Below are 72,089 nucleotides of genomic sequence, written 5' to 3' on the forward strand. Positions count from 1 at the left end.
CTCACAAGAGGGATTTTGAAATTGAGTGGGCATGTGAAAGAGGGCTTAGATTGTTTTTGAAAGGGTAAAGAAAACAGGGTATTGAGTGTCAAGATGGGCCACAGGAATGAGGGCTTGATAGAACGATGACACAACCATCTTAGAGCTACGAATTGTCATTGTAGACCCACTCCAAAGCATGGAATCGGTGTCTTGTAGCATTGGCGAGTAGCTCAGGAGCAGTAGCAGCCTATCAAGCCGAGGTTGATCGGTGATGACCTCTACAACGAGACGATGAGAATCGAGATGATGGCACAAAGTATGAGGTAGAGGGCTGCTACGGACAGTCTTGACTAGTGATGATAGATTTTGATGACATCCGAATAGAACTCTACAATCCACATGAAACCAATAAGCTTGACGTCGATAATAATGGTGATAGAGAAATTTTGCACACGTGGAGGTTGGAACTAAGAGGATAATCTGTTGCCAAGTTGAGGATGATCCGCTCTGAATCTCTCAAAGGCTTTGTGGCAGGGTGCACAAATAGGAAGACCTTGTGCCCTTTTTCCAACAGTCAAAGTGACTCTAAAAGTAGGAGGGTTCCATGTGCTCAAGCAACCTTCAAAGACTTTTGAGGAGTTGAAAATTTCCCCCACCTAAAAAAATTAGCCACTAGATGCTTTCAACACACACACACACACATTTATATATATATATATATATATATATATATATATAGAGAGAGAGAGAGAGAGAGAGAGAGACATCAACAATTGTACCTGCTTTCAAATATCTATCCATAGTTTTGAACGCAAGCACACACTATGTGTGGGTGTACACATACACGCGCGTGCACACACACACACACACACCCTTGAAGCCTTTTGCTATTGTTCCACTATGGTAACTATGATATTCAAAATTTCTATCCTTCCCTCATGTCCCCCCCCCCCGCCCCTCTCTCTCTCTCTCTCTCTCTCTCTCTCTCTCTCTCTCTCACACACACACACACACACACACACACTCACACACAATGTCTTGGGTGGATAATAGCTTGCTTCATGCTCGTGTGTGCATACACTTACAACTTGTCATTGTGGCAGAGCAGCTGATAAATTGATGCTGCTGCTGAAGAGATGACCCCAAGTTGACGCGTGGATAGGGCGGGTGATCTCCTTTTTCTCAATTTCTTCAAAGAAAAGTATAGATGGCTATGATTGCTCTCTCTCTCTCTCTCTCTCTCTCTCTCTCTCTCTCTCTTTGATTTTTGATAGACACCTAAGTTTATTAAAATTCATAGAATTTATAGTTTTTTAAGCATGGCCCAGGTATTAAAAAATAAAGAGGCCAAAATACCCCAGAAATGGGGTACCCTTGAAATAATACACTATAGTGCCAAGAAAATTGGAAATTTGAAGGGCAATGGTGCTCCTAGTGAGACAGAGTCCCTATAGGCTTGATGTTAAAATCTCTCTCTCTCTCTCTCTCTCTCTCTCTCTCTCTCACACACACACACACACACACACACATGGATAACAACCCCTTCATTTGTATGTGTGTCCTCAAAGCAAGATAACCCCCAAATTGACGCATGCATAGGCAAGTTTTTTCCTTTTTCTTAATCTCTTTAAAGAAATAGAAACTTGCACAAAATTTTAAAAAATAATGATATTGGTCCTGAAAAAGCCCCTTGAAAAAATAAAGCCATATACATTAAAAAATCAAAAATTCTATCAAATAACAAAATCTTCACTATTGTTTTTTTGTTATGTGCATTGAGACCCGTACATTTATTCTATGCAGAGTAAAAAGTATGTTGACTTCACATTGTCAAAAAACTTTCAAAATTCCTACAAACTTACCCTTCACTTTTTCATTTTAAATCTTAGCATTCACTTTTCCAATTTAGGTTAGATGTTTTGTAAGGTCTTCTTTTAGGTGAACCAATGAGAGACACGTGGAGGTCCTCCCCTTTCTTGATAATTTTAAGCTCCATCTATATTATATATTAAGGAGACTAGTTTTCCAATGCCACGTGTCATAATTTTCTTTATCCGGCTACAGTGAAGACAGTGCAATGCGCACGCAAGGGGGAGAGAGAGAGAGAGAGAGAGAGAGAGAGAGAGAGAGAAAGAGACGGTCGAAGGCCACCGGCCACACTAGTTATAAATAGTATAGATATAGAAGTGGGGAATAAAATAGAGAGGATATATATTAGAGCTTTTAATTAAAGTCTTAGAGCCTTTCCAATCGATTGGATCATTGCGGGTTGGGATTGAAGCTTGCTTAATGTTTGCTCATTTTATTGCAATTGATGTTGGTCCTAAGCACCTTTTTGCTCTACCTTTAGTAATCCCCCTCCATACTACATATTAAGTCACGCTCATAGTGGGCATATTCATTGCACTTTCACTCCCTGGCCATCGAAATTTGGTTCTTGCTAAGCCCTACCTTAGGGGGGTTCTCGCAAGCATGAACCTCGATAGAGTTATGTCAAGACGGCGGTGGGGGGCACGGACATGATCCTTCTGGTTGGGATTCTCATCTCAACATGGGCGCCAAGTTTGTCTTTGTAGTAGAGGGAAAGAAAAAGGCTGATGAAACCTATGCATACGCCTCGAGTTCAGAAAAGATTTTGAAACCTTCTTTCTTTGGTGTTCGTACACTAGTTGGGGAAATTTTGCATGGGGTGATCATTTTAAGTCAAAATAAGGCTGAACATGGGAACATGATGAAGGCCAAATTCAATCTAGAAGTAGTGATATAGAGCTTGGAGGCATGTTGTGCTCACTCGATGGTTCTCTACTTTATGGGCCAATAAATGTCGACCAAGGCTGATGGGAGTGGGTGGCAACGGCAACAAATAATAGATATGCAATCTGCCAGCTCATGGAAGTGGGAAAAGGCCAGTTCACGCCGGTGGGAAAAGACTTCTATGTGGTAGAGTGTTCCTCCGAGCAAAGTGTTCAGGATCTCGGGGCTTCCCAATTCGCTTATGCTATGCCTTGGATGCCCAATTTTTGTGCGAACAAAGTTTATGGACTACTTCTCGGTGTTGGTTACGCTCAAGGGCCTCCCTCTTTGGCTTCATGACCATGTGGACTCCATAGCTGCTGTGTTGGGAACAAGTGTTGCTCCTTTTGAAACTGTGGTGGGCTAGATTAGGGTTGGATATAAAGGCATGCATAATGTAGAACATGAGCAGACCCATCCCCAAATATTTGGATCTTAATATGGGTAGAATTGGCCCTCGAGTCAAAAGCTATCCACAATCCAATGGTCAGGTCAACTTGGAGGTGTGTCACCAGGGATGCCAAGCCCCCTAAAAGTTATAACAGACTGGAAGAAAAGACAAGAAATTGGGATATGACTCACAAGGATGTGGTTAAAGAGACGGGTTGTCCGTCAAAAGAGATACAAGAGAAACCAGACTCACCTATCAGACCCTCTGTAGAGGCTCTAGTGGTCATTAAAATTCCCAAGACCGGCATTACGGTTCAAGACATATAAGACCATAGGCTAGACCTCATAAGCCATATTTAAAAATGTTTGGGCTCTACGACCAATACTAGTCAGGTAAAAACGAAGAAGGATAAGAAAAAAAAAAGTAATATCTTGTTGGTGTAGCAAGCCAATGGCTGTATGGGTTGATGGCTCGTGGCTGGAGCCAGGGTATGGTGTCTAGTTGGTTCTCCTCTCAGCCTTACATTCCCTTGCAGTGGCTTGGTGGGCAAGGGGATGGCGATGATAAAGCTCTCTCTTTGGTGGCAACCCCAAGCCTTTCGCACTTAGTTTCAGGGTGCTACCCTCCATTAAACAAATAGGGCTTTGTAGAATGTGGGTGTTGGAAGATGGCATGGCTCGGTGGGAGCATGGCTTTCATTGTAACTTTTTGCTGTTTTTTTTATATATCTCTCCGTGAGTTTGGGAAAAAAAGGGATCGGAACACAAGCCAATCCATTGTGAGCTTGAATGTCCAAAGGTTATTCAGAACTATTGCCAGCACACAGACGAAACTCATAAGCATTCTTATTCAACTTCTTTTAAAGCACATAGAAAAGATATATGCTTACATATGCTTACTCGTTTGTACTGTATTAGATATATTTAGTGACATTGGGACATGGATGACAACTCAAAGGTTTTGTAGATGCTTAGAAAACACATTCAAACCTAATGAAATGTTTTGCTATTTTTGTACGGATGCACTTGAGGACCCACCATTCTTGTTGCTTGGATTCAATTACTATACAATGCAAAAAGGAGAAAGATAACCTTATACACCCATTTATTAAACTGATTTCCATTCTCTAATACACAAAGTAGAAATTATTTAAAGTACAATTATTTTTTGTGTCTGTGGTCAAATTTTTGATGGACTATTAGTTCTTTTTGGACTACATAAGGAGTCCTTCGTGGAGCATTGGATTTTTGGTGCAATTGTGGACATGGATAGCTCGCAAAAACTTTCCTTTTAAATATGTCTTCTAGGTCCTTGTGAGAGGTGTTGACATTTGTGTGCCTCTCTCTTTAAAGAGGGCCATTGAATATTGGGTCACACACAATCTTTCTCGTCCCCTTCCACTTTTTTTTCTCAATTTGCTACAATGCTTCCAAGTGGTTTTTCAAACATTATTTTTTATGTTTTTGGAATATATTGTGGTTAAAATATTCTATTATTTCACTTTTCTCAAGAACATAACATTTTATTGTGATAACAAATTTTAAAAAAATTAATGTCACTTTCTTGTTTTCTCTCACAAAGAAACCTTTTATTATTATTTTTTTTTCATAGCCTTATGTAGGCCATAGTGAACTTTCACCTTGTTTTATATGTGATTATGCTAGGCAACGTGCACGCATGCAAGCGCACGTGTGCACACACACACACAAAAAAGTGTCAAAGAATTAGAATAAAAGTGCAACAAAAATTATAGATTAACTAGTTTAATTAATTAATCAAGTAACACTGGGCATATTTGAGCATGGTAAATGCAAAGCAAGCATAAACTTAGATTCGAATCACATATTACATATATGTGTTGTAACTGCTACACACACACACACACACACACACAGAGAATTGGACACCAGTTGAGAACTGGACTTTTTGGAGCCAACCCTCCTCCAAATGGACTTTGTATTAATATAATTCATCTTCTTCAAAAGATCTTTTGATCAGTATAACTGGCTAATCAAACTTCTACTTGCAAGTTGAAGAAATGAAAGCTCTTAAATTTGACAGAGATTGCAATTAGGCTTTTCACTTCAAACACCTCCTTGAACTCAATCCCAAGGCTCTAAACACCTTGTGGTGATGTGATCTGTGGGGATTAAGCAAGAATCAGATTGTAAAGAAGATATTTAAGCATTAAGAAGTAGTAACCTATTTAGTTGATTATGCATAAGCTTGAGCAACCATAGCCATGGAGACTTGTGTGTGTGTGTGTGTGTGTGTGTGTGTGTGTGTGTGTGTGAGAGAGAGAGAGAGAGAACATGATGAGTCTTGAGAAGAGCATGCAAAGCTTCCTTTTGAGTGAGGATTGCATGGAGCTTCAAGAAGCCAGAAGACAAAGGTACCCCTAATCTCTCTAGTGCAGTCCCACTAAAAACAAAAAAATCTCCCTTTGCGATCCTCAAATAAAAAAACTCTCAACATGAAGGTTATTTACCTTTCCATTCCCAATAAGTCACATGACCCATTTTTTATAAAGAAATGTCTTCTTTTTTGAGTTATTCTAAAAATACTCACATTAGGTCCTTTAGAGGCAATTTCCTATTTTTAGAACTCCTCCTTTGGCTTTCTCTCTTGCATGGGATCTTAGTTTGTGGACCACATCCCTTATCTCCACATTGCTTTAGGTTGGCAAGTGTGGATAATAACACCTTGGCTCCTAGTCTCACTTTTTGCTTGGTCATACTACCTATTTTTGAAGACTTTCGGGATCCGTTTTAAACTCTTTTGGATTCATAAATATCCCGTTTCCGTCCCATAAAATTTTGGTTGAATCCTTATCGAATTCCAATGGCACTTTTTTTTTTTAAACATTCAAATTTTTGAAACTCTAGTTCACAAACACTTTCCTCTACTCATTGTACTTAGTTTTTTCTTCTACTAATATAATTTTCTCTCACTAGAATGACCAGTTCTACAAAAAGAAAATTCATTAAAGTAAACCCAAAAATGAAATTTGGAGACATTATCCCGTCCTTGAAATCATAGTCATCCTTGAATATGCTTTTATTCAAGAGAGGTATCTTTGGTCTATCGGCTTTTAGCTCACGATACACGTTTAGCTCATTGGACATCGTTCCAAAGAAGATGACCAATCTACTTGGAATTTGGGAGAAAAAAATTCCGCAAGTATGTCTTCTCAGTTAGCACTAGTGCCTTTCCACAGTAGCACGTTACTCACTACTCAAGAGAAACTCTTGGGAGAAAACTTGTCGCAAGTGTACAACATTTGGTATGCACACATATTATATTTAAACATTAATAAACTTGACACAATAGAGTTCAACAGCCAGAATCATATTCTTCTTTATTGCATTTTCATTGAATACATCGATGTAAAAACATTGGGGCTTTGTGTACAAGTCATTGTAGGAGACTACAAGTGACATACAATCCTTTAGTTGTGGATCTTGCATCCATTTATCATCTTCAAATTGGTAGTTTTTAAATTTATTGAGATACTTACGTAGTACCTTACTATTGCCACCATTTCTATGCTCATGCTACAATATCTCTTCAGTCCCTTCAAATTCTGGAGGATCTTTTGCTACCAACTCTTGTGGTGGTTCACCCTTGTAGCCCTTTAGTAGACTTACATGGAATGTATTATGGACTGTCCAATTAGGGTAGCGTAAGTTGATAATCCGTTTCATTGATTGTTCGTAGAATTTGGAAGGGTCCACAATATCTGCGTGCTAATTTTTCATAGTACTTCTAATGATCGACGAGTTCTTTATGCCAATTTTTCCATGCATTGTGCCTTAAGCCAGATTTGGAAAACTAAGAGGACCGATTCATTCTCTTTGAATTGAAAAGTTCTTCTATGCTTGTCAGGAGCAGTAGTCTTGTGCTTTTGCTGTGAGATAGAGATAGCACCTTGGATTTTAGCAAAAGCATCACGTAAGTCACAACTATACTCTTCAACATGCGAAGATCTTTCCATGCATTTACAAAATAGGGGAAATTTTGACCTTCCTTTGATCACCTCAAAAGGTGCTTTACCTATATAAGAATGCACAATATTGTTGTGTGCATATTCTACTAGAGTAGAGACTTCTCTCATCGGTTGCATTGTTCTACTTCTGTTACATAGGCTTTGAGTAGATCAAGCACAATGGAGCTCACAATTTCACTTTGCCCATCCATTTGAGGAGAAATTGAGCTTTGTTCCAAGTTTCTTGAAGAGTCCCTTCCAGAAATTACTAGTCATTCTGGGATCTCTATTTGAAACAATACTCATTGGCTGACCATGATACTTATAGATTTGAGGGATAAGTATAGTTGTGCCATATGTGGAGCCTTCAAGAGTTTTTTTGATAGGCATAAAATGAGCTTGCTTACTAAACTCGTTTACTATTGTCCATATTTTTGTATTCCCATGGATAGACTTTGGTAAGCCAAAGATAAAATCCATAGCGATACTCTACCATAGAGAATAAGGAATTAGGAGCGGCTGGAGAAAACCAAGTTGCTTTCCATGGTCATATTTAATCTCATGTCAAGTAACAGATTGCGTCACATATTCTTGTATATCCTTTTCATTGTAGGATATGTTTCAATTGCATTCATTGTTGCCTGAATCACTCTATGCCCAATATATGGTGGAGCATGCAATACATACATGAACTTATCTCTTAAACTTTAAGTAACACATAACCAAGAGCTATAAAGAAGATAGCCATCTTGAACCACATATGGCTCTTGCATATTTCCTAGCGATATGGCATACATAACATTTTGAAAATCCAGCTCAATAGTGTCATTTACCATAGAGGTTAGACCATTGTGAGAGGCTATTGACATGGCTCTACATCAAGGTCTCCAGGAGGAGAAGAACATGAAGACCTTCCTTTTGAATGAGGATTGCATTGAGCTTCAAGAGGCAAAAGGACACAAGTACTTCTGCTCTCTTCAATGCAACCCCACAAAAATACAAAAAAAATCTCCCTTTTGTGGTCCTAAAATCGAAAAACTCTAAATATGAAAGTTGTTCATCTCACCATTTCCAGTAGGTCTAAGGACTTGGAGTAGACTATGATATCATCAAAGAATACTCCAGTGTAAGCTCTATGCACACGAAAAATTATCACCATCAATCGATTGAATGTGGTTGGAGCATTTGTCAGTCCAAAAGGCTGGCAAATGTTTTGATATATTCCGACACAATTTGTATTTGATTATACAACCACTTTTAAGGTCTATAGATTCTATTAAAGTAGGTAAATCCTTGCAGCTTATCAAACAAACCCTCAATCCTTGCGACCAAAAATTTGTTCATTATTGTCAGCTTGTTTAATACACAATAGTCTACACACATTTTGTATGTATCATTTTTTGTGCACTAATAAAATAGGAGAAAAGAATGTTGAAGATCTACTAGGTCTTATCATTCCTTTTTGCACAAGTTCATTGACTTGTGATATAATCTCCTTTTGTTGCGCTAGTGAGACTCAATAAGGAGGCTTGTTAGGAGGATAGCTTCCTGGTATGAGCTCAATCTTATGATCATCATCCCCTCTTCTAGAAGGTAACTCTCTTGAGATGCCATCGATTAAAAATTCAACATGTTCATTTAGAAACGAATAGAAATCAGTTTTTACTTTTAAAGAACCATTAGAAGAGAGAAGATTATTTGTAGGAACATCCTTGACAAATATCATGTAAGCAACAATAGAACTTTTTATTGATTTGTTAAAGGAGTCACGAGATACAATGGGGATGGTGTCTTCCTTCTCATTGATTCGCACGCCAATCTCTCTAGAAACTTGATGGAAGCAGCCATATCGTCGAACAATGGTGCTCCAAGCAACACATCCTCATTCTTGAATGGAGAGAGGAGGAGATCCTCTTTGTCCACAACCTTGCACATGAAGCCTTAGCTTTTCAATCAAAGTGTGACCGGAGTCTTTGGCCTTCAAAGGGTCCTTCAGCATCATATGTTTGTCTCGTCTCATGAGGATGTAATTCTAGCTTTCACGCTAATCCCATATATATATATATAATTGTTGTGAAACCCGAATCAAAGGGGATGAGTGCATCATGTTCTCTCACTTTTCCGCATGCATAGCATAAGAGACTTCCGAGAGGAAGACCACCCTCTTCTTGAAGAGATACCATTGCATTTCTAGGGGGTTCCTTCTTTGCATGTTTTTGAGGGCATGCACGATAAGAATGACCTTGTTCACCGCATTTAAAACATCTATTATCTTTACAATAATGCTTTATATCTTCAAGAGATCTTACCTTGGTAGCCATATTGGTCTTTAGACTCCCCACTCATGGTAGAAACATTTTGATTTTTTGATCTCCCCCTTTTTCCTACAGCTAGCCTCTCCCATTTTTTGGCTTTGAACTCTTTTCAAGTCTTGTAATTTGATGTTAAAAGTCTACCATTGATGGTGGATAACTTCCAAAATGGTCAGGGATCTTTGTGCATTGATAGTCTCTCCAACCAAATTGCGAACAATAGCTATCGAACAACCAAAACTAAAGTGGCTTAAATTCTAGATCTCCACAACTTTGGGAAAATAAATCCTTTGAAAACATCTCGACTAAGCAAGTAAAATAAAAAGCCTCATGAAAGTGGAAGCTCAATTGATTTTGTACATATACATAAAGAGGTTGGGTCATTTAACATCTGTACTTTTCTTTTCATTTATCTTTCTTTCTTCTTTTCCTTTATCTTTCCTTTAGCATTTTCTTCTGTTTAGAGTTTCCTCGCACTGTGCATACTGAATTCATTTTTTGTCAAGCCATTAAGAGACTAGGCATATTAGTTGAGTTATAGAATACAAATGTATAGGATATTAGAGTAGTAAAAGTGTACCCGTAAAACTGTACGGTGTGCCTACTAAATCCTCAGCGTAAATTTAGGTCATACGTCATAACAGATCATCAAATTTACATGTTAAAATTGCCATACTAGACAATCATTCAAATCTTAGAATGTCAAGCATCAAGGAATCAACAATCATCGTGTTTAGCCAGTCAATCCTCCGTCGTAATTCAGACCCTACCAAGCATTCTTTAATGATTAGCCAGTCAATCCTCCCTAATTCAGAACGTAACTTCATGACATGCCAGTTCCAGAATGACATTCTCTTGTACAGGTTGGTTTTTTATAAAACCATTGAATAATTTTCAGTGAGCAAACACTAGAAACAAACTCGGTCCACAGTCGTCAACAACTGAGAAGAAGAAGCAAGTTACCATTTCCTTGGACATGACAGCAGCAGCTTCACACTCATTATCCACGTAGAAAAAGCAGATTCACATTCACCTCTTTAAGTCCTCAGTGAGCAAGACATCACTCTCACCTGTCATTAAAGCTACGGTTTGCCAGGTGAGAAATATTCGAGCAATTGTAACGCCCAACCATAACCATTCCATGATATGGTGTGAAATGGTATGTCCAAAGTTGGGAGCACATGACAGAGGTATGGTGGCACAACTCAGGTACTGTCAGGGGCATAGAATAGGGCAGTGCTCTTGCAGAGCAATTTTTAACCTTAGTAGGAAAATCGTAACTAGGTAAGTGAGCCCTAATAGAGTCCTAAGGTTCCATTCCGCAATGCCTTACCCAAGAAGTCATTCCCATAGTCACATGAAACGTCTCTAGCAATATAATAATCTCAATCACAAGCAATTAAGTCACAACAATGCAATTGAGTTGCCCTAAACAGTAGTACCCTTTTTTATCCCTTTTTATAAGTATACAGATATTGTCAATTTTAAGCTAAAATCCCAACCAATTAAAGTTACAACAATGAAATATAACTAGTTGCCCTAAACAGAAATACCCTTTTTTCGCACTCACATCATTATACAGATAGTATACTGCTGTCAAATTCAAGTTAAAATTCCCAACCATTTAAGGCACAAAAAATGAAATTGAGTGCCCTAAACAGAAGTACGCTTCTTTATCACTCACAACATTATATAGATAATAGACTGCTGTCAAATTTAAGTGAACATCTCAAAAACATTGTAAGTCGCAACAATGAATGAACTGGAGTACCCTCCTTTATCACTCACAACATTATACATGTATTACACTGCTGTCAAATATTGGACAATATCATTTTGGGGCCCAATTAACATGTTCTTACACTAAGAATGGGTTGGGAGTACATTTCCATGTACAACTGTTCTCAAGGGCACCTAAGATATGGTACTCCCTCGGGAGCCCTACATTGGAGAATCATGTAACGAAGTTGATAGTGTACAGTTGCCTCCCTCTAAGCAGCTTATGCCTGCCAAACCTATTTATCTTGTACACAATGCACTTTGCTGTGAACAAGCTATCCCACAACGAGTAGTTGCCTCCTTCAAGCAGCTCGTGCCTGCCAGACCTATTTATCTTGTGCACAATGCACTTCGCTGTGAACAAGCTAACCCGCAATGGGTAGTAAACGTGCAGCTAAGCAATGTGATGATTGGTGGGACATCTGCTCTTGTGAGCTTTAATAGTTGCAGGCAACCAAGTAAATCACCAGGCAATATGGACAAAAAACCAAACGAAAAAAGTTTTTTGACCTTCCGATAAACGCTGCTTTTTTCCATGCCCCACCGTGTTGCTAATTTGCAAAATATAAATCCCACCCTACAACACTTGCTGAATCTGTAAGAACCATTACACAGCTTTGCTGTCGTTAACGTTTGATCATTGTGGATGATAGCCTACTTGTACAGAATGAGGGGCCCTGCAAAAGAACAGGAATCAAAGGTTCAAAAGCCTCTTCACATTTCAAATAGAGTGAATCAAGTCAAACAAGGCTAAAGAGCATCTTGACATTTCTGGCAGTCATATATACCATTGGGGTCCAGTCTCAATGCCAAGCCCATTGCAGGTCAGTATCAAACCCTTGAATCGATTAAGGTACTCCTGTTCAGCATTAACCTTGAATCTAACGACCTTGCGAGAGAAACAGTAAGCATTGTGCTGAATCCTCTATTTTAACACTTACGATAATTGTATACTGCTGAACATCGACATCCCCTCCCATGTCATAGTCTAGCCGCTTGATGGGATCACTTAAGACTGCCAAACAAAATAAACCAGCAGAGTTAAAGAGAATGAATATGTGCATCCACTCAGTGCTGCATATGTGACACATGCAATGCTTGTACAAGAAAGTATCCCCAGGTGTCTGAGAGCATCTGTGTCCAACAACCAGAACCTATAGAAGTGAGAGTTTTTTAACGATGCAATGAAAGAAAGAGACACAAGGATATTAATGCCAGTAAGAGATCCAGTTCATGAGAAAGAAGATGGTATCCCAAACACTGTAGGTAGCTTCTTAACGTCAGAACAGACAGAGAGCAGAGGCCACCTCTATATGCTTCACTGATTTCTTGAAACTTTACAGTCGCATAACCTTCCCCTTTGTGTTTATCTGGATGCCACTTCTGCGTAGCAATCAGATACTTTTAAGAATCTCGAACTTTCTCGAACTTGAGAGAGAGAGAGAGAGAGAGAGAGAGAGAGAGAGAGAGAGAGAGACCAAGGCAAGTCTCAAGTAGTTTGTCCTTATTGATTCATCGGAGGCATCATAATTAACCTCCAGTACTTTGTAAAGGTCCTGATAAGAGCAAACACAAGCACAAGTCATAATCAGTATGCTACATCTCAAATAAGGTAAGGAATTTGCATCATGGTTAGCACTTCAAACTTCTAGCATCCATGAAGTGGACAAAACAAAAGCCCGTTCATGTTGTTCAATACATTCAGAGGTCATGATGGTGACACTTGAACCTCCTGTCTCTTTGCTGGAAAATCTATTTACAAAGGTCCATATCCAGCAGTCAAAACAAAGAAAGGCACGATAAAAAGAACTTTTACAGAATACACAAGCACAGAAATATATTACTAACTTACTATTCCACGAAGATTTCAACAAAAGAGCAGAAACTAAACACAAAATAACCGCATACACCTCTGATTATAGAATAATGTAAAAAATCCACATAAGTAGATACTACACACAAAACTAATCGTACTATACCTCTGGTTATAGAATCATGGTAGACTTTCACACAACAAAATAGCCATCAGGCCCATCAATGGGAAAGTCTACCATAATTCTATAAATACTACGACCTCCCCACTAACTCCGGGTTTTCTACAAGTCAATGTGATCACAAAAACAGAGACAAATACCCATCCTATCAAGAATACAACCATAGAATTTAGTTTAACAGAACCATGCAATATTAACTTTTAGGTGCACGCACAACATTTGCCCACTATTAAACCACCTTTTCTATCTAATATATACCTAGATGAATCCAGGATAAGCCAAGATTACCCTTTGAAGGAAAGTGCCAGGCATAGCCTCGTGGTAGTCAAGGTCTCAACAGACTCACAAGAAATGCATTGTGAATCTTCCTACCAGCTTCAGTCTGAAGGATGCATCATTGACCTTTTCCGAAACCAGGAAGGGCCCATAGTATCGCATATTTGGCTTTGGAAAAAGCCCCTCTTCTCATTACCCGTCCCCTTTCTCAGGAGTGCCTTCTCAAACTGCAGAAGCACCCAATCATTTTCCTTGAAAAAATTTCACATCGATACTTGACGGCTGCCTTCTACTGCCATGCCTGAGACTTCTGCAAAGCCTCCTTTACCTTGGCAAAAAGAGTTTCCTGTTCTTGTACAAAATGATCTGCATAGAAAGCCTTGACCTTGGTACACAAAATAGGTAGAACCTTTTTGCCACACGTGACAATCTCAAATGGTGTCTTCCTCGTCAAAGTGTAAACAATGTTGTTGTAAGCAAATTCAACAAATAGAAAATACTCCTCCCATTCAGACTTACTTTCAGATATAGCACTTCAACAAGTGACACAAAAGAAAATTTGAGCATAGTACCTGTTACGTCCCTAGACATCGGGACGGACGCTTAAGCTATGTCCGGTCAAGTGTGAACATGGCCCAATGGTTAGGGCAGTTAAGGAATCCTATAATAGGACCTTGAGCTCATTTGTGAGCCATCTTGTGCGATCACCACACTTCGACTCTACGCCCTTGGCAGCTCTACCCACACACCCGCTTGGTGTGGGCTTGGTGGTATGCGACACCAGCCCTTGTCGTGAAGGCTAACCCGTTAGTTGCACGCTCCCAGGCTCAGAGGTGAGCCTATATTAGCTCCATGGCTGGGAGGTGAGCCTCATGTCACCTCTCTACACTCGTTATGCATTGAGTATGGCTTGTGTCATGTCATGAGTGTAGGATGGGTCTGCTAACATTGGTATCAGAGCTGCTTCCCTGCTCGTACATACGTCATGGTCACGTGCAAAAAACCATTAGAGCCATGAGGCCATGATTGCCTAGCCCATAGTAACCAGGGAACGGACCTTGGAGGCCCTGGAAGGCCAAAATGGCGTTCTGGCCGGTTGAAGTTGCCCGGAACGTCCCGGCGTTCCAAAAGGCCTGACATGACTGGAACGGGATTGCCGGAATAGGCCGGAACGGGCAGCAACGGCCATAAACGGCTATGAAAAAAACGGTCCAGACAACAGCCAACGGTCATAAACGAGCCAAAGTATACTTATAAATTGCTCCCTCTTCCCCCCATTCCTTCACAAATGCAACACACTCAAGGCTCTCTCTCTCCCTTGCAAGCTCTCAAGCTCTACCTTCGCAACTCGGGCCTCAAGCTCTCAACCTCTCTCTCTTGGGCTTGCCCTCAAGGCTCAAGCTCTCTCTCCCTCGGTCTCAACTTTCAAGAGGTGAAGCCTCTCTCTCAAGCTCTCTATCTCAAGCTCTCACGGAGTCAAGCCTCTCTCTCTCAAGCTCTCTCTCTCTCTCTCTCTCAAACCCTCAAGAATCAAGCTCTCTCTCTTTCACGGATAATCCATGGCCTCTTCTTCTCGTACAACCCCCGCCGTTCACGCGAGCAACACTCAAAAGGCGAAGGAATGGTCGTGGTGGGATGAAGTGAGCTCGGAGGGCACCTTGTCGGCGGAGGGAGGTTCTCGTGCATGGGCATGCAAGCTATGCTCTTACACGCGGAAAGGTGGGCATGACAAAGTGAGGCCACACTTTCTTTGAGTGTAAAGACATGAGGTGAGATTTTGCCATTTGTCGCCGCGAGGTATGCTTTATCGATCTCTCTCATTTCTTCCGTTATCGTCATTTCCACCACTATGATCTCTAAAGTTTAAACTGTGTGTCACGAGGACGTGGCAATTGCTAACCTTAGTTGTTGGTTTCTTCCAATGATTTTTGTTTTATTTTTGAGACCCTCTTTTTGAAGTTGCAAATGGTCGGACATTGTATGGCCAATGTGAACGGTAGTTTCACCCGCAGACGGGAAGTTGGTCGGCACTGGAATTCGTACAGTAAGAGGATGTCTAGGCTCAGAGCAAGATCATACAGGTTCCCCCCGTCGCACTTAGCAAGTTGGTGGATACTAGGAAGTGAACTCAATTAAGGCATAAAGTCAAGGTGGGACTACCAACAAAAAGTATCCGACAGTTGGGCCACATTGCATTTTTGGATGCGGTCCCAATGAGGATAGATGGTCAGAAGACCAGTGGGAGCCCAACGGAAGCATCTCCTAAAATTTAGGGAACTGCTATTTTGGGCCACGAAATGTGTTCGCGTCATTACCTTCGGTATGACTAGGGGAACACTTTACAACTCTGCCGCGAAGTCAACTGACGCACCAGTTGAGATATTTTTAGCAGGGAAAGCCCAAACTCGGAAACTGGGCGACGTGTCAGCTTGTGAGCGATTCTGCCACTCTGGGAGGCAAAAACGAGCTGCATATCAACAAAGGGGGCGCCATTTTCAGCCACAGGCGGATTGCAACAGGTACAGAAGCTATGGAATGCTTACCTTGCCCTCTATGTACAGTATGGTGACGGGAGTGATGCCCCGCACGCTACATACTGCTCTCTTTCTCCCCTACGTGCAGTTATGTGATGCCCCACAAGAGGGCTACTCATTTGACTGATGTACAGTTGTGTGGGTTCATGCTTTTGTGCTGAGGCAAGAGCCTCCTTGAGCAGGAACAGGGGTAGCTAACTGCTGCTCCAAAGCAGGCACTGGTGAGGGTCATAACCTCACCGTACAGGTGCAAAATCAGCGCTGTGTATGCGCTGTAAATTCACTGTTTTTCAGCCATACGGACGCCAGGATCATTGGGAATCGTGCCCCACTGGCAAAGGACAGTTAGGGGACTGTTTGGGGCTGAAAACAGGGCAAAAACCAGTAAATACAGCGTGCTGAATTTACTGTTTTTGGACAGGAATCAGAGGGTATACGACAGTGCAAGCGAGTTCCAGCAGGGGAATTGGTTTCGCGCAAGTTTTGGGGCTGTTATGCTGCCGAAATTTGGCCAAATCAAATGGTATCTAGGTGGATACACGTGAAGGATTCCCAGGACCTTACCTTGTAATTTACCCTCCTAAAGAATAAAGAAATACCGAAAGGGGCGCCAATTTTGGGGCCTACAGGTTGTCGGCGTCTGCTCGGAGCATTCTAGCTTCCGAGCCGTGTGTGAGTTGAAGTGTTAATTCCCATTACAGGTTCTCTTTGCAAAGTGCTCTGTGTGTGTGTATAAAGTAAAGAATTTCGGGTGAAAGCCAACGCCTACCGCCCTACGGGCCGGTTTCATGGTTCCGTTGCCGGGACATCAATCACTTTTTCCTCAAAGAGTGAGCCTGGATTGTTCAGGGTAAAGACACACAGTGCAGGAATACGGGATTACACTATGGCCGACAAGGAAATGGAATAATGGAAGAGGGTTCCTCTTCACAGGACAGACAGGAAATTCCGCACGTACTCCCTGCTAAAAAGTGGTCAAATTAGGGCTGATTTTCTGCTGCGTTTTTAGGGTTTGCAAGTATGAACCAAGATGAGATAGGGAGAGGTCTCACGGTGGTAGATTGGCCACTTGATCTTCTGCGGGAGTGATGTGGGTCTGCCAGGTGACATGCTGCTTGCCGATTCTCTGAGGCGATTGCTTGGATTCTATGACGCATTGGTAAATCATCTTGAAATTTGAGCTTGCTTGGTCGTGGGTGGTACGTCAAGTTGTGGAATTATGCTCGTTTGCAGAGGCAAGAGCCTTTTGCATACGTAAAAGTTAAGGGACAGGTTGCAAGATGCTATGATGAAGTTCAAGAACTATCCACCTATGGATGCAAAGTGGATGGAAGAGCATGAACTGTCAGAGTCACCAAATGTATTGCAGCTTTACCTTGAGGCCTTTGGGTTACAGTCTACGTATGCCCCAACCCAATGTTTGCAAAGGAGGGGTAATGATAGAGCTAGCACATCAAATGTACTCATGGATTCAGTGCAACAGCAGTGTACAGTTTGACAAAAGTATGAAGGTTTCATTAAGTCATTTGTACATATGTTTTGATAGTCTTTCTTGCGGATACATGCGATGATAAAAGAGTGCTAACAACACAAGATCATCAGTGGCATGTATTTATGGTATGCAATCGAGGACGTTTGCGATTTCAAGAGGGGGGTATGTCACGAGGACGTGGCAATTGCTAACCTTAGTTGTTGGTTTCTTCCAATGATTTTTGTTTTATTTTTGAGACCCTCTTTTTGAAGTTGCAAATGGTCGGACATTGTATGGCCAATGTGAACGGTAGTTTCACCCGCAGACGGGAAGTTGGTCGGCACTAGAATTCGTACAGTAAGAGGATGTCTAGGCTCAGAGCAAGATCATACAAGTTCCCCCCGTCGCACTTAGCAAGTTGGTGGATACTAGGAAGTGAACTCAATTAAGGCATAAAGTCAAGGTGGGACTACCAACAAAAAGTATCCGACAGTTGGGCCACATTGCATTTTTGGATGCGGTCCCAATGAGGATAGATGGTCAGAAGACCAGTGGGAGCCCAACGGAAGCATCTCCTAAAATTTAGGGAACTGCTATTTTGGGCCACGAAATGTGTTCGCGTCATTACCTTCGGTATGACTAGGGGAACACTTTACAACTCTGCCGCGAAGTCAACTGACGCACCAGTTGAGATATTTTTAGCAAGGAAAGCCCAAACTCGGAAACTGGGCGACGTGTCAGCTTGTGAGCGATTCTGCCACTCTGGGAGGCAAAAACGAGCTGCATATCAACAAAGGGGGCGCCATTTTCAGCCACAGGCGGATTGCAACAGGTACAGAAGCTATGGAATGCTTACCTTGCCCTCTATGTACAGTATGGTGACGGGAGTGATGCCCCGCACGCTACATACTGCTCTCTTTCTCCCCTACGTGCAGTTATGTGATGCCCCACAAGAGGGCTACTCATTTGACTGATGTACAGTTGTGTGGGTTCATGCTTTTGTGCTGAGGCAAGAGCCTCCTTGAGCAGGAACAGGGGTAGCTAACTGCTGCTCCAAAGCAGGCACTGGTGAGGGTCATAACCTCACCGTACAGGTGCAAAATCAGCGCTGTGTATGCGCTGTAAATTCACTGTTTTTCAGCCATACGGACGCCAGGATCATTGGGAATCGTGCCCCACTGGCAAAGGACAGTTAGGGGACTGTTTGGGGCTGAAAACAGGGCAAAAACCAGTAAATACAGCGTGCTGAATTTACTGTTTTTGGACAGGAATCAGAGGGTATACGACAGTGCAAGCGAGTTCCAGCAGGGGAATTGGTTTCGCGCAAGTTTTGGGGCTGTTATGCTGCCGAAATTTGGCCAAATCAAATGGTATCTAGGTGGATACACGTGAAGGATTCCCAGGACCTTACCTTGTAATTTACCCTCCTAAAGAATAAAGAAATACCGAAAGGGGCGCCAATTTTGGGGCCTACAGGTTGTCGGCGTCTGCTCGGAGCATTCTAGCTTCCGAGCCGTGTGTGAGTTGAAGTATTAATTCCCATTACAGGTTCTCTTTGCAAAGTGCTCTGTGTGTGTGTATAAAGTAAAGAATTTCGGGTGAAAGCCAACGCCTACCGCCCTACGGGCCGGTTTCATGGTTCCGTTGCCGGGACATCAATCACTTTTTCCTCAAAGAGTGAGCCTGGATTGTTCAGGGTAAAGACACACAGTGCAGGAATACGGGATTACACTATGGCCGACAAGGGAATGGAATAATGGAAGAGGGTTCCTCTTCACAGGACAGACAGGAAATTCCGCACGTACTCCCTGCTAAAAAGTGGTCAAATTAGGGCTGATTTTCTGCTGCGTTTTTAGGGTTTGCAAGTATGAACCAAGATGAGATAGGGAGAGGTCTCACGGTGGTAGATTGGCCACTTGATCTTCTGCGGGAGTGATGTGGGTCTGCCAGGTGACATGCTGCTTGCCGATTCTCTGAGGCGATTGCTTGGATTCTATGACGCATTGGTAAATCATCTTGAAATTTGAGCTTGCTTGGTCGTGGGTGGTACGTCAAGTTGTGGAATTATGCTCGTTTGCAGAGGCAAGAGCCTTTTGCATACGTAAAAGTTAAGGGACAGGTTGCAAGATGCTATGGTGAAGTTCAAGAACTATCCACCTATGGATGCAAAGTGGATGGAAGAGCATGAACTGTCAGAGTCACCAAATGTATTGCAGCTTTACCTTGAGGCCTTTGGGTTACAGTCTACGTATGCCCCAACCCAATGTTTGCAAAGGAGGGGTAATGATAGAGCTAGCACATCAAATGTACTCATGGATTCAGTGCAACAGCAGTGTACAGTTTGACAAAAGTATGAAGGTTTCATTAAGTCATTTGTACATATGTTTTGATAGTCTTTCTTGCGGATACATGCGATGATAAAAGAGTGCTAACAACACAAGATCATCAGTGGCATGTATTTATGGTATGCAATCGAGGACGTTTGCGATTTCAAGAGGGGGGTATGTCACGAGGACGTGGCAATTGCTAACCTTAGTTGTTGGTTTCTTCCAATGATTTTTGTTTTATTTTTGAGACCCTCTTTTTGAAGTTGCAAATGGTCGGACATTGTATGGCCAATGTGAACGGTAGTTTCACCCGCAGACGGGAAGTTGGTCGGCACTAGAATTCGTACAGTAAGAGGATGTCTAGGCTCAGAGCAAGATCATACAAGTTCCCCCCGTCGCACTTAGCAAGTTGGTGGATACTAGGAAGTGAACTCAATTAAGGCATAAAGTCAAGGTGGGACTACCAACAAAAAGTATCCGACAGTTGGGCCACATTGCATTTTTGGATGCGGTCCCAATGAGGATAGATGGTCAGAAGACCAGTGGGAGCCCAACGGAAGCATCTCCTAAAATTTAGGGAACTGCTATTTTGGGCCACGAAATGTGTTCGCGTCATTACCTTCGGTATGACTAGGGGAACACTTTACAACTCTGCCGCGAAGTCAACTGACGCACCAGTTGAGATATTTTTAGCAAGGAAAGCCCAAACTCGGAAACTGGGCGACGTGTCAGCTTGTGAGCGATTCTGCCACTCTGGGAGGCAAAAACGAGCTGCATATCAACAAAGGGGGCGCCATTTTCAGCCACAGGCGGATTGCAACAGGTACAGAAGCTATGGAATGCTTACCTTGCCCTCTATGTACAGTATGGTGACGGGAGTGATGCCCCGCACGCTACATACTGCTCTCTTTCTCCCCTACGTGCAGTTATGTGATGCCCCACAAGAGGGCTACTCATTTGACTGATGTACAGTTGTGTGGGTTCATGCTTTTGTGCTGAGGCAAGAGCCTCCTTGAGCAGGAACAGGGGTAGCTAACTGCTGCTCCAAAGCAGGCACTGGTGAGGGTCATAACCTCACCGTACAGGTGCAAAATCAGCGCTGTGTATGCGCTGTAAATTCACTGTTTTTCAGCCATACGGACGCCAGGATCATTGGGAATCGTGCCCCACTGGCAAAGGACAGTTAGGGGACTGTTTGGGGCTGAAAACAGGGCAAAAACCAGTAAATACAGCGTGCTGAATTTACTGTTTTTGGACAGGAATCAGAGGGTATACGACAGTGCAAGCGAGTTCCAGCAGGGGAATTGGTTTCGCGCAAGTTTTGGGGCTGTTATGCTGCCGAAATTTGGCCAAATCAAATGGTATCTAGGTGGATACACGTGAAGGATTCCCAGGACCTTACCTTGTAATTTACCCTCCTAAAGAATAAAGAAATACCGAAAGGGGCGCCAATTTTGGGGCCTACAGGTTGTCGGCGTCTGCTCGGAGCATTCTAGCTTCCGAGCCGTGTGTGAGTTGAAGTGTTAATTCCCATTACAGGTTCTCTTTGCAAAGTGCTCTGTGTGTGTGTATAAAGTAAAGAATTTCGGGTGAAAGCCAACGCCTACCGCCCTACGGGCCGGTTTCACTGTGAATAATCAATTATGATTTATCATACTAACCTCTTCTATGTGTGATCGAAATAGGTCGAAACATTGGAAAGTTATGGGAGAGTACGGCACCGGCTATGTGCCGCCATCTTCAGAGGCTCTCCGAACCACTTTGCTCGATCTAGAGAAGGCGATCGTGGAGCAAGCAACACTCAATATTCAACGGCTTTGGCAAAACATGGCGTTTCCCTCGTTGCCGATGGGTGGAGCGATACAAGGAAGAGATTTATCCATGGCCTCGTCGCATACTCGAGTGGATAGATGTACTTTATGCACTCTCATGATGCCACCGAGAGTGGCAAGTCCGCCGATGTCCTCTCTGCAGAGTGGACAGCTGAAACCGCCTGTTCAATCCAAAAAGGGCGATAGACTTTACTTCAAACCTTGATTTAGCTTTCACCCATTATTAGTCGTCTATTCTACCTGTACTTTCAAGACACAACAAAGGGGAAAGGGATACAGGCTGCTAGATTGCACCTGTATAAGCAGACCGACACCAGATTGGCCCCTAACATAGGCGCCCCTTTCGGTATTTCTTTATTGTTTAAAAGAGGGAATAAACGTTGTGGTTCCTTACAAGCTGCCCCGCACAACCTTGGCTGAATTTCAACTGTTCCGGCCTGATTTCGGCAACATAACTGTACTAGGACCCTTCTCAGTCAGTATTCCCACGCATTGAATGACTTTCCCGACGCATATGGGCACTTTGCAAAACCTCGCGAGAATCTGCAGCACGCTGAATTCTCTGTTTTCAGCCCCGAAAATGCGCCAGATAACCTGTACAGCGTTCCCCTCGCGTCCCCGAACCTCCTGGGGGTATTAGGGACCGTTTAGGGCCAAAACCCTAAACCTGCAAAAATACACAGCAGGCTTTAATTTACTGTTTCGGGCTCCGTTTCGCGTGCCGGTCGCATCCGTAGCAAGTCCTCGAGCTCCCGCACCTGTAAGGCTACTTGCCCTTTGAATCGGACGAGATTTCTGGCGTGAAACGTCTCTGAATTCACCTCTACCTGCAGGGGATTAGCCGCTAGCTAATCTAGTACCTGTGCAAGAGGCTCTTGCCTCGGCAATCGCGCATGAACCCACACAACTGTACATTGATCAAATGAAAAGCCCACTAGAGGGGCATACCACACTGCCATAGGGGGGAGAGAGAGGGCAGTGCGTAGCGTGCAGGGCATCACTCCTGGCACCGCACTGTACATAGGAGGGAAAGCAAGCACTCCATAGCTCTTAACCTGTGACAAAATCAACAAATGAGCCTCTTCTCCCTTCAAATTCAGCGCCCCCTTCTCTTGCATAAGGAAAGTGCACCAAAATGTGCCACTTGGCACATTTACAAGCATTTTCCCGTTTCGGGGTTGCCGCCTAAAAATCTCCCAACCGGTTGCCCAGTTGACTTCACGGCAAAGTAAGAAAATGTTCTCCTTGTCATTCCGGAGGTAATGACGCAAACAGATTTTCAGGTCCCAAAATAGCAGTTCCCTAAATTTTAGGAGATGCTGCCATTGTATCTTTCTAGGTCATCTGACACCCTTTGTACACTGCAGCCACACCCAGAACTGAAATGTAGGCTCTGTAGCAAAGGATTCCACTTTGGCTCAATGACCCCATTTTGGCTAACCATAGTCTTTGTCCAACCTTAGTGCTCTCTTGCCCTCAGGCCTGGACTCCCTCTGGACAGTTCCACACTAGCTATGCAATGCAAGGCAGTTAGATTTCTCGAGGGGTGTTTCCAAAAAATGAAAGTAAATAGATAATAAGAAAGAAATCAACAAAAAGGATAGATAGTAGTCACACGTTGGTGACATACCCCCCTCTTGAAATCTCAAACGTCCTCGTTTGCATCTATGTCGTACATGCTTCCAGTCAACACTGATGTATTCAACACCTGTCGACACATACATGCTCATTGTAAACCCTAGTGTATTCAACACCTTGTAGACACATGTATTGCCTACGTGTGAACCCTGTCCCAATGACATAGTGGTAGCTGCGCACTCTGCCATTGCTTTGAGTCACTAACTTTCCAATGACAAAATGGTAGCTACACATTTTGCCATTGTCTTATAGTACACGTTGGATCCCGTAACACTTTCGAGCATACCCAAACTGACAGTTTAAGAATGCAGTTACACATGTACTCTTTAATAGAAGCAATTACTGTATCCTTGACAAACTGACAAGAAATACTCACTTCTATAGCACTAACCAAACTTTTGGACATTCCATAAGAGCAATTGCCAAACTGACAATCTGTACAGCTCTAACATTCATTGAAGAGGTATTTGATTTGAGCTCACTTTAAATACCATGTACATCATTTGTCTCAGAAGCCATTGTCACACTGACAATCCATGTAGCTTTGAAACTCAAGGGGTCAAGGTAGGTTGCAAACCGAAGGCTTCAAGGTAAAGTGATAACACAGTTGGTGACTCTGCAAGTTCACCTTCTTCCATCCACTTAGCATCCATTGGTGGATAGTTTCTGAACTTTACCAAGTAACGCCTAGCAACCTTGCCTTTCACTTTCCTTTCTTTGTGTGCCAAAATCTGTTCCGGGACCAAGATCTCGTCAAGTTCATTGACGATGAACTTCCAGCTGGCATATCCTCTGGCACATCACCCACATAGGGTCTGAGAAGACTCACGTGAAACGCATTGTGAATCTTCCAACTGTCAGGCAATTTCAGCCTATATGCAACATCACTGATTATGTCGCACACTTGAAAAGGCCCATAGTAACGCATGCTGAGCTTTGGAAACAGTCTTTCCTTGCCCTTCATCTTCTTTAACCTTGCCTTTTCAAAGCGTAAAAACACCCAATCACCAAGTGAATGTACCACTTCACAACGGTGACGATCAGCTACTTTCTTTTGCTTTGCCTGAGTCTTTTCTAAGGCCACTTTGACCTTCTTGTACATTTCATCCATGTCTTGAACATACTTATCTGCTTCAAATATCTTGTCCTTTGTATGCAGTATGGGAGGAACTTTCTTGCCACCTTCAACTATCTTAAAAGGGTGCCTTGCCAGTTGATAAATGCACTGTATTATTGTATGCATACTCCACCATAGGCAAATACTGCTCCCACTTTCCTTTATGCTCTGACACATAGCACTTTAGTAGATCTAGGACATTAGAATTTGCCTCTTCTGACTGCCCATCTGTTTGAGGATGAAATGACGAAGAGAATTTGAACGTGGTGCCCATATTCTCAAACAAGCCTCTCCAGAACAAACTTGTCATGCGTGGATCATGGTCGCTAACAATCGACTGTGGCATGCCATGATACTTGAAAATATTGCTCATAAAGGTTGGACAAAGACTATGGTTAGCCAAAGTGGGGTCATTGACTAGCCAAAGTGGAATCCTTTGCTACAGAGGCTACATTTCAGTTTTGGGTGTGGCTGCAGTGTACAAAGGGGGTCGGATCACCTAGAAAGATACAATGGCAGTATCTCCTAAAATTTAGGGAACTGCTATTTTGGGACCCGAAAATGTGTTTACGTCATTAGCTCCGGAATGACAAGAACATTTTATTGCTCTGCTGTCAAGTCAACTGACGCACCAGTTGAGATATTTTTAGCCCAGTTGGCCAAAATCAGAAACTGGGCGAGGTGTCACTCAGTGAGCCTTCTGCTACTTCTGGCTAGAGGAGGGGGTGCCTAAAATGAGAGAGGAGGCTAATTTTCAGTTTTGTCATAGGTTAAGAGCTATGGAGTGCTTGTTTTCCCTCTTATGCACAGTGCGGTGCCAGGAGTGATGCCCTGCACGCTACGCACTGCCCTCTCTCTCCTCTATGGCAGTATGTTATGCCCCACTAGTGGGCTTTTCATTTGACCAATGTACAGTTGTGTGGGTTCATGCGCAATTGCCGAGGCAAGAGCCTCTTGCACAGGTACTAGATTAGCTAGCGGCTAATCCCCCGCAGGTAGAGGTGAATTCGGAGAGGTTTCACACCAGAAATCTCGTCTGATTCAAAGGGCAAGTAGCCCTACAGGTGCGGGAGCTCGAGGACTTGCTACGGATGCGACCGGCACGCGAAACGGAGCTCGAAACAGTAAATTACAGCCTGCTGTGTATTTTTGCAGGTTTAGGGTTTTGGCCCTAAACGGTCCCTAATACCCCCAGGAGGTTCGGGAACGCGAGGGGACCGCTGTACAGGTGATCTGGCGCATTTTCGGGGCTGAAAACAGAGAATTCAGCGTGCTGCAGATTCTCGCCAGGTTTTGCAAGGTGCCCATATGCGTCGGGAAAGTCAGTCAATGCGTGGGAATACTGACTGTGAAGGGTCCTAGTACAGTTATGCTGCCGAAATCGGGCCGGAACAGTTGAAATTCAGCCAAGTTGGTGCGGGGCAGCTTGTAGGGATCCCAGCGTTTATTCCCTCTTTTGAACAATAAAGAAATACAGAAAGGGGCGCCTAAGTTAGGGGCCAATCTGGTGTTGGTCTACTCATACAGGTGCAATCTAGCAGCCTATATCCCTCTCCCCTTTGTTGTGTCTTGAAAGTACAGGTAAAGTGGACGACAAATTAAATGGGTGAAAGCAAATAAGGTTTAAGTTTAAAGTCTACCGCCCTTTTTGGATTGAACAGGCCGGTTTCATGGGCTATTGCCTGGCACCAAATCTATCGCATGGTCCTCGGGTCTCTCTGGCGGTAATTGAGACGGTAATGAATCGGAAAAACAATCACTAACTGTTGTAAAAACATTGACCTTTCCTTATCTAGCACAGATAAATTTGATTCATCACAATCTGACACTTCACGTGCAAAAACCAAGTACGCAGAAAGATGCTTTTTTATTATAGAAGTAATAGCAGAAGCTGATACTCCCCTTTAAGCTTTACATCCAGAATGTGAGTCTTTCCCCTGCTCTGTACAGTGATCTTTTTGTTGTAGGCATCCATGATTCCCTGTACACGAAACAACCAAGGAATACCTAACAACAAATCACATCCGTCTAGTGGCATGATGTAAAATTCTTCAGCATCTACATAGGACTGGATATGTAGACGCAACTTTCCAATGATGGGTGTCACAGCCTCTGTATGGCCAGGACATGCCAAACCTGCCTCTGCTGTATACCCCATCTCTTCAAGTCTTATTCCCAACTTTGAAGCCAATTCTGGGGAAATGAAGTTGACTTTGACACCTGGATCAAAGAAGATAAGCACTGTTTGATCCCTGACCTTTCCCCATGCTCTGCAAAGGTCACTTGCATCTGAACTTGGCTTGTCGCCCACCATATCTCGCACTAGACCAGCCATGGGCTTCTTTCCTTTCCTGTCCTCTTTGTCTTTAGAATCAGCTGGCCTTTTCTTTGTAGGACAGTTGTAAGCAATGTGGCCAGGCTGCTCACAGATAAAGCATTTGTTCTTTGACCTCAGGACCTTCTTTTGCTCTTCCGACTTGCGACAAAAACGTCTTTTCCATTTCTTCGCTGCTCCCTTTTCTGATTCAGCCGAAGCTTTGCCTTTCCCTGCGTTGGCTGGCTCCTGAGTCCCTTTTGGAGCCTCATTGGGAACGTGCTTCTTCGCTGAATTTTTCTTGGTTGATCCTTCCTTGACGCCAGTATTGAATTCACAATCTTCTCCCTTGAGCAAACCATTGCCACTGTTTGCTACCTCGATGAGCTGCGTCAAAGTAGTGACTTTGGTCTTCGTACAGTATTTTCTCAATCCTTTGGGTAGGCCACAACAGTATTTTTCAATCTGTTCTGTCAATGGCACAAACCTATAGGAAGTTACTGGAAGTAGAGCTTTCCAAAACTTTCGATTGTAGTCATCCAGATTCTTGCAAGTGGCAGCATTAAGCTGGTGCCATTCTGTCATGACATCTGCTTCAAAGTCATCAGATAAGCATGCTGCTGCAAAAATCTACTTTAAGTAAATCCATGTGGACGGAGCTTGCCCTTGAAGCAATAAAGTTGTCCACCATTGTCCCGCATTCCCTGTCAAGAAAGTGGCTGCCTTGCGGACTTTTGAAGCCTCTGTAAAGTTCCCCCCTGCATAGGCCTTGTCAAACTGCTGGAGGAATGAGAGAGCCTTCTTCCTGTCATCAAACCCTGTAAAGGTCGTGAATGTCACACCTTTGCCACCTTCTTTGTATGGAGTTGGCCTCTCCAGCGGCATTAAATTGTCATATGGAAGTGGCTGAAACATGGGAACACTGTTAGGGTTCATTTGTGTTCCCTGACCGCAATTAAGTTGAACTGGAAATGCCATATTTGGTTGCTGACTTGTAATTCCAGCCATACCAAAGTTTGCCTGTGGCATCTCAAATTGGCCTTGAGTGCTTTGAAACCCTGGTAGCATGCCCGTGACACCATACATGGGGTTAGGCATCATCATTTGAGCACCCCCGAACACTGTTCCTGGCGTGTAAAACTGATTTCCAGTTGCATGACCAGCCATGCTCTGGAATACCGATCCACCTCCAAAATAGCCAAGGTGTACTAAAGGTGGTGGGAAGACTTGTTGCATAGCCTGTAGGTTGCTTCCCTGCCCATTAGAACCAGCTATAGGCTGCTGAAAGGTGGTGGGCTGAACTGGTACAGCTTGAAAGACTGGCATCTCAGCCACCTGTTCTTGCATCTTAGGCACAGGTTGTGGAGATTGCATGTTCTCCGTCAAGTGTACAGGTGTTTCCATTGACTGTGCAGTATGAATCACCTGTGCTTGAGCCTTAACGGGCTTCTGAATACGATCCAGTGACCCAACTTGCTGAGACGGAAGAGGAGGTTGCAGAAAGGCTAAAAACCTCGGGTTCTGCATTACTTGTGTGAACATAGCCACAACAGTAGCCAACTGGGTCCTGAATATGTCATCATCCGTTTGTGGTGGTCTTGAAGACTCACCCACTTCATGTGTCTGTTGGCCCTGTGAAGAGGAAACCTCTTCAATCGCATCATCTGGTCTGTCAGCCATAATTGCAATTTCCTGTGTCTGGTCTATAATCCCCTGTGTCTTCAAACCCAACCTGACCAAGGCTCACTTCTATGGGAAAAAGTGATTTAATCCCGTCGATGGAACCATGAAACCGGCCTGTTTAATCCAAAAAGGGCGGTAGACTTTAAACTTAAACCTTATTTGCTTTCACCCATTTAATTTGTCGTCTATTCTACCAGCACTTTCAAGACACAACAAAGGGGAAAGGGATACAGGCTGCTAGATTGCACCTGTATGAGCAGACCGACACCAGATTGGCCCCTAACTTAGGCGAACCTTTCGGTATTTCTTTATTGTTTAAAAGAGGGAATAAACGGTGTGGTTCCTTACAAGCTGCCCCGCACAACCTTGGCTGAATTTCAACTGTTCCGGCCTGATTTCGGCAACATAACTATACTAGGACCCTTCACAGTCAGTATTCCCACGCATTGAATGACTTTCCCGACACATATGGGCACTTTGCAAAACCTGGCGAGAATCTGCAGCACGCTGAATTCTCTGTTTTCAGCCCCGAAAATGCGCCAGATCACCTACAGAGTGGTCCCCTCGCGTCCCTGAACCTCCTGGGGGTATTAGGGACCGTTTAGGGCCAAAACCCTAAACCTGCAAAAATACACAGCAGGCTGTAATTTACTGTTTCGGGCTCCGTTTCGCGTGCCGGTCGCATCCGTAGCAAGTCCTCGAGCTCCCGCACCTGTAGGACTACTTGCCCTTTGAATCGGACGAGATTTCTGGCGTGAAACCTCTCCGAATTCACCTGTACCTGCGGGGGATTAGCCGCTAGCTAATCTAGTACCTGTGCAAGAGGCTCTTGCCTCGGCAATCGCGCATGAACCCACACAACTGTACATTGGTCAAATGAAAAGCCCACTAGAGGGGCATAACATACTACCATAGGGGAGAGAGGGAGCAGTGCGTAGCGTGCAGGGCATCACTCCTGGCACCGCACTGTACATAGGAGGGAAAGCAAGCACTCCATAGCTCTTAACCTGTGACAAAATCAGCAAATGAGCCTCTTCTCCCTTCAAATTCAGCGCCCCCTTCTCTTGCATGAGGAAAGTGCACCAAAATGTGCCACTTGGCACATTTACAAGCATTCCCCCGTTTCGGGATTGCCGCCTAAAAATCTCCCAACCGGTTGCCCAGTTGACTTCACGGAAAAGTAAGAAAATGTTCTCCTTGTCATTCCGGAAGTAATGACGCAAACACATTTTCAGGTCCCAAAATAGCAGTTCCCTAAATTTTAGGAGATGCTACCATTGTATCTTTCTAGGTCATCTGACCCCCTTTGTACACTGCAGCCACACCCAGAACTGAAATGTAGGCTCTGTAGCAAAGGATTCCACTTTGGCTAGTCAATGACCCCATTTTGGCTAACCATAGTTTTTGTCCAACCTTAGTGCTCTCTTGCCCTCAGGCTTGGACTCCCCTGGACAGTTCCACACTAGCTATGCAATGCAGAGCAGATAGATTTCCCGAGGGGTGTTTCCAAAAAATGAAAGTAAATAGATAATAAGAAAGAAATCAACAAAAAGGATAGATAGTAGTCACACGCTGGTGACAACAGCGGCCATAGAAACGATCGATGAGCAACACGTGGCAGCCTTTGTCACAGATGGGGAGGCATCAAACAAGGTAGCAACAGCTATTGTAGAGGGCCACTATCTGCATGTGAGTATGTGCTTTTGCATGGCACATTGCTTGAACAAGCTTCTAAAAGACATCGGCAAGCAGAGCCCCAAAAGCAGTTAAACACAAAAGCAACTTGTTCCAAAAGCATCTAGTCCCAAAAACTGTCAAAAAGCAACCAGCGCAAATTGCAGAATACCATACAACCTGCCATGTCATCACCTGTCAGCACAACGCGGAAATCCATATGACAGCCACGTCAACAGTCAACGCAAATCGCGGAAGATCCGTACAACAACCACGCTAGCATGTCAACGCTTTCTACGGAAAGTCTGTACTACGACAACCACGTCAACAACCAACGCAATTTGCGTTATCTCCATAGCATGCCACGTCATCTCGTCGTGCCCGGGTGGTCATGGCACGTCATTAGTTTGTGACAGAGTGGAACGTCATTAGTTTGTGACAGAGTGGCTCGCCATCTGCGGCATACCGAAGGAGCGCGGCTAACTGCGCCTCTTGCCACGCTTGATACCAATTAATGGCATCACCCAACAAATACATGGCAGCAATCAAAACTTTGTTAATACTGCTCTTCTTGTTAGTAGCAAAGTAAGCCCTAAATTGATACAACCAAGACTAAATCATAGATCCATAAATCTTACCAACATGGTTGTCAACCATTTCCAAAACGGGGAAACAGAAACAGTTGGAAGCGAGCGAAACAAAGTTTCAGGCCTGGGAGGAAACGGGGAACCACAAAATGGGAAAATGATCACAAACAAAGTGGATAAACACTATGAATGACGGTGTTGAGACTGATAGATAGAGACAGAAGAATACAACACCAGAATGTTGTCAAACCCTCCTCCGAAGGCCCCACTCTCTATGGCGAGAGCGGTCTACTATTGATTGCACAAATCTCTACAATGCTTGGACTTGCCGACAATGTCGACCACGATAAGGGCGACGACAAGACGGGTTGAAATCTGAAAACGCTACTGGCTGAAATCTGTAAATCTTTATCGGCTGAATTCTGACTCTATGTCGGTGACGATGTCGATGACGACAATGCGACGACGACATCTGCATTTTCCGGGCTGAAACTCCAAACTACGCTGGATCTGACCGTGCGACAAGGATCTGCTGCGGGTAGGTGAGATTTGCGAGGTTCGGGACTTGTTCTGTTGTGCCTTAAGTGCTGAAAACTGAAAAGGCTGGTGCTTGTGTTGGTTCCGTCACGGTGAATCTGCAAAACACCGAGGCTAATCTGCAAACCAAAAACGCTAGGGCTGAAAACTGTTCTGCTAATGCAAATCTGCTAACGCTAGGGCTGAAAACTATTCTGCTACGGGGAATCTGCTAACGCTAGGGCTGTTATGTGGTCTTGCTGTCGCCAGGCTGCTGCAATGCAAAAACGCTGGGCTGATCTTGGTCTTGGTGCAAAAACGCTGGGCTTTGCAACTGGTGCAAAAACGCTAAGTCTATTGGGGGGTTCTTGCAGAGAAGTTGCCTCTTGAACCGAAGTTCCTGCTGCCTCTTCTGCCCAAAACTGCTAGCGCTAGGTTTCTTTATATACTTGCTCTGATAATTTTCCCTACCCAGTTCCCAACAAAAGTCACTTAAAAATAATAAGTGAAAATTGGCTAAAATAGGGAAAATAGGTCTATGCACTGTAAAAATGCTCTTGATGTGTTCTCATGGAAATCTGATGGTCATGCTGTGTGCAACCAGAGGATATGCATCTACTCTAAGTGTCTGGACATGCACGGTCTGCGAACAGACTCACAAAAGTGCCAAATCACTTCCTATTCTAGACTGACTGAACTGAACTGAACCCATGTCATGAAGTAGCTTGCTCTCTCTCTCCCCCCCTCCTAAGCGCCATCTAGCATGGAAAAATCTTACGCTATGCAATAAGAGAAGTAGCACTACCATTTGGGGAGGCTTGCCCAACAGTTTACACTCACACACAGAGCTCTCTCTCTCTCTCTCTCTCTCTCTCTCTCTCTCTCTCTCTCTCTCTCTCTCTCTCTCTCTCTCTCTCTCTCTCTCTCTCTCTCACACACACACGAGTGGGTGGGTGGGTGTATGCGCACGCTAATAAAAAGAGGAAAATGGTATAACCTTTCTATCACCCAAGTGTGGTAGATTGGTTATGCCATTTCCCTCTTGAATAACAGGTCTTGAGTTCAACTCCTCATCGGCTAGATCTTTAAGGTTTTCCTACGACGTTAAAACTCTTCTTCTTGGGTGTGTGGGTGGGTGTGTGTGTGTGTGCCCTAATAAAAAGAAAAAAATGGTATAACCTTTCTATCACCCAAGTGTGGTAGATTGGTTATGCCATTTCCCCCTTGAATAACAGGTCTTGAGTTCAACTCCTCGTCGGCTAGATCTTTAAGGTCTCTTGGGATGGTTTCCTACGACATTAAAACTCTCTTCTTCTTCTTCTTCTCCATCTCTCTCTCTCTCTCTCTCTCTCTCTCTCTCTCTCTCTCTCTCTCTCTCTCTCTCTCTCTCTCTCTCTCTCTCTCTCTCTCTCTCATGGAACACGTTGCTTACCCAGCACGAGGCGCCAGGAACATCGCTGGGATTCAAACGGCTTTTTGCTTCATTAAAGCTGACTGCAAAATTTGAAGTTGATATCCTCAAGATTTGGAATCATCTCAAATTGAAGAAGAGAGATTCACTCGTCCAATACTATCTAGTGGCATGTTTTAGACAAGTTCCGCTTGCAGAACAGATTGAAAATTATTGTTGTGCATTTCCTACGGAGCTGAATCATTACTGCTTGAAGCATAAAAAAGTCGAAGCATTCAAGAGATGATGTGACACGCAACAGATAGTTTCGCTATTCTAAAAGACAGGTTGACTTTCTCTAATGAAGGAAGTTCTGGGAAGTTTAACAAGAACTTCTCCACGGAAAACTAAAAACGAAAATTTAACCAAACTAACTTGACTTCGAAAGTTAGTGAAGAACGGAGAAAGCAATGGAGTAAAAAGGGCAGGTGCTTCAAAAGTGGTGTTCAGGGACATATGGCAGCAAATTGCCCTGACAAAACTGATAACAAAACAAATGACGACAAAAAGTCAAAGAAAGGAAAGACAACTCTTGGTTTGGTAGCAGATATGATGGGAGTGGAAGTAGAAGATGAGTCCTCTGAGCTTTGCAGAGCTTGGGAAAAAGTCAGAGATCAGGAGGTCCTTATCTTTTTCGACAACGGAGCCAAGGCTAACTTCATTTCAACGAAGTTGGCAGCTAGATTGGGGGTGAAGCCAAAGGAGATGGGTCCCCATATGGATGCTTTGATTGCAGTACCTGACAGAGAAGTGGCAATTACCCCTTTGATAGGAAAGCTTAGGTTGCACGTCCAAGGGTATGTTGGACAAGAGGATTTTTTCATTATGCCCCTTGTGGGATGTGATGTCCTATTGGGAATGCCATGGCACTACAACTACAAGAGTAGTGCAATGATTGATACCAAGGCAAAGAAGATTTTACTTCAACACAAGGAAAAGATCTCTCTCTAAAACTCGGAACCCACACACACGACGATGCTCGCTGCTGCTGCCGCTCGCCCCCTCTCCCTTACACCTGTCGCTCACGTTTGCCATTGCTAGCTTACCTCCCCCCCCCCCCCCCCCCCCCCCCCAAACGCTCTAGCACTGCCAGTATTCCCAGTTGCGCGCGCGCTGCCCCTCGCCCTCCCCTTGTGCTGCTCCCCTAGTCGCCAGCTCGCCACTTGTGCCCGCTCACAGCCCTTGCTGCTCGCTGCGTTTCCTGCCCCCATTGCGCTGCCCTCACCCGCTGCCACTTCATTGCGCCCTCGCTGCCCGCTGCGTCTCTTGTCCCCCCCCCCCCCCACACCTCTCTTCGCTCATTGAAACCCCACCCCCCCCCCCACCTCTCCGGCTCATTTCGTTCTGCCGTTCTCTCCTCGAAGTTTTTCTTTCGATTAGTTCTGGCAGTGCTGGTTCTTGATAGTGCTGGTCGAGGTCCTTTTGCAGAGAAGTTACTTACCCAATTTGCCCTATTGAGTACCCAACAAAAGTCACTTAATAAATAAGTGAAAAATGTTAAAAATAGGGAAAAATAGGATAAAGTCACTCGAAAAATCCCCAAACTGACTCTGATGGAATCTGATGGAAATGCTTATGCTTATGCGGTGTGCAACCAAAGGATATGCATCTACACTGAGTGACTGGGCATGCACGGTCTACGAATAGACTCACAAAAGTGCCAGATCACTTCTAATCTACACTGACTGGACTGACAGGAACCTTGCTATGGTGTAGCTTGTCCACGGACACATAGGGTTGGATGTGTCACGTGACATTCCACTATCTCAAATGGTGCCTTGGCTGTTGACGTATGCAGAGTGTTATTGTAAGCATATTCAACCAATGGGGGATGGTGTTCCAAAGTTGCCTTGTGCTCTGACACATAACATTAAGGACAATAGAATTTGCCTCTTCTGATTGTCCACCATCAGTTTGTGGGTGAAACAAAGATGAGAACGTTAGCCTAGTGCCCATGTTCTCAAACAATGCCTTCAAGAATATCTTGACCATGTGTTCTAGCTTTATCTTCTTCCTAACAGGAATGAAATGGGTCTGCTTATTGAACCTACACATGATAGTCCAAATCCATCATTGCATGTTTGCATTCTCAGAAGATCTCAGATAATGACCATCGATATGCTTTCCCATGGCCTATCAGGGATCAGCAATAGCTGCAACAATCCCGGTTGCTTTTGCCTGTCAAATTTGACGTTTTGGCATACTAAGCATGATCTTACAAATGTGTCTTGACGTAAAGCTATCCAATAGAAAAATGCCTCAACCCCTTGCACTGTCACATCAATTCCACAATGCCCAGCATATGGTGGAGCATGACTTTCCATCAAAACCTTTGGCCGTAATTGTTTAGTAACGCATAACTTTCCGCGCAGCATGAGAAAGTCATTCTTAAGCATATAGTGCTCATGACGTTGCCCATCGACAAGCCGATTATGGATCCTTGCAAAATCTGAATCTTCAACATATTGTGTCTTCATTTCATCTAGTTCACAACAGTACGGAATTGACACTGCTGAAACTTGGGGCTTTCGTGACAACGCACCAACCACCACGTTCTTTTTCCCTTACACATGCACAATCTGAAAATGGAACACTGACAAGATGTTTGCCCATCGCATGTGTTTCTCAGACAGCTTTGTTTGTGTGAGAAAGTATAGCAAGGTTTGATGATTTGTTTGGACAACAAAATCAGCCCCTAGCAGATAGTGTTTCCAACTGGTGAGACCGTGAATTACTGCCAGCAATTCTTTCTCATAAACTTGCAAGTTCCTTTCGGTCTTCAAAAGAAACCTGCTCTCATATGCGACTACTCGGCCATTCTGCATTAGAACTGCACGAAGAATATGACCACATACATCACACTGAACCACAAAAGGTTTTGAAAGATCTGGCAAAATGATTACCAGATCTGAAGTCACCTTCTCGAGTGTTTGAAGGCTAGAACTTCCTTGGCTGTCTACTTGAAAGTAACTCCTCTCTCTTGCAATGCATGGAGTGGATAAGCAATCTCAGCAAAATTTCAGATGAACCTCCTGTAGTAGGAACATAAGCCTAGAAAGCTTCGAATATCATGTACGAACTTCAAGTCTGTCCATGACCTAATTGCTTCCACTTACGCAGGATCCATGTGAACCCCATCCTTTACGAGAGTTTATGTCCTACGAGAGAGAGAAAAAGGCACAGCAAGAACAACATGAAGACAGGCCAGAGAGTTTGAGGGCAGCTGAGGAACGTGGCAGAAAAGGCAAGATGAAAGCAGGACTAGTTCCAGATTGCGTGGGTACTGACCCAAGCACGATTGATGAAAGTACAGAGCTTTGTCGAGCTTGGAATCCCATCCTTTGAAACAATGTGCTCAAGCAAGTGAATCTCTTCCAAAAAGAATTCACTTTTCTTAGCATTAATGAGTAGCCTGTTCTTGCGTAACTCAGTGAAAACTGCATTCAAGTGATCCCTATGCTCCTATTCAGACTTTGAGTAGACAATCGTCATCAAAGAAGGTACCCCACGTAATTTCTATGTGGTCTAAATATTCTGTCTATCATTCTATAGAACGTGGCAGGACCATTTGTGAGACCGAATGGCATGACAAGAAACTCATAGAGACCAAATGTTGTCCTGAACGCAGACTTATGGACATCTTCCGGCCTAATGCGTGTTAGGTTTAGCGGAATGAATGTTGTATTTTCTCAAGATTAGTGATCTTTATTGCTCAAGGTTCCTTTTAGTTCTTAGGGAAAGAGAGAGCTTTCCGTCTTATGGAGAGTGCTATGATCACGAACAAAGTGAGTGGATATTGTGCGTGTAAGTGAATGAGACTGAGAGAAGGAGAGAGAAGAGATACGACACCCGAGAGGTTGTAAAACCCTCCTCCGAAGGCCCCACTCTCGTCAGCGAGAGTGGTCTACTTTGATTGCACAAAGTGGTACCATGCGTATGCAATGGACTGATGCAACTTGGACTATGCCGATGACGACAACGACGGTGACGACGACGACTTGATGGCTGAAATCTGTGATCTTCTATATGCTGAATTTCTTGGACTGTTTCGGGCTGAAATGACTGTTGTACTGCTGATTTATGGCTGTGTTTTTATGGCGGAAAATGAAGGAACATCTGCAACCATCTTGGGATGAAATCTGCTACTGTATCCTAGGCTGAAAATTGCGAGAATCCAACTGCTGAATTCTGCGTTTTGCTACTGCTGAGTTTGCGTTTTTGACATGGCTGAAAAACGCTGGTTGAAGGGCTGAAAACGACTGATCTGCAGCAGATGACTAGCGTTAGTAAAAACGCTGAGAAGGCTGGTGGTTTGTGAGCAAAATCGCCAAGGATCTGCAAGGGGAACAAACGCCAAGAAAGGGGGAAAATGTGGTGGCGATGCTGATGCTGAGAAAACGCCAAGGCTAGGTGAGAGGTTGGCGCTAGGGGGTCATGAGGGGGGGTACTGCTGAGAAGTTGCCTGTTGAGCGGGAAGCTCCTGCTGCCTCTTCTACCAGAAAGTGCTAACTTGGGTTTGCTTATATATTAACTTAGCAAAATTGCCCTACCTACTTTTGTTGGAAAGTCGCTTAAAAATAATAAGTGAAAATAACCAAAAATAGGAAAATAGGCTAAATGCACTGGAAAATTCCCCTAACTGATGCTAATGGATTCTGATGGGAATTCCGATGATCATGCTGTGTGCAACCGGAGGATATGCATCTATGCTAAGTGACTGGGCATGCACATTGCACGGTCTACGAATAGACTCACAAAAGTGCAGATCACTGCTAATCTAAACTGACTCGACTGACTGAACCCTGTTGTGGTATAGCTTGTCCACGGACACATAGGGTTGGGATGTGTCACGTGACAATGCGTATCTGGTGGTATCCACTCTTCAGGTCTATCCTTGTAAACAGTGACGCTTCCTCAAGCCAATCAAGAATGCCATCTATCCTAGGTATGGGGAACCTGTTCTTGATGGTATTTTTATTCAAGGCGCGATAGTCAATGCACATGCGCCATGAATCATCCTTCTTCTGCACTAGGAGTACAGGCGAACAAAAAGGGATGAATTGGGTTGAATCAACCCCTTCTCTAGAAGCTCGTTGACCTTACTCAATCTCTTTTTGCTGGGCTACATTAACCCTGTACGGTGGTCTATTTGGTGGACTAGAACCTGGCACAAGATCTATGGCATGATTCTCAGGTCTCTCAGGAGCCCTCACAAAGAATCCGAAAAACAATCACTAAAACCACTCACAAAAGATAACTTGTCTTTATCTAAGGTAGAAAAATTAAATACAACTTCACATACTTCTTTGCAAAGATCAAGTACGCAAAAAGATGATTCTCTATTGCACATGAAATAGCAGAAGCAGAAACAACTGGAAGAGACTCGCCTTTAAGCTTTACATCAAGGACATGAGTCTTTCCTCGATGTACAAGGGTAATCTTTTTGTTGTAAGTATCAACCATAGCATGCAACCTGTAACACCATGGGATACCCAATAACACATCGTAGCCCTCAAGTGGCATAATATAAGATTCTTTCTCATCCACAAAACTCTGAATGTGCAAACGAAGCTTCTCCAAAATGGAAGTAACAGGCTCTAAATGACCTTGGCATGCCAAATCTGCTTCACCTGTCATACCCATCTCCTCTGCACGAATGCCCAACTTTGATACCAATCCTAGTGATTTGAAACTTGCACGGGCTCCTAGATCAAAGAAAACCAGCACTGTCTGGTCTCTAACTTTGCCCCAAGCTCTACACAATTTCGTGGCATCTGTAACAAACTTAAACACCCCAAGTCTAGATTCTGTCGCGACACGAGGGAGTGATTCACTTCAATAACTTCAAAACTTTAAGTCACAGTTCAATTCGAGACGACGCAGCCTGGCGTAGTTCCGTGCCCAGAGATATTGGCCCAAAACCTGGCGCCCCTTTTGGTATTTCTTTATTTTATTAGATCTTGAGCAAAGTACAACTCCCAAAGGGTGCTCGCTCTCAGACTTTGCGTCCAAATGCTCTGAGAAGTGAGACCCTCCTTGGGTTTATTTATTCTTACAAGGGATGCCAAAAGCAGAGTCCCAAAAGCAGTTAAACTCAAAAGAACTGAAAGCAGTTAAACTCAAAAGAAGTGAGTTCCAAAAGCAACTGATTCCCAAAAGCTGCCCAAAAAGGCCTTCAGTGCAAAAAACGGAATTCCGTACAAACGAGCCACGTCAACAGCTATCAACGCATTTCACAGGCATCCGTACAACCTATCAGCGCTTTTTACGGGCATCCGTACTGTTTGTCCATGTTAGCAGCTTTGTCATGTGAAGGTCCGGGTTGCACTGCCACGTCATCAATTTGTGACACGCCCCTCTTGAAAGAATTGTAATCGCCCTCAATTACGCCTGCAAAATAGACATGCCATAAACCATTTGAGCATACACTCACTCTAAGTACCGACGCACTAGACACGACATCTAGTACTTGGCAGTCACATCACTGCACATGACATCACAAGACATCCCATGACAAATCAATCATAGAAAAAATCATTCCAAATCTCAAACCATGACTGCCAGCAACATATTTAGTAACCACACCTAGATCCATTTTGGACCTGCGATCATGTCTATAGAGATTTTCTACTCAAGAAACGTCATCTGCGAGAAATCATTTACCAGGTTCCCAAGTCGAAGTACTTCTCTCATAAAGTCATTCAACAGAATACTATCATCCCATCAGTATCCCTGAAACCCAAAGGGAAATCCATCACTTTATTCCATTGAGGTAATCTGTGACAAAAGGAGTGGAGTAACCCCCCTCTTGTGCAGTCCCGCCTGCGCCAAATTCAACCTGTTGATCTGTGGGAACTCTTGGATTAGCCACTGCTAGACCAAAAGCGTCGAGGTAAAGCTCCAAATCCGAGGAGTATCTGCTAGGTCCTCCTCCTCCATTCATTTCACATTCAATGTCGGATGGTTCTTATCTAAGATCCATCGTTCACTTTACCTTTCTCTTTCCTATCTTCAAAAGTCAGCATCTGTTCCTGAACAAGTATCTTCTCACTCTTTTTCAATTCAGGTTCATCCGGAAGCATCACCGCTCCAAAGTCATCATCATCATCATCTTATTTATAATCGTGTTATATGCTCACATTAAGATCTTCTTCCAAAAAGTCTTATTCTATAAATTCATACAACAAAAATAATGCTAATTCATCCATATGGTTCTATCTAAAATCTGTTCTAGAACGAGTACCTCCTCGTCCCGCTGTACTTACATTCTGTCAGTCATTCTAATTCTTATGCCTTGTTGGGGCACCGTGCAGCGATATGTCTTGGTTCTCCACATTCAAAACACTTTCCTGCTTTCAAATATTCATCTTTCTGGTCTTTAATCAATCAAGTCCATGTATCTGGTTGCCGTCTGTTTCTGTTTTGACTAATCAAAGGTTCATCTAGTGGGTAAGTCAAATTACCCAAATGCATAGCGAATCCCCGCTTAGCATGTCCCATCAATTATTGAATGGACTCTGACTTCTTCTCAAGACAATAGTCGCGAATTTCATTGGGAAGTCCACAACAAAACTTCTCAATCCGTTCCTTAAAACTGATCTTCTCGAAAGAAGAGGTCGGAAGAAAAGTATCCCAAAATCTTTCACAGTAATCATCCAAAGTGTCACCCATGATCATCTGAAGATGGTTCCAGTGGGTTCTCACAAAGAGTGGAACATGCAATTTGCGAGCGACGCTAGAGGAATAAGAGAACTTCACTTGCTTTCCATAGACACAATCATTACAAACATCAAGGCCAGAGCCTTTTACATCAAATTCCCCCAAAGAGGAGAGAACATCAAGCCCTTTTTCACTCATATGGCCCAGTCTTTTGTGCCATAGCTCCTTGTGAGAATGAACTTCAACTACAGCCAAAATCTTGCCAGGTAATGCCTTGCAATGTAAGTAATAAAGAGTTCCCTTCTTGCTGTCCTTTACAATCAGCATTGAGCCTGAAACCAGCCCGTGGGGCGGTAGGCGTTGGCTTTCACCCGAAATTCTTTACTTTAGACACACACACAGAGCACTTTGCAAAAAGAACCTGCGACGGGAATTAACACTCAAATACACACATGGCTCGGAAGTTAGAATGCCCCGAGCAGACGTCGACAACCTGTAGGCCCCAAAATTGACATCCCTTTCGGTATTTCTTTATACTTTGAGAGGGTAAATTTACAAAGTAGAGTCCTGGGAATCCTTTGTCCATATCCAACTAGATACCACTTGATTTGGCCAAATTTCAGTAGCATAACAAGCCCAAAACTTGCACGAAACCAAATTCCCCTGCTGGAACTCACTTTCACTGGCAAAAACCCTCTAATTCCTGCCCAAAAACAATAAATTCAGCACGGTGTATTTAATGGTTTTTGCCCTGTTTTCAGGGCCCCAAAACAGTCCCCTAACTGTCTTTTGCCAGTGGAGCAGTATTCCCAATGGTTCTGGCATCCGTATGGCTGAAAAACAGTCAATTTACAGCACATACACAGCGCTGATGTAATCGGCCTGTTAACTTCAACAAGGGCGGTAGACTTTAATTCAAACCTTGATTTAGCTTTCACCCATTATTAGTCGTCTATTCTACCTGTGCTATAATGACACAAATAGAGGGGAATGGGATACACATGCTAGAATGCATCTGTATGCGAGTCAGACACCAGACTGGCCCCTAAATTAGGCGCCCCTTTCGGTATTTCTTTATTCTTTAACAGAGGGAATAAAAGTTGTGGTTCCCTACAAGCTGCCCAGCACAACCTTGGCTGAATTTCAACTCTTCTGGCCCGATTTCGGCAACATAACTATACTAGGACCCTCCACAGTCAGTATTCCCACGCATTGGATGACTTTCCCGACGCATACAGACACTTTGCAAAACCTGGCCAGAATCTGCAGCACGCTGAATTCTCTGTTTTTTGCCCCGAAAATGCACCTGATCACCTGTACAGCGGTCCCCTTGCGTCCCCGAACCTCCTGGGGGTATTAGGGTCCGTTTAGGGCCAAAACCCTAAACCTGCAAAAATACACAGCAGGCTGTAATTCCCTGTTTTGGGCTCCGTTTCGCGTGCCGGTTGCATTTGTAGCAAGACCTCGAGCTCCCGCACCTGTAGGGCTACTTGCCCTTTGAATCGGACAAGATTTCGGGCTTGAAACCTCTCCGAATTCACTTGTACCTGCGGGGGATTAGCCACTAGCTAATCCAGTACCTGTGCAAGAGGCTCTTGCCTCGGCAATCGCGCATGAACCCACATAACTGTACATTGGTCAATCTGATGAGCCCACTAGAGGGGCATTACCATAAAGAATAGGGGGGAGAGAGAGCAGTGAGAGGTGCGCAGGTCATGACATCCTGCACCTCACTGTACATAGAGGGTAAGCCAACACTCCATTGAAGCTCTCCCACCTGTGACAGCACTCAAAAACGAGCTCACAGCTGAAAATCACGTTTTTGCCTTCTCTTTAAGTAGTAAACTGGCCTCAAAGTGCCAAGTGTCACTCATTTGTGCATTTTCCCGCTTTAGATCCTTGGGTCTAAAAATATCTCACCTGCAACCTCTGTTGACTTGGCCAGAGAGTAACAAAATGATCCCCATGTCAAACTGCACGTAATGACGCGAAGACATTTTGCAGTCCAAAAATAGCAGTCCCTAAAATTTAGGAGTTTCTACCATTACATTCTTCTAGGTCATCTGACCCTCTTTGTACACTGCAGCCACACCCAGAACTGAAATGTAGCCTATGTAGCAAAAGATTCCGCTTTGGCTGGCCAATGACCCCACTTTGGCTAACCATAGTCCTTGTCCAACCTTAGTGCTCTTTAGCCCTCAGGCCTGGACTCTCTCTGAACAGTTCCACACTGGCTATGCAATGCAGGGCAGTTAGATTTCTAGAGGGGTGTTTCCAAAAGGTAAAACAAACGAAATTCCCCAAAGAAAGAGAAAATAAACAAAAATGGAATTGCCACTGGCTGGTGACATACCCCCCTCTTGAAATCTCAAACGTCCTCGTTTGCACCTATGTCGTACATGCTTATCGTCAGCACTCGGGTGTCCGGACACCGTGTCGACACATGTACGACACATACATGCTCACAGTCAACACCTCGTTGACATGTGTATTGCCTGCGTGTAAACCCTATCCCAATGACATAGTGGAAGCGTGACACTCTGCCATTGCTTTGAGTCGACAACTTTCCGATGACAAAATGGAAGCGTCACATTTTGCCATTGTCTTTTAGTACACGTTGGATCCAGTAACCTTTCGAGCATACCCAAACCGACAGTTTAAGAATGCAATTACACATGTACTCTTCAATAGAAATAATTGTTGTACCCTTGACAAACTAACAAGAAATACTCACTTCTATAGCACTAAACAAACTTTTGGACATTCCATAAGAGCAATTGCCAAACTGACAATCTGTATAGCTCTAACATTCATGTAACATGCACTTCATTTGAGCTCACTGTAAGTAACATGTACATCATTTCTTTCAGAAGCCATTGTCACACTGACAATCCATGTAGCTCTAAATCTCAAGGGGTCAAGGTAGGTTGCAAACCAAGGTTTTAAGTTCCCATACTTTTAGTGACTCTGCAAGTTCACTTTTTTCCATCCACTTGACATCCAGAGGCGAATAGCTTTTGAACTTTACCAAACAGCACCTTGCAACCTTGCCTTTTCTTTTCTTTCTTTATGTGCCAAAATCTGTTCCGGGACCAAGATCTCGTCAAGTTCCTCGACTTCCGATTGATCTTCAGCTGGCATATCTTATGGCACATCACCCACATAGGGTCTAAGAAGACTCACCTGAAACGCATTGTGAATCTTCCAACTGTCACAAAACGGGAGCGTACACGAGCACTTGGAAAATCTGAAAATTATAATTCTTTGAAAACATGAGAGAAGGGAGAAGATCGACACAGTATTGGGGACCAGAAGATGGGCTGGTCCCCCCCCCCCGTTAAGAGTATTCTTTTATTCAAGGAGAATTCTTATACAAGCACGAGAACCCAAGGAAACCCCTCCGTTCTGTAGTCTTAGACCCGAAGGTCGTGCTTTCCCGTAAAGGGCTTGGGCACAAGGCCGTTCCTTCCCGTGAGGGACTTAGGCGCGAAGCCATACTTTCCCGTAAGGGACTTAGGCATGAAGCCGTACTTCCCGTGAAGGGACTTAGGCGTGAAGCCGTACCTTCCCGTGAAGGGCCTTCCCGTAAGACGGGAGATTCCTGCAAAACAAACCACACAGAGCAACAATTCTCAACGCGTATCAACACCTTATACTTGTCGCTTCTTGCTCGGAGAATCGACCTCCGTACTCAGTCGCCACACGAATACTTGCAGTTTCCCTCGCCAGACTCTGCTCCAAAGCCCTAGCGCTGGTGCTTTTCTGCTGCTTCCGGCTCTTCAGAAACTGAACGCTGGCTACCCTTTTATAGGGTCTGGCACCTGGCAGGAATAGGGGTCCAAAAAGCAGAGCTGGGCGCTCCTAGAGAGAGGAGAGAGAAAATCGTGTTTTCTAGAGAGAGGAGAGAGAGAGAGAGAGAGAGATCGCAATTCAGCCCCCTGCATAGCTATTAGCATTGGCTTTTTTTTTATAAGAGCCTTGCTTGCTTTATTTTATTAATAAAGGGGCCGGTCACTTAAAAGTGACCGATCACTTTATAAAATAAAGTGTGAACCTGTTCAAACTTTAAAAACTCACTCAGTTAGTGAAAACAATGCTATACAAACACATTCCAGGCGTCCCCGGGTGCAGGACACGACACAGATGCAATGCAGACACAGACTCCTCGCGGGAAAACATCTGTCCTCCCGTGACTGTTCCTGCTTTTCGTAAAAAGCTTCATTGAACCCATCTTTATTCTTGTGCTTGCGTTCTTACGCATACTTTCTTACTCAGTTCGGATTTCCTCCTTAGCCTACGGGATTCCCCCTTACTGATGCACCCGTCACCCATCATGTGGCACATCAAGGGCACTCGTAACCCGGCCCTTTCCACCGAACTTACGGAAACTCCTTCGCGATGTTTACCGTCACCCATCAAATGACACATCAGAGTTGTCCGTTCTTGTAGCTACAATCTTTTAACAGTTCTTAGTGCACATAATAAAATATCCTAAAAAAGAGATTTAATCATTAAAAATAAGAAAATAGTCTAATTAGCAACACCAACTCTCAGGCAATTTCAACCTTTATGCAATATCACTGATTTGCATACTGAGCATCGATAACAATCTTTCTCTGCTCTTCATCTTGATCTTTGGAGATTAACCTATGATCTACCCTTATGCTGTCACTTTTATTGGGCTGAGAATTCTCTTTTTGACCCAATTTTGGCAACATAACTATAGTAGAAACCTTCACAACCAAAAATCCACATATCCAAGTGATTATCCACGCATAATAGAGAACTTTTGCAAACCTGTCCTGGAAATTCAGCACGCTGAACTCTCTGTTTTTAGCTCCTAAAATGCTTCAGATCACTTGTATTACTGTCCTCTAGCTTCCCCGAAGCTCTTGGGACAAAAAGGCATCAAATAAGATCAAAACCCTAAATCTGCAGAAAAATACAGCAAGCTGTATTTTCTTCTTTCGGGCTCTGTTTTGCGTGCCAATCGCACCAATTCGTAGCCTTTGATCTTCTGCATCAATAGGGCTACTTGCCCTTTGATTTACACGAAATTTCTCGCAAGAAATCTTGTTAAATCATCCTGTACCTGTTTTGAATTAGCCTTTAGCTAATTCGGTACCTGTATGAAATCATTCCAAGTGGAAGGAATCTGTCCTTGTAACAACAGTATATTCCACCATTGACTTGCATTTTTTTTCCAGAAAAGTGGCAGCTTTCCTGACTTTAAATGCTCCTTCCAACAAATGCTTTGTCAAACTGTTCGAGGAAAGAGAAAACCTTTGTCATCTCATCAAAGCCATTGAATGTGTCAATGGACTCACTGATCATCTTCTTTGTATGGCTTTAGCTTATCCATTGACTCCAAGTTGTCAAAAGAGACAGTTTGCATAATGGGTACACCTGTGGGAGCCATCTATACTCCCTGGCCAGTAACATGTTGATGTCCAGGTGTCATATTCACTGATGGGATTGAAAAACCAGCCATACACAAGTTGCCTTGTGACACCCCAAACTGACCTTGTGTGCCCTGAAATCCTGGGTGCAAACCAATGTTTGCATACATGAGGTTGGGCACCATGCCTTGCATACCCCTAAACACTATTCCTGGCATGCCAAAACTGCCTTGAACTTGATGTGCTATTGATGAAGATTGTATGAACTCCATAAATCTTGGATTCTCCATCAATTGCTTGAACATGGTCACAGCAGTAACAACCTGCAAAGTTTTCTCTGCTTGGCCTGAACTCTCGCCAATTTCATGTGCAGTTGGAATAGGCTGTCTATCCTCTGAAGAGGAACCCTCTTCCTTGCTGCCATCCATCCTGTATCCAAAGAAAGGCTCGTAGCCTTTCTCACCTGAATCCAAAGAAAGACTCTCGTAGCCTTTCTCACTGTAAATCCAAAGAAAGACTAGTAGCCTTTCTCACCTATATCCAAAGAAAGACTCTCGTAGCCTTTCTCACCTGTAAATCCACTCGATCTACTTTCAAACTCTCTGTGTTTTCAAGGTCATCCCAAACTCTCTCTGTGTCTTTAATCCAAACTGACCAATGCTCACTTTTTGAGGAAAAAGGATTTAATCCCGTCGATGGAACCATGTAACCAGCCTTTAACTTCAAAAAGGGCGGTAGACTTTACTTCAAACCTTGATTTAGCTTTCACCCATTATTAGTCGTCTATTCTACCTGTGCTATGATGACACAAAGAGAGGGGAATGGGATACAGATGCTAGAATGCATCTGTATGCGAGTCAGACACCAAACCGGCCCCTAAATTAGGCGCCCCTTTTGGTATTTCTTTATTCTTTAACAAAGGGAATAAAAGCTGTGGTTCCTACAAGCTGCCCCGCACAACCTTGGCTGAATTTCAACTGTTCTGGCCCGATTTCGGCAACATAACTGTACTAGGACCCTTCACAGTCAATATTCCCACGCATTGGATGACTTTCCCGACGCATACGGACACTTTGCAAAACCTGGCCAGAATCTGCAGCACGCTGAATTCTCTGTTTTTTGCCCCGAAAATGCGCCAGATCACCTGTACAGCGGTCCCCTTGCGTCCCCGAACCTCCTAGGGATATTAGGGTCCGTTTAGGGCCAAAACCCTAAACCTGCAAAAATACACAGCAGGCTGTAATTCCCTGTTTTGGGCTCCGTTTCGCGTGCCGGTCGCATTTGTAGCAAGACCTCGAGCTCCCACACCTGTAGGGCTACTTGCCCTTTGAATCGGACAAGATTTCGGGCGTGAAACCTTTCCGAATTCACCTGTACCTACGGGGGATTAGCCACTAGCTAATCCAGTACCTGTGCAAGAGGCTCTTGCCTCGGCAATCGCGCATGAACCCACACAACTGTACATTGGTCAATCTGATGAGCCCACTAGAGGGGCATAACCATAAAGAATAGGGGGGAGAGAGAGCAGTGAGAGGTGCGCAGGTCATCACATCCTGCACCTCACTGTACATAGACGGTAAGCCAGCACTCCATTGAAGCTCTCCCACCTATGACAGCACTCAAAAACGAGCTCACAGCTGAAAATTACGTTTTTGCTTTCTCTTTAAGTAGTAAACTGGCCTCAGAGTGCCAAGTGTCACTCATTTGTGCATTTTCCCGCTTTAGATCCTTGGGTCTAAAAATATCTCACCAGCAGCCTCTGTTGACTTGGCTAGAGAGTAACAAAATGATCTCCATGTCAAACTGCACGTAATGACGCGAAGACATTTTGCCGTCCAAAAATAGCAGTCCCCAAAATTTAGGAGTTTCTGCCATTACATTCTTCTAGGTCATCTGACCCTCTTTGTACACTGCAGCCCACACCCAGAACTGAAATGTAGCCTATGTAGCAAAGGATTCCGCTTTGGCTGGCCAATGATCCCACTTTGGCTAACCATAGTCCTTGTCCAACCTTAGTGCTCTTTAGCCCTCAAGCCTGGACTCTCTCTGAACAGTTCCACACTGGCTATGCAATGCAGGGCAGTTAGATTTCCAGAGGGGTGTTTCCAAAAGGTAAAACAAATGAAATTCCCCAAAGAAAGAGAAAATAAACAAAAATGGAATTGCCGCTGGCCGGTGACAGCTGAAAACGCACCTGTACGGTGAGGTTATGACCCTCACCAGTGTCTGCTTTGGAGTAGCAATTAGCTACCCCTGTTCCTGCTCAAGGAGGCTCTTGCCTCAGCACAAAAGCATGAACCCACACAGCTGTACATCAGTCAAATGAAGAGCCCTCTTGTGGAGCATCACATAACTGCACGTAGGGGAGAGAGAGAGCAGTGTGTAGCGTGCAGGGCATCACTCCTAGCACCACACTGTACATGAGAGGGAAAGAAAGCACTCCATATCTCTTAACCTGTGACGGGTTCTCAATGAAGCATCCTCCCAGCACAAAACGAGCGCCCCTTCTTCTACCCTTGACCTGTAATGCATCTGTGAACAAATAGATGCAAAAAGGAGAAGATTTCTATGGCTGTCAAAACCTACGTATCGCTGAAAACGCAGCAAAACAGCCCTGTAAACACGGTTCTGATGCCTTCCAATGTTGAAAATGAGCTCCTTGGACCTAGGCAAAGTCATGGGAAGCTCAAAAATGGAGAGAAATGGCTGAAAATCAGTGTTAACAGCCTCCAAAACTGCTCCAACAAGACAGTTACGAGTTTTGTTCTCCCTAACTTGGTAAATTGACCAAAAAGTGCCACTTGGCACTCATGCATGCAATTTTCCCGCATTGGGCTTTCTGCTTAAAAATCTCTCAATTGGTGCATCAATTGACTTTGCAGCAGAGTAATAAAATGTTCCCCTGGTCATACCGAAGGTAATGACGCGAACACATTTCACGACCCAAAATAGCAGTTCCCTAATTTTTAGGAAATGATTCCGTTGGGCTCCCACTAGTCATCCGACCATCTATCCTCATTGGGACCGCATCCAAAAGTGCAATGTGGCCCAACTATCGGATACTTTCTGTTGGTGATCCCACCTTGACTTTATGCCTTTATTAAGTTCACTTCCTAGTATCCACCAACTTGCTAAGTGCAACGAGGGGACCTACATGATCTTGCTCTGAGCCTAGACATCCTCTTACCGTACAAATTCCAGTACTGACCAACTTTCCGTGTGAGGGTGAAACTACCGTTCACATTGGCCATACAATGTCCAACCATTTGCAACTTCAAAAAGAGGTTCTCAAAAATTAAACAAAAATCATTGGAAAGAAACCAACAACTAAGGTTAGCAATTGCCACGTCCTCGTGACAGAGCCTTTAAATACTTTCCAAGGGCCACCACCAAACATAGTACAATATCCCTTGACATCTAGCTGGCCAACTAAAAATGGACTTTTCTTGATGCCAAGTACATACCTAACATCTTGCAAATTTAGCTCTTGGGCATTTTCAAGTGCCAAGTGTATAGTGCCAAAATCCTCAATCTCACATACATGGTTATTGCCCAAGTAAACTTTACCCAGACTGCCTGCAGTGTATGAAGCAAAGGCCTCCAAAGATAGAGTCATATGAAATGAGACACCACTGTCTACTATCCATGATTGTGACAAACCATCATGTGCTGAAAGTAATGCATCAATTACCTCTGGTTTTATGATGTACATGTCACTTGCCATTGCCACAGTACCATCATGAAAGCATGAGTCAACAACAAGTACATCACCCATGTCAACAATTTCTTCAATGACAACACTAGAAGCAACATTTGCCTTGGCAACTTCCTTGGAATAAGAGCCATGATCATCACTTTTAGCATCATTAGTATCCTTCTTCTTCTTACCTTGTTGTTTCTTCCTTTCAAGTTCCTGCTTGTAGTACATGCAATCAGGGTTTTTTATGCCCTTTGCGTCCACATTGATAGCATGTAACATCCGGGGACTTACCCTGCTCTTACTCCTATTCTTACCTCTATTGTTTGCATTATTCTTCTTTTCAGACCTGCCTCTAACGACCCGCTACTTTCCCCGCTGGTCTTTCTTCTAATCTCTTCATTGAGAATAGAACCTCGTACATCATCAAATGTCAAAGCAGCATGGTTGCTCAAAGAAACAACAAAAGCTTCCAAGCTGTCAAGCAAGTCATCAGTAAGAAAATAGCCTTTAGCTTGTCACCAAATGGCTGCAAACCTGAGTCTTGCAACTGACTCAAGATACCTGTGACTTAGCATGTAACATCCTGGCACTTACCCTGCTCTTACTCCTATTCTTGCCTCTATTGTTTGCATTATTCTTCTTTTCAGACCTCCCTATAACATTATACGCTGACCCGCTACTTTCCCCGCTGGTCTTTCTTCTAATCTCTTCAATGAGAATAGAACCTTGTACACCATCAAATGTCAAAGCAGCATTGTTGCTCAAAGAAACAACAAAAGCTTCCAAGCTGTCAGGCAAAGTCATCAGTAAGAAAATAGCCTTTAGCTTGTCACCAAATGGCTGCAAACCTGAGTCTTGCAACTGACTCAAGATACCTGTGACTTAGCATGTAATATCCTGGGACTTACCCTGCTCTTACTCCTATTCTTGCCTCTATTGTTTGCATTATTCTTCTTTTCAGACCTGCCTCTAACATTATACGCTGACCCGCTACTTTCCCTACTGGTCTTTCTTCTAATCTCTTCATTGAGAATAGAACCTCGTACACCATCAAATGTCAAAGCAGCATTGTTGCTCAAAGAAACAACAAAAGCTTCCAAGCTGTCAGGCAAAGTCATCAGTAAGAAAATAGCCTTTAGCTTGTCACCAAATGGCTGCAAACCTGAGTCTTGCAACTGACTCAAGATACCTGTGAAAGCACTCAAGTGTTCAGATGCAAGCTTAGACTCATCCAACTCCATGTTTACAAGCTTACGCATAAGATGCACTTAATTCATAGGAGTTGTATTCTTATACGTATTTGTCAATTTCTTCCAGATAGCATACCCAATGTCAAGACGCTTAATGTCTATGAGCACCTCATCGGACACAACCATCTTTATGTAAGCAATAGCTTTCTTTTTAAGCCTAGCCCAATCATCATCTGACAAAGTTGCACGTTTCACTTCCAAAAGTGCATCATCAACAATCTTTCGAGAATAAGATTCCTTGCATTCTATCCTTCCGCAAGTCAAAGCCAGAGCCGTCAAACCTTCTTGATTTCAAGGAGAGACTTTGACTCACCACTCATAGACGCATTAGAGGCCATTTCGGTGCAAAAAGGACCAAAAATTCAGTGCTGTAATTTTAAGACAGCAGGCTGAAAACTGAGCTTTTAGCCTCCTACAGGCTCAATACTCAGTGTAGAAGAGCAAGAAGTGGTAACATTGCATTACCGGCACTTTATCACAAGTGTACAGCAGTAAAGGAGAATAAATTTCAGCAATAAAAGCTGACATTTCAGCACACAAATAGGGCATACATTCCTTGCATGAATACTCCCACTTGAGTAGTAGTGCATATACAACAACCTCAAATCTGCAAATGAATTAAAAGCTGTTGCAAAATGTATTTTCAGTAATACATCAACTCAATGGCGAGTATTCCGCATGTAAAATACATAAATGTGGGCCACATAAATTTCTTGACGCATATAAAACCTGCGTTTTCCTGTAATTTCTTGAAAAAACCCAAGAATAGAACTCAAATTATTTGCTCAAACTATCCACAAATTGCAATACATTCACCAATGTCTACAAATTATTGAAATTTCAACAAAAGCCCCAAATTTTGACGGTCTAATTTCTGAAATTTTTGCAAATTGGGCAAAACCCCCAATTTTCCTCAACCTGTAAATGCAATTTCAGCCTATAGAGCTTCAATGTACTGTGAAATTGGTGATAGGGGCGCCAATCTTTGGGGCCTACAAGGTGTCAATGTTTGCTTGGTAGCACTCTAGCTGTCAGGCCGTGGTTTGTTTGAAGTGTTAATTCAAGTCACAGGCTTATTTGTGAAGTTCCTTTGTGTCATAAAGTTAGCATTGTAAAGATCGGGTGAAAGCTAAAGTCTACCGCCCTACGGGCCGGTTTATAGTTCCATTGCCCTTCTGGCACATCACCCACAAAGGGTCTTAGAAGACTCACGTGAAAACCCAATATGAATCTTCCAAATTTCAACCTATTCACAACATCGTTGATCTTATCAAGTACTTGAAAAGGCCCATATATCGCATGTTGAGCTTCGGAAACAAACTTTCCCTCCCCTTCATTTTAACTTTGCCTTTTCAAATCGCAAGTGTACCCAATCACCAAGTGAAAACAACAATTCAAGTCCATGACCATCAGCAACCCTTTTCTGCTTTGCCTCAGTCTTCTTCAAGGCAAGCTTGATCTTCTTATACATTTCACCCATATTCTCAACATAACAATCTGCTTCGAAAATTTTGTCGTTTGTGTGCAAAATGGGAGGAACCTTTTTGCCACCCTCAACAATCTCAAAAGGTGCCTTGCATGTTGACGAATGCACCGTATTGTTGCATGCATACTCAAGCATAGGTAGATTGTCACATACTGCTGACATGTCAAGCCACTGAAGAACGGAGCCAACTTGCAAATCCGGCCCGAGGGCCTAAACCCTAGAAGAAGGAGCAGAAGAAGTTTTACCAACTTGCAAAGCCTTGCCAAGTGGCCTATTTTTAAAGAGAAGCTCCCACCAACTTATGGGACCCTGTCCAATGGGGCCTAAGTAACCCAAAGAGATTAAAATCGGCAGCACACACAGAAGCATTGCGTTCCGAGCTGATGACATGGCACTGCTGTACGGATTTCCAATTTTTGCGTTAACTACTGACGTGGCAACCTACACAGGTTACCGGGTTGTACGTTAACATGTTGACGTGACACTTGTACGGATTTCCGCATTTTACGTTGGCTGCTGACGTGGCACGTATTTCCACAGTTTGCGCTGGCAGCATTTGCGCAAGATGCTTTTTGGGACCACATGCTTCTGAGTTTGATGCTTTTCATGTAACTCCTTTTCATGGGCCAAGAGCCTTTAAATATGTGTTGAGGGCTCATTCTCTGGCACACTTCAATACAAAGGTGCAAAGAGTGGAGTACTGCCATTGTACTGAGTTCAAGCAATATAAAGAAATACCGAAAGGGACGCCAAGGTTTAGGGCCAATGTTCTCTTTGGGTGGAACCCCACCACTCCCCATCTCGTGTTGTCTATCTGTCACAAACTGGTGACGTGGCTACCCAATACACACACACACACATCCTCTCTTGGCATGGAATGCAGCCTGGCTGAAAATGCAACACCGGAAATTACGTTGAAATGCTACGTGGCAAGGGTATACGGCAACCCCCCGGAAAACGCAAAACCACTGACACGTGGTAGGCTGTACGGACGCCCGCGTTTTGCAGTGGATTTTGCAGCAGCAGAAAAAAGCAAGGCCAGCTTTTGGGTTGCTGCTTTATTCTACGCAATTGGGGGGGGGGGGGAGAGAGAGAGAGAGAGAGAGAGAGAGAGAGAGAGAGGTGTAGCGGAATGATTGTTTGCGCTTTGCTCAAGATGAGTGCTCCGAACTGTGCTCAAGGTTCCTTTTAGTTCTTATGGAAGGGAGAGCCTTCCATTCTCGATGGAAAGTGCTATGATCACGAACAAAGTGAATGGACAATGTGCGTGCAAGTGTATGAGACTGAGAGATAGAGAGAGAAGAGAGATACGACACCAGAGACGTTGTAAAACCCTCCTCCGAAGGCCCCACTCTCGTCGGCGAGAGTGGTCTACTTATTGATTGCACAAGTGGTACAATGCCGCAGCAATGGACTGATGCAACCTGTGACTATGTCGTTGACGACAATGGTGATGACGACGACGACTTATGGCTGAATTCTACAATCTTTCTACTGTTGTCCAAAAACGCTATGGACTGAAATCTGCTAATCTTCTATCTGCTGAATTCTGACTCTATGTCGGTGACGATGTCGATGACAATGATGCGACGACGGCGTGCTGAAAACGCAGATGCTGAAATCTGCGTTTTCCGGGCTGAAACTGTAAACCTTGCAGAAACTGACCGTGCGGCGAGGAACCGTTGCGGGAAGGTGAGATCTGCGAGGTTCGGGACTTGATCTGCGATGACTGACTGCTGAAAACTGAAAACGCTGATCCTAGGGCTGATTCTGTCACGATAGATCTGCAAAACGTTGAGGTTGCTGGCAGATGCAAGAACGCTAGGCTGATCTGCTGTGGGTCTTGTCGCCGTGGCTCTGCAAATGCAAAACGCTGGCTATCTGGGGAAGCTGGCGATCATGGGAGAAAACGCTAGGGTTGAGTATGGCGATGATACAAGGACTGAAAACGCCAAGGGAACCGAGTACTGCTGATGATGCGGGAACTGCTAGAAATAGAAAACGCTAGGGTGCTTGAGGGTGTGGCGAGGATGGGGGAATCAAAAACGCCAAGGATTCTTGTTGGGGTTCTGCTGAAAAGTTGCTTGTTGAGCATGTGCTCCTGCTGCCTCTTCTGCCAAATAGTGCTAACTTGGGTTTGCTTATATATTAACTTAGCAAAATTGCCCTACCTACTTTTGTTGGAAGGTGGTCACTTAAAAATAATAAGTGAAAATTGTCAAAAATAGGGAAAATGCACTGGAGAATTCCCCTAACTGATTCTGATGGATTATGGAGGGAATACTAATGATCATGCTGTGTGCAACCAGAGGATATGCATCTACACTAAGTGACTGGGCATGCACGGTCTACGAATAGACTCACAAAAAGTGCCAGATCACTTCTAATCTAGACTGATTGGACTGACTGAACCCTGATCATGCTATAGCTTGTCCACAGACACAGGGTTGGATGTGGCACGTGACAGAGAGAGAGAGAGAGAGAGAGAGAGAGAGAGAGAGAGCTCTTTTGCTTTGCTTTATTCTCTCAAGAGAGAGCTTGTGAGATGAAGACAGGCTTTTGATTTTCAGCTTTTGGGGCTCTGCTTTTGGCATCCCTTGTAAACCTTTAAATAAGTGGGCAGGCGTCCCACTTCTCAGAGCATCTGGACGCAGAGTCTAAGAGTTAAATCCTCCCACTCGCTTGTACTTTTGCAACAGATTAATACAAAAAGAAATACCGAAAGGGGCGCCAGTCTTTGGGGCCAATACCTCTAGGCAAGGAACTCCGTCGGGCCAGTGTCGACTCAATTGTAAACTGTAAATTGTTTTGAAGTGAATACTTGTGGTGTCGCGGTAGATTCTCGACTTGAGTGTCCAAGTCTGTTACAGTGGTCTCAGAGCATAGCCGATTTCTCTTCTACGGGAAATCCGATCCTTTTTACACGGCACTTATGGCTTCAGACAGAGATCACTCGACTTCCTCTGCAGCTGGAGATGCGGAAAGAGATCACAACGAGGATTCACGCAAGAAGTACGGCCCACCTCGCCTACTCAGGCGGAGATCAAAGAGATGGAGCGTCGACGATTGATCGGCGATGCAACAAAGATAATGCTAAATTTTGCGAAGGACCCGAAATTTGCAAAATTTATGAGTCAGACCTCCTTCGACGAGGTGCATGCACAATGGCAGCAGACCGCAGAACCACCCCTCAAACTGGCCCTGAAGAAACCTCTACTCCAAGGATGTATATAGGATGTATACAAATACAAGGATGTATACAGAGCAAGAATTAGAAGAGGTGGTTGATGGACGAATTGCTAAGCTTTTTAACGCGCAAAACAAAGCTAAAAAGCACGACAAAAGGCAGAAGAAAGGCGCTGACTTCCCGGGTTATTTGGATCGTCAATCTACATTTATGTCGGCAAGAAAACAAAAGAAGCGTGTTCGATTTGAAGGAGTACCCAGTTGTTCTTGTTCTTCTTCTTCTTCTGACAGTTCTTCTAGCTCCTCTGACTCGAGCGAAGAAGACAAAAAAGGCAAAAAGCAAAGCAAAAAGCAAAGCTTCGGAAAGGGCAAGAAAAAGGCAAAGAAGCCTGACACATTCCTAGACCAAGAATTTAGTTGCAAAGAAACCTCTGGCACATTACCTATCCTAACATTGACCTAGGAAGTTTGTATCCCACACAGGAATGCATAATGCACTCAGGCAACTGTCTGCATCCCTCGCATTTCAGGTTCACATAGGTTTTCAGTTGTTTTTCAGGTCTTTCTTTTCATGTCAAGAAAGACCGCCCTGAAACTTCTTGACCAGCAAAGACAAAAGTTTCACATTGTGCAAGTAGAAGTCACTCCAGTACTGCAGTCGTTGGGTATTTGCTGTCCCGTGATCGCCCTCACCAATACGTGCTGGGAAAAGAGTAGGTTGGTGGGACTCTGAATGTGTGTGTGTGTGTGTGTGTGTGTGTGTGTGTGTGTGTGTGTGTGCGCGTGCGCGCGCGAGAGAGAGAGAGAGAGAGAGAGAGAGAGAGAGAGAGAGGATCTCGTAAGAGAAGATAGTTTTGATCATTCGATGGGCATTGGGTAGCAAAGAGTGCACATACCTTTCTGTTCTCGCCTAGCTTTTCAGAATCTGAATCATGTGCTTCTCCAGTTTCTGCCCAACTCATTTCCGGATCAAGAGCACATAGCGAGAAATGCGAAGCTACGAGGTGGTCGCCCTGCCACTTCTTCTTACGGATGAGTTAAAGCTGCCCCGACCCTGTTGATCTGCTTCTCTTTCCTGGCGTTGATCGATTTTCTGATCTGCTTTGCTTTCCTGGCGTTAATCGAGTTCAGAGAACTGCAGATAAGCCATTACCGGACGTCCTTGACCTCGAGCCTATTTACACCGGCTAGTAGTACCTGTAATTTCCAGTCTTATTCCACAATGTCATCTGTTAAATAACACGCATCATGAATGAGGAGGTGGACCCCCCTGTTTGGAACGCCCATGTGTTTCTATTCCACAATGTCATCTGTTAAATAACACACATCATGAATGAGGAGGTGAAACCTCCCCCCTCCCCCCCCCTCCCCCTTTTGGAACGCCCATGTGTTTCTATTCCACAATGTCATCTGTTAAATAAAACGCATCATGAACGCGGGGGTGACCCCCTGTTTGGAACGCCCATTATGCCCAATGTCTCGTGTGCTCTGTTGCTCCGTCGCAATCCATAATCGTGACTCACACCCCATCTTCGACAATGCACAAGCTAGAATCAGCTTCAACAATAAGAGAACTTTGTGAATTGCACACTTTGTAGCCCCTTATACTTTTTTCCTTAGTCATTGGTGTATTGGATAGGGAGAACTTTGAAGCAAGCCTTCATTGATCTTATAAGTACCGACCTCATGATAAACATCCACAAAAGATGAGGTGTCTTTGTTGTTTAGCTCTAGCATAGTTAACATATTATCATTAAGGTCTTCAAAAGGATTTGTGCAAATGTAAGGATGCATCAAGGATTGACGAACATTTGTACCAGCTTGGTCATAAATTGAAAATTCCCCTCAATTTTGTAACATTGAAATATTGATACGAGCGCATTAAGAGTTCTAGCTTGTAATGTGAATGTCAATTAGTATGTGTAAGTTACAAATACAGCTAGTGTGCAGTTGTAATGGCCTTGGGTGCACGAGTAATGAATAAGAGAAAGCCTAGGTATTTAAGATACTGTGCAAAGTGTGAAAGGACATACTTAAGTACAGAACTCTTGTGTGTGTGGCTATGGTTGTGGAGTCATTGAGCCTCTCCATGCTCATGAGGCTTGTGTAGCTAAATGCATTGAGCATGCTTGTACTCTTTCCGCATTGTTTTCCTTGTTTTCAATTATTATTTATGTGTGCATGTGCTTAAATAGGCCTTTACTAGTTAGATTGTTAATATTTCCTTAATCTTTGTTAAATGCAATCCTATTTCAAATATTTGTGCGTAGGATTTGGCTTAAGATTAATGTGCATGGACTAGCATGGTTTGGCTAGTATGTAGCACCAAGAGCTATGCTCGACTTGTCAGATTTGTGTGTGTGTGTGTGTGTGTGTGTGTGTGTGTGTGTGTGAGAGATTAGGAAGTGTAGAGTAAAGATTAGTAAGAGTTGTGAGTAGAAGTGGATTGGCGATTACCTATCCCCGGCATAGTAGCTACATTTCCATGGAGTCTTTCACACGCTTGTCTCTTCTATGTTGCCATTAATAATCTCACTTATTGTCAGTGAGTGTATCCATGCCCTGATCGGCGGGTTAATGATCCATGGTTTGACAATTGTGTTGGTTCGTTGTGAGTGTAGCTAGTTGCTCCGGTATGAGGTTTTAACATGGCATCGTTGTCCGAAATCAGTGCAGCTACTATAACCAAGGCATTTTAAAAGAGTACCTACATTCCCATTGAGTCTTTCACACGCTTGCCTCTTCTATGTTTCCATTAATAATCTCACTTATTGTCAGTGAGTGTATCCATGCCCTAATCAGGTTAATGATCCATGGTTTGACAATTGTGTTGGTTCGTTTCTGAGTGTAGCTAGTTGCTCCGGTATGGGGCTGTAACATGGCTACAACCAAGGCATTTTAAAAGAGGTTTGTTGCTAATTTCATCATTTGGGATTTGGTATGTGTAGTTAATGATATGTTTGTGCATAATGCATTGTTTTCAATTTCCTCTCATTTGACCTCATTTATTAGTGAAACTTAACAAGTTAATCATGTAGCCATGGTAGTATAGTATCGCACCATTTGATCAAATATGTCAATCCATTGAACTTGAAATTTAATGCTACCTTAGAGTGTAAAAACCATCTAAACACACCAATACATTCGTGGTCTCGAGAGATGCACAATGATTGCATTGCAAGCTCAACCATGTTTACTTCTAGACCTACCCTCATGGATACTATGCCTACTTGTGCAATGTTCAATCCATCAAATTCTCAATAAACCTCCCTAAGTGCAAGATAAAGTGACATATCTACATCAAGCATGCACCAAAGAAGCAATGTGTGTGCCTTGATGATTAAACAAGCCCACCTACTTCGTTCCTACTAGTATGCACAACCTAGAGCACCACCATCCAATCAAGAAGCACCACTAAAAGATTAAGCACTCAGATGAATAAGAAAATTGGGGCGAGTGCAAGATGAAGTGTACCAACTTTGTGCAATTGGAAGCCAACGTGACATTGGGGCCCAAATAACTCATCGAGTAATGAGCATCACCATAGTTGTATCTTTCATGAAGTGTCTCCATCTATAACATAATGACTTCTTTGGCAACAAAAATTGTGCAACCCCTCGTGTGTAATTCATTCAAGGAGTTACGAGGAGTCCACTCATCGAGTTGCACAACGAATTTTTTCTCTCGCATGGATGGACAAGCAACCATAATTTACCAAGTTACATGGATGTACTTTGTGTAACTCGTTAAGTTACACCAAAGATATTATAGCTCACCACCATGGCCATGCCAAGTAACTTGCCAAACTATGTGGTTCTTTGTTGAGTTCCACCGCTCTTTTTACAATGGAGGACAATGTGGATCACCAAGGTAACTCAACGAGTTACGTGCATCGTTTTGCACGTGCCATGCTTAGTGTTGAAAGATGGAACACTGAGAAGGACTACCTGATCACCTTTTTTTTTTGTAATATCTCATTTTGATAGATTGGAGATAATATTTTTATGGGAATGTACCCCTCAGGAGGAATGTGTATAATCCAAAGTTTTGTAACCCTAGGGAAACTTTTGAATTAATCAAACTATTGCGTTTATTGTGTCGTGTATGTGTGTGTGTGTGTGTGTGTGTGTGCGTGAGAGAGAGAGAGAGAGGTCTTAACTCTTCGCCATGCATGCTACAAAGCAGTCATTACGAAGCCGACACCACTAGCGAGTTAACAATTGCGAGGGCTATGTACCAACGCCAAGCTCGCAAAGTTTCGGTTTCGTCACAAGGTGAGCTCCCACGAGCTTCTGAGTGAGTTAGCAATGGCGAGGGCTACGTACCAACGCCAAGCTTGTAAAGTTTTGGTTTCGTCGAGAGACGAGCTCCCACAAGCTTCTAAGTGAGTTATCTTGCAAACTATGTGTGTGTTTTGTGAGTTATTCATACCGGTAGGCTCATGGCGAGTAGAGCTACACATTAGGATCATACAAGTTGAGAATTAATAGATTGTCTGTCTTCATATGCGTTTGTTGTACCAAGTGGTTATGGGCAAGATATAGGGTCAGAGTCCATAGGGTAGCGGCTCTTGGTAAGTAGAGTATTCCCTGTGAGTTTCGAGACGATTCGAGGACTTTTGGTCTTGATTTTTGTAGCTTAAGCATTGTATGTTGTATTGCAATCACAAGCACATAGGATGCCTGGGTTTGATTTCCTTGAGCAGTGATTGTCTTAGAAGGTTGAGTAGGTGATTGACAACCTTCTATTTGCTTCCACATGCCTGCGGGTCAAGCTGCATCCTTGGCCGACATTTTAGTATGTTGGTTTAGCTCTCGCTATGCTAACGTCTTTCGTGGCATATCGCCAACATTGGTGCCCTTGTCGGGGACAAGAGCCCTAGGTAGGTGACCTTAGACTAGTCCTACGAGGTAGAAGTCTCTCTGGTTCATCAAAGTCGTGTTATTTTATTTTAGGTAGAGTCCAGGAGTTGGACTCCTGAGATCTAGGGAAGTGCTAGAGAGTGTGTGACTCGCCTGGATTGTCTGCCGTAGGTAGTATTAGTTGTGTTTTAGTGTTGATGGTGTGTGATTGATTTGTGAGGTGATAAAAGCGATAGCTAGTCCGTGTGAGGTAGTGAAACATTTTTCTAATCATAAATGCAACACCCCATATGATGTGTAGGAGTAGTTGTAGATAGGACATGTTGATTATGATATGGGGCTATCCATCACATATTTATTTGCTCGTGTGCTTGTTTGCGTTTAAAATCCTAGAAAAGTTTGATCTTTAAGGGAAAAATGCAACAAACAAGCTTATTAGAATATTTGTGCATGACTGAATGATGTTGAGTGTATAAGAAAGCATATGTAAGAGATCTGTTAAGAAAACTTGCAATTTTGCAACTCCAGACATCATACATGTATGATGTCCTAAGGGCTAGTAGAAGACCAAAATTGACAAAACAGAGTGCGCTAGAGTGTTCAAAAGGGGTGTTTTATCCGAAGTACACCTTGAGACTAAAGTTTTGACAAACACTACCCATAAGACAAAAGACGGAGTGTCAAAAACAAAAAAAAATAGGGACTTCTAATTCTAAGCATATCTTTGCATGAAAATTGGTATTAAAGTGCTTGAAAATCAGTGTTGGAGACTTAGGGATGCTTGTGGATAAATTATGGACAAAAATCCATCAATAGACATCGTACGTGTATGATGTCTGAGGAGTGATTCTGGCAGCCAAGTGAACTTTTGACTTCACACCCATATTCTGCCTGCTGTGTTGAGCACATACACCAAGTTTGAGTTCGTTTGGACATATTGATTGAGTATTGAAAGGATTTTACTCTTTCGGGAAAATTCCTTGTCAAAAAGTGGTGAATTCGTGCAAGTTTGACTTCCAAAATTTGATGTGAGCACCTGTGCATGTTGTATACATCAAAGGGCACCTGGGTAGAAACAAACTTTCAATCTGACCAGATAGACATCATACGCATATGATGTCCTAGATGCCAATTTGGAGACAAAGGACACATCTGTGTGCACCCTTGCGATCTAGAGCATTTACGAAGTAAATAGGCAAAATTCCATTGAATTTGCAGCATTTTTAGGCTTATAAAGTCCAAAAGACGGATCTAAGCAAAGTGAATGCTTGAATTGATCATACCTAGCACCAAAAGTGTTGAAATTGAGTTTTGAAAGCTGCTGTGAGTTGCTCGTGTGGTGGAAGACCTCTGGAGTGAGTTTCACTACAATTTGACCAGCTGGACATCATACGCGTATGATGTCTGCAGGGCATTTTTAAGGACCAAAGATGACATTAGAGATTACAAGAGTGTTTAGCACCACAAAACAAGCTTAAAGACCAAGTTTCATCCAATTTGGAGCATTTTTTACTTAGAAGATCTCTCGGTGAGGTTGATAGCAACTAAGACCGAATTAGGGGTGATAGACCTACCTACAGGTGTCTTAATCACAAAGCATTAGAATACATCAAGGAGAGTCTAAATTTCAAGTTTGGGCTAATTTTGAGCACTTAGACATCAAACACATAAGAAGTCTGTAAGATCATTTTAGGGCTCAGGTAGTGATTTTGAGCACTTAGACATCAAACACGTAAGAACTCTGTAAGCTGGTTTTAGGGCTCAAGTAGTGACTTTGAGCACTTAGACATCAAACATGTAAGAAGTCTGTAAGCTCATTTTAGGGCTTAGGTAGTGATTTTGACTGTCCAAGACCCTTGTGACCCTATGATCCCATCTGTCTCTTTAGATTAGTGTATATAGCTTACATAGGGAATCAAGTCCTTATATACAGTTGTTTGGTTGGGATTAACCATCTAGTTATATCGACCAACACGGTAGAGTACTTAACTGAGAATCGCTATTTTGACAAAGAATTGCAGAGTCAAAGTTTTGTACAAATAGCCAGAACCAAGGATCATGTGAGTTGGTGATCATTTCAGAGTGCAAAGTACTTTACAAGAAAGCGGTTCGAAGGCAAATAAGAAGAGGAAGGAGTAGTTGCAAGCAGACTTCTAAGGTGAGAGGTTTGGGTTGATAGTTGTTTGTGTGAAAGATTTGATTAATTTGAGGTCTGGTAGATATCTTCAAAGAGACCAGAGAGTGGTAGGAGACCAAGTTAGCTTAGTGTCGATAGAAGAGAGTGTAAACCAAGCAAGGATAAATCATAGAAAAGGGCAGTGATATTGATACCACTTCCGACGAATCATATCAGTGGAGGCAATCTTCCTAAAGGGTACAAACGCCCATGGAGCCCTTGTGTATACTGATGTTCAAGGACGTCAATGCATATGTATTGAAGAACGACCAACGAGAGGATTGGCAGTAATCTTGGTAAACGATGATGGTGCTAGGTTCCGCGATGAGAAGGGAAACCACTATCTCATTGTCAAAGACCCAAAAAATCACAATTGGTATGGAGACAACGTAGCAAAAGGGAAAATGGTTATGGAGACCCAAAAATTGCCTCCTAAACTCACACTTCTTGGAGCCTTCTACATTCATGACAAGAGAGTAGTGAGAGTGGCTACATTTCATGAAAATATTGGAATTTACAAGCATGGGGAGGGAAGGTTACCTCTTACTACAGATGCATGGAACCCCATGTGAATAAATTGAGCAAAGACAAAGTCTAGTACTTCTTTTCGTACGATTCTACAATTGGAACCCATATCAGTTTTGTCAATAAGTACGGACGAGAATACGAGCCAATTCAACCAGAAGGTTTAAGGAGAGTGATAATGCCAGAAGTGGCTTCTAAAGAGAAGCAAAAGCCCATAGAAACCCCTAGCAAATCCATGAATCCCTCCTGAGATGATTACGACACCACATTGCAATCAAATAAGAAGCCATTGCCCAACCCTTAAAACTTAGAAATATCATCACTATCATTTCAAGCATGGCTCAAGTAGTTTGCAACACCATACCTGAACATGAGAGGGAGTGGCTATCAGGCCATGTCAGGGCTAGAAGCACCACCAAAACCACCACTCCATCACCAATACCAAAACGAGAGTAGAACGAGAATGCCAAATCCGACCAAGGTTGAAGCACTATATCGAGAATGAGAAAGAGAAGAAAGGATCCAATTAGAGGAACGACCACTTGCTAGACCAATTAAGAATTATGGATTAGGAGCATCATAGATGAGGAACACATACCATATCCTAGGCCAGAAAGGGCTCATAGAGGAGGAATGGGGAACCCTATGTTTAAAATGATGGATCACTAGAGGATCATACCATCTCAAGTCCAAAAATGGGTTAGCAAGAAATATTCTGGAAATAGGGATCCAAGAGATCACATGGCAGCATTTGTGAGCGTCATTAGAGCTGAGGAAGTCCTACACTTCCTCGCACAGTTTGCAGGATTTGGGTTAACTCTAGAGAAGGATGTTGCCACCTCGTTTGATTTCGTTGAAAGTAGAGTTTTGGAGTCAATGTAGGAGGTATTTGACAAGTTTATGGAGGAATTCTCTCAAAGAGGGATAACTCACAATACGGTCTCGCAAATCCATAACTTCAAGAAAAAAGAAGTAGAATCGGTCAGAAAAGTAGCCTTAAGACTGAAATGCTACGTAAAATTCTACCATGTGAAAGAGTTACTAACACAATCCAGACTCATATTGATATTTATCCAAGGACTGAGGAATGCAGACCTTTATAAGGATCTGCATATGAAGAGGAGCACAACTCGAAACGAGTTGACTAAAGAAGCTCTATACCTAGTAGAAAATTGTGTTGTCTACAAGGAGGTGACTATAAGGATTTAGATGATGATTCACCATCACAACAGAGTGGATCTAAGTCGGCAAAATCAGCACAAAAGAGTGAGGAATCTGTAAGTCAAGAGCAACTTATTGAAGAAGTTCTCAAAAGGATAAGGCCCTTCGATAAGCCACAAGCTAAGCAATCCAAATCGTGTCCCATCGAGCAAAACTAGACTAATCATGTGGTGAAAGAGTGTTACTTCAACAAGGGATATGTGAGAGAGCTACAATATGTCCCACCAGCCTAGGTAGCACCTCCTCACGTATCACCAATGCCTAGGTATACATCAAGAAATTTGCCACAGGACCAATAGGAGTCGAACGACCACAACCAGTTTTGGGGCAACAACCACCTCTCCCAAGAGAAAGATCAATAGGCATTAAGTATGCACCAATTGTAGAATAACCGAAGGGACAAGCCTTAGTGCATGTGCCGGCATATTATGAAGAGCCGAGTGGATATATGGCTAGTTCAACATACTATCCGCCCGAAGAGTCGAAAGTGCCAGAACCTTGGAGCACGATGGGAAATGTTGGACCACCAACAACAACTCATGATGCAAGAGAAGGCATATACATCTTAGATGAGAGAACATTATTTTTCATAGCCAATGTTGGATTAGTAGAACCAAGGCCAGGCTATCAACAAAGAGCGGCTCCAAGAGCACCTCGACAACCATTAGGACCATCCTACAAGTGTGGTGGTGACCACCATATGAAAGATTGTCCTCATAAGGAGATCATTAGAGTGAATGTATATTGTCCAGACTGTGGCATCACTCATTTGTTTAGTGACTACCCAAAAAATCCAAACAAAATGATGAAAACAACGTTGAACATGTTAAAGGCAATCCCGTCAAGTAGTGGTTTTGAAAATGAAATGATGGTACCTATACAAGTTGTCATAAGAGCGCAAGCTAAAAAGGCAATGGAAGGACCAATAATTGAGGAACCTAGAACAGATGCACCTAGTCTTGAATGGAAAAGCCGATGAAACACTTGGAAGGCTAGGAAAGCACGCATGAAGCTAGGAAGGAATAAGAACAAACTTCCTTAGCAGAAGAGCTGAAATAGACCAAGGCAAAATTGAGAAAACTAGAGACCCCTGAGGCAGAGACCGAGCAGAATGAGGAACCAAAAAATGCAAGTTCGGGAGGATCTGTACTAGTTGAAAAAGTGAATGAACCTCTAGACGCACTTCTGAAAGCTTTTGAGGCTCGGCTTAAGAATAACCACAAAGGTGGATGACATATGCAGACACTGAGTTGGAAAAGCAAAGAATAGTGATGAATACCACATATCAAGCATCTGATGGTTTCCATCCTATCATACTTGAGACATACAGAGAAGACAACGGCTTGAATTAACTTTGGAAACAAATATGAGAAGCAAACGAAGCAAATGAGCTAAGTCAGAGAGTGAACCAAACCAGTAATGGGAGGGATGTGTTTCTTCCTCATATTGAGGAATTTGAGGTAGGATCTCAAGCAGACCTAGATATCACTCATATTGGGGGGATAAAGGATTTTTAATACCTTTGGATAGCCAACCTCAATCCTTGAGAACCTTATCCTCTTACATGGGAGAGTATGAAGCAAAGTTTGATGTGAAGGCAGTATAAAAGTGACATACAAGAGTATGTTTCAAAATGTGTAGTATGCCAAAAGACCAAGTATGATAGAGGGAAGCAACCTGGATTACTCTAGCCATTGCCTATCCCAAATTCACCATGGGAGAGTATATCCATGGATTTCATATTTGGATTACCCAAGTCTATCCATGAGTACTGTCACAAAGACTTTCCTCAAAAAAGATGATGGACTCTAAAGGATTGATAGACATATTGTTTGCACTTGTGACTTGCACCATTACGTTAGCTGACTTCTTCGAATATGACCAAACATGTGGGCTACATTTGAAAAATCTCAGAAAATATTGGTGTAAAGGATCCGACTTCATAGATACAAGAAGGGATCAGATAGCTAGAAAAGCCTCAGTTAAATATGCGACCAATACCCTTAAACAAGGTAGGGGAGTATTGTAAAGGTGAGGATGGCAATAGTATGCTTCCTGTTGACTTTCAAGGTGTTACAACTATAACAATTCTTGACAGTGGATATGGGGTAGCCATCGCTACTAAAGAAACATGGAAAAATGGGGAAAACCTACCTTGAGAGCCACAAGGATGAAATTGCAATTAACGGATGCTTATATGAAGAAACCCCTAGGGCCTCTAAAGAAGGTAATTATTACTTCTTGTGGCATAGAGTATGAGCATACCTTTGCTATAGTAGATTTTGGCAAGAAGAACAACTATGACATAATAGTTGGATGACCATTCATGCGACAATTGAAAATGGTCCAAGACTAGGGATATACCGCAGGCACATGGAAACCACAACGCACATAAACCTTAAAGACCATAATTACAAAGATGTGAACCAAACCTGAGTTGAGGAGTTTGATTCAGCTACATTAGTAGGATATGAACTTCCAGCTTGATTAGCTAAGCCAAAGGAGCTATGGATGTGTGGATCATCTCAATGTGGAAGCTTAAAACGAGAAGAGTGTGTTCTAGAAAGGGCGAATGAATATAAGGAATACATTCTTGAACCCTTCCCTGAAGCGACCCTAGAGCCTCTAGAGTGGACACATATTCTAGCTACCCTAGATGTGTGTGCTGTTTTGGATGATCCCACGACAAAAGTTTTGCAACAAAGATGGTTATGACGTGGTTCCATACTATATGGTTAGCGTGGTAATGGGAAAGAGAAGGAACCAGTCTCTGAACAACCCAAAAAAGACGAATCGATGAAATTAGACGAAGAAGAGTTGTTTTATGACTCACCAGAGCATCTTGAGTGAGAAGAGGACGTAGATAATGAATGCTCTGACAATCCGAGTGAACTAGAGGAAACAATAGTGGATGTCAGATTCTACAATTTTCTAAATCAAAAACCTAGACCAACAACGCTATAAGAGCAAGAGAGCTGAACGCAGGGCTAGAGAGAATCCTATGCCTAGAATAAGAGGCAAAATACAAATTTTGATGTTTTTAAAAGCTGAGAATTGTGTAAAAGACAAAGTTTTAGGGAGGTTTGCTAGAGCTCGAGATCCAAAGACACGAGACAACATTAAAAACCTGAGAAAACAAACTCGAAAGTCTGAAATTGTAACAAAACCCAAGAACACAAAAGAACCAGGACTAGACGAGTTCGGGGAAACTAAATGGACCTAGGTTGAGAGAAAGAAGAAATATAGAGAGCTCAAGAAAACTTCAAAGGAAGTGTGGACAACAAAAATAGAAAGTGGCAAAGAGGAGGGTGTGGGTGTTAGCATCTTTTGCTAAATCTCATAATTGTTCACTTCTAGTTATCCAAATGATTATAAAATTGAATCACAAGCTAATTAGGGCCTAAGGATGCTATGTAAGTTGACAAAAGTGCATTTGGGTGCTCATTTAATGTTGTGAGACATCATACGCGTATGATGTCTATGTACTCTGAATGAGGTGAGATTTAACATATGCATAGCTCACAGCATGTACATCACACATATATGCCTGTAATGATATTTGAACATGTAATGAGCAAGATTTTGGCTTAGAAACTCTTTTCAGACTTTGAAACAGTAAAATGGTTAGAATTGGGGTAGATGGGGTTCGAATGGCTCGAATCTTGTGGTAGGGACTCATGAGCATGTGATAAGAGCATTGGATATGTCAAAACCACCTTAGATTGCAAATTTGTCATTTGAGACATCATACGCATATCATGTCTTTTGTGCCCAAATGACTTGAAACTCATATGATAGGATGTCCACAGCATTTGTATAGTTCTATAGCTTTAGAGTTCAATTTGAGCTTGTAATTGGATATCATAGGCCAAGAATGGGATTTGTACGCTTAGATTTTTGTCATATAGGTGAAAATAGGTCAACTGATATCCAAACGTGAGGAAAATTTGTTGGCAAGCTAATAAAGATGTGATAAAATTGTCGGGGTTATCAAAAATATTGCAGCATGTTAAATTCATGGGTCTAGACATCATACACGTATGATGTCTATGTTGGATTTTTTTGGCTTAGATTTGATGTATAGCTTGGTCATGATGTGTGCATCACTCTGATGTGTTCAGATTTGATTGGACAAGTGCTCTTGTGCCCAAGGCCATAAAAGGTGTTTTTGGCACTTGAATTTGAAAAATGAAGTGTATAATGATCATAACATGCCCAATCATGCCAAACTTGATGTAGAGGCTATATGTGACATGAGAACGAATTCTAAATAACCAATATGCTGATAGAGTGTCTATTTAGCGGATGTAGACATCATACACGTATGATGTCTATTCTTGAAAAAATAAAATCTAAGCATGGGGTTAGGATGTATATGCTATGTGCATGCCTTGTGTTAAGCTTCACTAAGTTTGTAGAATTCTTTCTATGGATAAGACCATATTTTCCTTGTGTAGTCCAACTTAGCGATTTTTGACCAAATGGTGGCTTTATGAGATCCATTTTGTATGAAACTTGGTGTGTGAGCTGTAATGAGCATGATAAAGGGGTTGATGTGTAAAAAGGCCAACCAGACATCATACGTGTATGATGTCTGAGATGCACATTTTTGGTTTGAGTGTATTGGAAAGATTTGTGCTAGTACCCTAAGCTCTTTTAGCTCTGGTTCAACTTTAACATTTATTAGTTTAGCATAGAAACTCCCTGTTTGGCACTTTGGACTCTGAAGTCGATTTTTGCTCTTGGAGAAGACTTCTTGCGATGATTTCACTTAAGCTTGATCACCTAAGCTTATAGATGCTATGGGGCACCTTTCCATGCCATCGGTGTAGCTTTTTGCCTTACGTATGTCCTTTTTGACCATTTGTTTCTCTGAAAGCATCTTTTAGTTGGGTGATGGTCTGACTATAACTTTTCTTGCGGGTTGACCACATGTTTTGATTGTTGAAGGTATGTCGATGCTGCTCGAGAGGTTTGGTGGCAAACAGACACTCCATCTGGCCGAAAGAGCCAAATGATGCTTTGCATGTCCGAAGCCGAGATTGGTGTTTTGGCCTACTTCTTGTGAATTGATTAAGGAGGAAGTTACAAAAAGCTTCAAGACAACCTCGAGGGGCACCTACCCCTGAAGTCTCGTGCCATTTTGGCGACCTGTCTTCGAGTGTCTCTTCTGCAGGGTCCGAGAATATTACGGTTTTTACTTCTGACCTAAACTGGTATAGGAGGGCATATGCATGCTCATTTAGTTTAGGGTCAACCCCTTATTAAGTCTTGTAGTTATCGGGTTAGTTGTCATTGAGTTATGGTCCTGTTTCTCTCTCGACCCGTCGATGCCGCATTGCCGCTTTTGTTAGTTTTTCGCGTTGAAGTTAGCATTGAGCATGAAGAGCACATGCTAATGAGTCTACCTCTCACATTTGGTGTCAACCAGTGTGTCGTACAAAGCTATAGAAGATCCGCGCTTTGTGTCTCTCAAGCTCTCTCTAAGAGTGAATAGTGAAAATGAGCTAGTAAGTGGGTCAAAATTTCTTATATCGGTGGTCTTGAAACCACTTGCCACAAAATTTGACATGTGCTTCTATCTCGTCGCAACACTTTAGGCTCAAAAATTACTCAATTTGGACTCTGTTTGCCCATCCTTCAAAAAAATAGTCTTTTTCCTCAAAAACTAGCTGGATTGGACTTTCCGCACCATTCTCATAATTGCACCCCGACCACCATATGTTTCCCTTGATTTCTTGATCACACTTGTATTTTTATTTTCTCGTTACGTCAACATCTCACCCGCTTTTTCTATTTTTCTTTGTTTTTTTCTTCAAGAGTTTACAAATATAGAAGAAAAATAGAAAACCAAATCCAACAATAAATCAAAATAATTCAAAAACAACATGATAAGCCACTATGTGCATTTATTTGTAATATTTTTGGTAAGATTGCTTCGTTTTATCATATTTTAGCTCAAAAAATTTCTATTGTTACATATACCACACACACACACACACGCGCGCTTAGAGGCTCATTTTTGGCGTTTGTCCTCGTATATTTATAGAACCAAGTTAAATAAGCGCATGAATACTTGGGTTCACCAAAAATTTCCGCAATCAAACTCAAAAAACCCAAATTCATAGAAAACAATGCCCCTTTTTTGCACTCTTTTATGCTTGTTGTGGGTCTGCATTGGCAATGCCTCCCCCCCTCCTAGTTGGAGTTCTCTGGGACAATGCTCTTTTTCCCTAGGGTATGTGTTGTGCATGGGAAACAACGTTGTGCTAATGCAGGCCATGTAATGTAGCCCTACATGCATACTCAGTCAAAGCATGAAGAAAAATCAATGTTGTGCAAGAGGAGGGTATAAGCAATATTCTTATTGGCATTCGATGTTGAGGGTCCTGTTTGGGAATTACCTGTATGAGAGCGGTGAAATAACAAGCATTTTTAATGTGCCGCTCTTTGTTGAATCGAGATTGGATACGCTTGTACTGCTGGTTCGTCTTGCTTTCTAGAGGTGCACACTCGTGTGATTCCAAAGACCGAATATGTCATATGCCTGGTCTGTTGTTTAGGAATCCACATCTAAGGTTGACTCTTTTGAGGTTGCCATAATCTTTTGGGTAACCAAATGTGCTTCACGTTTTGTTTCGGGCTTTTGTCCTAGTTGAATCTCAGGTGTTTGTATTGAAGGGAGTTTCCTGCCCTATCCCTTTGAAATCTAGAGCTGTTTGCGATTGCCTTGAACTGCAATCAACTTCTTTGGCACCCATACTTTTGTAATATACTATGGGTTTGGTTTTTTGGGTGTATCATACGTCATTGGAGAGGGAGCTTTAAGCATATGTAACATCCTTCTTTATCCAGACCTGCTTAGGTCTGGATGCTGTTGCGGGCTGTGACAACTTTGCCTTTGCTTTGTTGGTGTCCCTGACATATTTACTTGCAGTTTTCCTTTGTTTGTCGTAACTTTCTTGGGTGGAACAACTGCAGAAGGACTTGGAGTGCACGCAGGATCAATGGATGCTGGTAAATCATAAGTAAAGAAGAAAAGGCTCACCTTGAAAGATATCATTGCAGCGGCAAAGCCCTTCACAATTCCCAAGGAGACATTGCAGCCGATCAAAGCGTGGATGGATGAAATGACTCTAGAAGTGGAGGGAATAAAGCTATACCAAGGGACATTCCGAGATCCACAGGGCATATATTGTGGATGTGCCTATGATTCCAAGAGAACTCATCAAATATCCAAGCAAGGAAGGCATCATCAATCACTTGGAAAGAGTGGATTTGCATGGATTCTTTACATCAGTTTCAATGAGAGTTGATTTCCAAAGAGTCTATGAGTTGACCACTACAATCAAGAAAGATGACAAAGCACTCATCATGACACTTTAGGGAGAAAGTAAAGAAGTGACCATTACACCTCAGATTATTGTAGATGCCTTGGGATTACATAGTGATGAACTCAGTCAGAGAAAGAAAAGCAAGTGGAGGTGTACTCTCAAAAGAAAACCAACCCAATTTTTGAAGGTATGGTAGACCCAAGACCTATGAGAATCTACAAATTGTACAACCAGTTTTTCCACATTTGCAACAAGCGGCCACAAAAGTACACCGCCACCTCATGCCATTTCTACCACCTTCACTTGGGCGTTGAGAAGCAGTGTACCAAAAGGTGTGAATTATGCCCAATATATACATGAACAGGTAGTGGGCTTGGGAACTGATAAGCCCAAATACATCGATGGAGAAAAAATCTTAACCAAACTAGCATATGAAACTATTGGAGCAAGAGGACAAGGGCCAGACCCACCACCTCAAAATGAATGGCTAAGGTTGAAAGAGGATGTAGAAGATGAACCTCCAGTGGCACCGACTGTATCGACAAGGCTCCGAAGAAAGCTAGAGACAGTGCCAGAAGAAAAGTCTGAAGAGCCACCAAAGAAAAATGAAAGACGATAATGACCAACACAAGGAGA

The 72,089-nt window shown here is 43.1% G+C and overlaps 1 protein-coding gene across 2 annotated transcripts; it reads right to left on the reverse strand.

The window, feature by feature from the left end:
* Window positions 1-11,217: 11,217 nt before the first annotated feature.
* On the reverse strand, window positions 11,218-56,576 carry LOC147418687 (uncharacterized). 2 transcript variants are annotated; one of them, XM_086505449.1, is made up of 6 exons: window positions 56,232-56,576; window positions 12,721-12,798; window positions 12,550-12,625; window positions 12,184-12,257; window positions 12,031-12,098; window positions 11,218-11,919 (listed from the first exon to the last, which is right to left on the reverse strand). In XM_086505449.1, the coding sequence occupies exons 1-6, from the start codon at window positions 56,295-56,297 to the stop codon at window positions 11,880-11,882; spliced, it is 402 nt and encodes a 133-aa protein (XP_086361575.1). In that variant the 5' UTR covers window positions 56,298-56,576; the 3' UTR covers window positions 11,218-11,879. The 2 variants fall into 2 exon arrangements, with proteins under 2 accessions (XP_086361575.1, XP_086361574.1); XM_086505448.1 differs by having other exon boundaries at window positions 12,031-12,101; window positions 56,232-56,568.
* Window positions 56,577-72,089: the final 15,513 nt, after the last annotated feature.

This window comes from Adiantum capillus-veneris, chromosome 29, assembly GCF_014529385.1.
Source record: "Adiantum capillus-veneris isolate H3 chromosome 29, ASM1452938v2, whole genome shotgun sequence".
Classification (NCBI taxonomy): domain Eukaryota; kingdom Viridiplantae; phylum Streptophyta; class Polypodiopsida; order Polypodiales; family Pteridaceae; genus Adiantum; species Adiantum capillus-veneris.

Coding starts and splice junctions, on each gene's coding strand:
- LOC147418687 (XM_086505448.1), bottom strand. CDS start 56,297: ATGAGTTGGGCAGAAACTGGAGAAGCACATGATTCAGATTCTGAAAAG. Junction 12,258..12,549: donor AATCAGTGAAGCATATAGAG/GTGGCCTCTGCT, acceptor TTTGTTTGGCAG/TCTTAAGTGATCCCATCAAG. Junction 11,920..12,030: donor ATTGAGACTGGACCCCAATG/GTATATATGACT, acceptor GTTCTTTTGCAG/GGCCCCTCATTCTGTACAAG.